The sequence below is a fragment of the Chenopodium quinoa genome, unplaced genomic scaffold, assembly GCF_001683475.1.
Source record: "Chenopodium quinoa cultivar QQ74 unplaced genomic scaffold, ASM168347v1, whole genome shotgun sequence".
NCBI classification, from domain to species: Eukaryota; Viridiplantae; Streptophyta; class Magnoliopsida; order Caryophyllales; family Amaranthaceae; genus Chenopodium; species Chenopodium quinoa.
The window spans coordinates 4,127,660-4,183,333 of record NW_018742484.1 but is presented as its reverse complement, the minus strand read 5'-3'; the positions used below and the strand labels follow the sequence as shown (position 1 = coordinate 4,183,333).

The following is a 55,674-nucleotide window of genomic DNA, read 5'->3' as shown; positions in this document are numbered from 1 at the left end:
GAACATTTAGTGAAATATAAATGTTCATTTGTTTATTTAAGTTTATATTTGACTTTATATGCCAAAACAAAAATTGTTCATTTTTATGATATGTTAAGCACATTTATGAAATTCATCAATATTCATTCATTTGAGTAAGCAGATAAGTTTATATGCCTAAATTATCCTTTGAAATCTTTGATCATATATGATATTCATAATGTTCATTTATAGATATAGTTATGTACATTTTTAAATATGTTTATATTTGTTCATTTGAGTATACATATAGGTTTAAATAACAAATGTACATTTCTTAGAAACATCATGAACACATATAAATACGATAATAATCATTTCAGTTGTATGCATTCAAACTAATACCCTATAATTAATCTATATTGTAGTGATGTCCCATCTAAAGTGAAACATTTGCTGCGATTTAGAGATGCAAAATCTGAACCATTAATTCTAAAGAAGGTTATAGGAAATAATGAATTGGGTTTTAGTTATCAAAGATACACTTGAACCACAAGTAAGTTTATATGTATATTTTATATACAATCATTATGTATTGTGTGTGTATATATATATATATATGGATCTTATTAGGTAATTCTTAAAATTTTAGTAAAAAAACAAAAAGTTCAAGTGAAATTTTGTAATGTCAAAATCAAGACTAGAGACAAATCAACCCATAAGGTATAAAAACTTTATTCTAAATATTTTAGTTTATCATTAAATTAATAAGTTCATATTTGAATATAATATAATAAAACTAATTCTGATTTTTAGTGAATAAAGTGAGGATGTACCTGCTACTCATACCACTAGTATTCTTGGGATTCAACCTGAAATAGTGAACTTAGAGTATGTTCAATAATATTTTACAGAGTGTTCATTCTAAAAATATTTTTCATTATTTATAGTCCTCATTTTAATTAATGAATATTAAATAATATTCAGTAAGGACAAAGAGGATGCAAATACCTCTATTTGCAAGGAGGACAACAAGAATGCTAATGATGATCAACAAGGAATTCAAAGGTATTCCCATTATATTTCATAGTTTGTTTTTTTTTTCATTTACATGATAAATGTTCATTTTAATTTTTTTTTCTTCTCCCAAGGAAGAAACCAAGGATGATACTTCCAAAACAGATGATGAGGACAAAGAGATGAAACTAACTATGAAGAAGACAAAAAAAATGCTGATGATGATAAATAAGGAAATAAAAGGTATAGTCAATATTATTTCATGAATTTTTTATATTTACATGAAAAAATTTCCTTTTTGTTTGAGTAAATGTTCATATTTGTTTGCATAAATGTGCATTTTTATTTTTTCTCTTAGGGAAGAAATCAAGGATGATAATTCCAAAATTGTTGATCAGAAACAACCTCTAACTATCAAAGAGTATGCATACCATCTTAATTCATACAATATCTTTTAATTTAGTATTATAATTAATTTGGTGCTAATTATATTAATTAATATTAATTTCAGCAAACTGAAAGCTATTCATCAATCAGATGTACAAAAAAATCCAAATTATGTTCATTTACATTGACTAAAATGTTCCTTTAATAAATGAATTATTTTCTAATTATAAAATTGAATCATTAATGTCTTCATAATGAATTTTCAGGATGTTCAAGAAATCTACTCTGAGTATTTTAGAAAAATTAAAGAAGAGTATAAAAAAAAATGATCATCAAACACAAAGGTAATTTAATGAGCATTCTTTCAAAAACTATTCTACATGTACAATCATTGTATTAACTTTGAAATTTAATAAATGTTGACTGATTCAATTAAATATGATGATAGACATAGCAGGATCAAAAAATAATGCTGAAAAAGAGGTGACAGAAAGAACAAAGACAGCTGAAACTCAGGAAGGTAAAATGTTCATATTCCTAAAGCTTAATGAACATGTATGATTGATTTTTTATGAATGAATCATTATTGACTTAGATTAATAAATTTGACTTACTAAAATTTAATATGGTCATTTACGAAGAAGGAGAAAAGGAAAATGTTCAAGAAGATATGCTAAAGACTAAAGAGATGAAAGAGACTATTGGAAATGAGAAGGGTAATATTCATTATATACAATGTTCATATATGTTATATTTAATAAACATGTATCATTGTATTTACATAAATGTTCATTTAATGTTTATCTTTGATCATTTAATAAAGATGGTAAGAAAGATGCAGCAGAAATATTACATGAATATGTGTATATTGAGGATGAGACTCATCTGATAGATCAAGAAAAGGAAACGGTTGATCTATTGACAAAAATGAGTGATGAGCCAGCTGCCTCATCTCAAAAGAGTGAAGAATCAGCCCAAAAGAAAACAAGATTCAAAACGGTTGCAAGAAAAAACAAAAAGAAAACCCCTTTAGTGGAAGAAAAGTCAAGTGGGAGAGTTACAAGAAGCCAAGATAAAGGTAATACTTTTGTATTTACTTTTTAATAGGACATTCATAAGTGTACTAATATAAAATTTAAATACACATTCAATGTTGTATCAGATTAATCTGCTGAAGGAGGTTAGAAAGAGGTAAATTCTCAACCTGCTGAAGCATCACAAACTACACCAGCAAAAAAAGATCAGAAAAAGAGAATTTCTCCAAGGACTTCTCTTATTCAAAAGAAAGCTGGTGCACCTGCTGAAAAAATTGTAACACCTACTCCAATTAGAAAAATTAAAGAAGAAAATTGCTAAGAAAGCAGGTATAAACATGTTTTTATAAATTTTCAAGTTCAATGCATATAATAATCATATATATTAACATATTTGTTCGTTTTATGGTTAGAAAGAAATTGTCAGTAAACGTTATATATATAAATGTTCATTTTCCATACATAGAATGATCATTTATAATAACATTTTTGTTCATGTTATTGTTCATATCATAATTTGTATAATTGTTCATTTTCAATATATAGAATGATCACATATAATGACTTTTATGTTCATTTCATTGTTTTGAAACAGTTGTGAGCCCTCCCAAAAAGAATGTTGGCAAAAGGAAAAAAAATACAAGAAGTACCATTTGATGAACCATATGAGGAGTCTTCTTCTACTGATAGTGATGAAGATAGTGAAGATTCAACTTACAAGGCTGAAAAAGAGCAAGTCAGTGAGGAAGATGTAGAATTGGAAGAGGAAGAAATAGAGCCTAAGAAGAAAAAAGTCGAGAATGAGAAGTGAGAGCAAAAGATGGTACTGTACCAACCAGAGAAAAGCCACATTAAAGGGGGAAGGAAACAGAAAAAACAACTAGTTGAAGTGGAGGAAGTGGAGGAAATTGATGAAGAGAAATTTGAGGAAGATAAGGCTACAAAAAGAGGACATGTCAAGTTCATGGCATGGATTGAGAAAATGACAGATACTCAAAAGAATGAAGTACATGAGATTGGGTTGGGGCCACTTCTTGACATCCAATTACCGCAATTAGATCAAAGGTTTTCTAATTTGGTATTGGATAGTTTCGAAGAGAGTAGTGAGGTTTATGAATTGCCCAAAAATGAAAAAATTGATGTTGAGGTAAAGGATGTTAGGATAGTTTATGGGCTTCCTACGGGAGAAATTCCCGGAGTTGAGGCCAAGTCTGAAAAAATAAGTGAAGAGTTTGGGGAATTTATGAAAAATGGGAAAAGCACATGGGGAGGAAAAATTCCATCTGTGAGTCAGGTATAATCATGACTTATACTAGTGTTCATATCCAATACATTAAATGATCATATGTGATATCCTTTTTGTTCGTTATTTTGTTCAGATTGTGACAAGATACATACATGACAGTTTCAAGGACAACAGACCACCAAATGAGTATTTCATAACCAACTTTTTGGCAGTTGCTGTAAATTCCATGATGGAAGTGCATTCAAAACAATTAATGCCATTTCAAGTTTCTTTATTAAATGATGGATAAAGAAAGGATAAGAAACTTGAATTGGTGTCAGTATATATATGACTCACTTATCAAGAACCATGTTGATTGGAGATAGCAGCAAAGCAAGGGATTCTACAAAGGCCCTCTACAATTTCTAATGGTAAGTTAATTAAAAACATATATATATATATATATATATATATATATATATATATATATATATATATATATATATATATATATATATATATATATATATATATGTTCAGTTTTATAATGAATAATGTTCATTTCTTTGAATGGATTAAACTTCCTGTAAAAAATTTAATTTTAATGTTTAAAATGATCATTTGTATTATGATTAATGTTCATTATATTATCATTAATATTCATTTTCTTCTTTCTCTATAGCCGTGATAGGGTACAAAGGTTAGACAAAAGGCCACCAAGAACAATCCCTATCATATCTGCATGGAAAAGAGACATGGCTCTTGAAAGATTAAAAATTGAATCAGATTTGGGATTTGGAAGAGGAAAAATCCTACCAAGAATTGCTGAAAAAGCAGAACCAAGTCATTAGGTATGCAGAATGTTTAATTTCCTAAACATAAATGATCATTTTTGTAATGTTATATGTATTGTGAAAAATCTAATATTTTATTTATTATATAGGTTTTCATGGATGATTTTGTTACCCTGGTTAATCAAACTGGGGAATGCTTATCAAAACTTTCAACTAAATTGGTCAAGGCAAAGGAAATATTTCCTGAAAATGACTTAGTGAGGAAAGTTGATGAAGTTTTAGGAAAGATTGCTAGGGAACAATCAATTCTAAGCCAAGATGAAGACATCTATGGCTCTGAAAATTTCTTGAATGGGATGGCTGACGCTGAGAAGGAACTGTTGAAAGCAAGTGAGCAACAAAAATAGAAAAAAGGGAAGGAGAAACAGCAGGAATATGATATAAGAAAAGCATTCAGCTTAGGATTAACACCCCCATCACCAGCCATTGGTAAGTAATAAAAGATGGATATTTAAATTGATCATTGAAATCCTATTGTTATAAACTATAATAATTTATTATTTTTTAAAAAGAGCCATGTCCAACTTCTTCAACAGTAGGTGTTATAATTAAACCCACAGAAGAACAACCAACTTCAACAACAACAACAAGTACTAAAATTCTATCCAAGGAAGATCAAAGTAAGTAATTTGATTATGTATAGTTGGTAATATGTTCATGTATATTTAATAATAATTATCTATAAATTAATCAAATAATCAGAAAATGTTAGAGATACAAGTTCAGAAACACCACCAGAAGAGGATATTCAAGGAAATTAAAAAAATGGTAAAATGTTCACTTATATAGAATACAATGTACATAACTAAATAATAAATGTTCATTTCTAATTATTATATGTTAACAAAAATAACCTCATGTATCTCCTAATGATTATAAATAGTTAAATCATCATAAAATGTTGTGGGTACAAGTTCAGCAGCAACACAAGAAAATGCTAAAGGAATTCCTAGCAATGGTAAAATGTTCAATTATAAAGACTAAAATGTTCATTTCTAAACAAATAATGTTCATTTCTAATTATAGCATTTCTTAGTTGCATCATCTGGTTCAGAAATTGGTGAAAAAAGTGATGATCCCAATACACCAACTGAAGTAGAAACTCCAAACAAAGAAACTGTTGATGAAATTTCTAAGTTTTTATCCTCCCCCAACATGTCCTAGTATGGAAGATGTGCTTGATGAAACAAACAAGAATGAAGGAAGCCAGGGGTAAAAACAAACTTGAAGATCTATCTAACTAGATATTAGTATTAAATAATTGAACATTTAAAGTTATGAAATAAGTAAGGATAATTTATCTAGAATGGAATAATTTAAGTTATGTAACTATTGTTTTTGAACTTGAAACTGGTGTGTCAAAAACTATTGTATGTACATGTATAATATTTTGTTGTTTAAGTAATATGAATGTCTTTGATTTTCTGAATTAAAAATGCACATAAAGTATTATATGACTTATCCTTTTAGTTATGTACTGACATTGTTTGACATTTCAGTGACCCCATGAAGATGGAATATCATCCTCAAAAGTCACCAAAAGGTACATATATATTAAACTAAATGTTCATTTGTATTATTTAATATGTTCAGGAATAATGAGAAGAAGCTCATTGAGGACAAAAACAAGGAAACAAATCTATCCAAGGTATTTTACTCAAAATCTATTTTGAAATTGATTATTTCTAGATAGGAAAATGCTCAATTTTTATTTTAATTTTTTTAATGGTGAACAAAAGGTAGATGAAAAGAAAAGGTCTATTGTAGAAATGCATAAAAAGCCTAGAAAGGAAATAGTTGAAACGTATAATTTCAAATTCCCTTATATACATTATAAATGTTCATTTCATTTATATAATGTTCTTAATTTTATTGAACTATTTCCAATGAAACAACAAGACCACAACGTGAAAGCCAAACGATTCCTCTTGCTTTTCGATCTCCGTACATGGTCAAATACAAAGATCTTTTCAAAGATGAGAAAACAATGAATCAAATTGTATCAAACTTTGCTCTCAGTGAAAATGATGACAGCTATTTACTTATACTGATTTAACTTAGGTTAAATATGTTCTCTAACAATTTGTTCAGATTGATTTATGACCAAATGTTCATATTGCAGTGCACTTCTATATTTTGATGGGTTGAATCTCATCAATAGAAAAGAAATGAAAACACTTGGAGATGATGTTGAAGTGACGAATTGTGTGATAGATGCATGGGAAAAAATTCTTAATCATAAAAAGCCGAAAAACAAGATTTACTTCTCTACTATGCTTCATGTAAGTTTGACATATTTTAGTTATAATAGAAATGTTGTTTTATATGATTGTTTCTATTTCCCTATAATATTTAATTACAAAATTTATTAATTTTGTATATGCATATACAAATCACAGCACATTATGTGTACAATAGAGTTTGTCCAGAAGGCTCATTCATGGAGACAAAAATTAAAGCCTTCATAAAAAGAATTGAAAATGAGTTGAAGCTGAATAAGATTGATAGCATTGTTGGATACAAACAGGTATTGCTATGAAGTTCATATAAAAAATGTTCAATTATACTTAGTTAAATGATCAATAACATTTTATTATTTGTTCAGGTCTTCTTTCCAGTAGCAACTTCTCAACATTTTTATCTCTTGTGCATCAATCATATGGAAGACAAAATTCATATAATTGACAATAGGAAACTACCACAACATGTAACAGTTCAAATGAAGTATCTTGACCAACCAAAAATGATTGTGAGTAAACATGTTCAATTATGCTTAGTTAAATGATCAATAACATTTTATTATTTGTTCAGGTCTTCTTCCCAGTAGCAACTTCTCAACATTTTTATCTCTTGTTTTTACTAATTCGTTGTACATATTTATCAGTTAAAAGGACTGGCAGAATACATAAAACACCTTGGATATGAAGATGCACATAGAATTGAAGACTATGCAATTGTTTTGTAGAAGATGAAATGGCGTAACAACGCTGATTATACAAACTGTGGTGTATACATTATGAAACACATGGAAACCTTCACTGTTGATCCTAATGAAAGTTGGATTTGTGATTTGAAACCAAACCATGTAAGTGTGTTAAATTGTAATGGACCCAGCTAATGGTCCAATTCCTAAGCCTAAAGCACCAATTAAGTTATACTATCAGAGAAGGGGGAAGGCAGCCAACACCTTGGCACTTCCACCACATGAGGACAAGAGTAGTTAAGGACTGCAATTCTAAATGAAGGGGAGGAGCACACCAACAACATCAAGTAGTAGAGCAGAAAGTAGCAGTAGAATGAGACAAATGTAATTAAAGGCAATGTAGCCTAGACTTGTATATATAAGAATTCTTGTCTTCGAGAGAAGGGTATGATATTAGACATGTGTAATTGAGAGTAGTATCTTGAAGATACTTTTGGAGAGTGGTAGGCCAAAGCTACCGTTTATCTTTCAATCAATCATCAACCTTTCGATCCTATTTTCTTGCTTGTGTATGTGCTTTTGCTTGTGCTTGTCTCTATTTTGCGTGAATACAATGAATGAGGTAGTGAGTTCTTCACAAGTGGTATCAGAGCATACGGCCTTGCGGCCGCCAACAACATAACCACCGTCCGAGAAAGTATAAAAAAAATGGTTCTACTAGCACCTCAACGTTTCGACCAATTGGAGTATAGGATGGGTGAGGTCGAGCAACAGCTGGGAACGGTGGTGGAAGGGATGAAAAGCCAAGAGGATAATTTGAAGAAGTCCTTGGAAGAAGCCGTGCAAAAAAAGGAAGGTAGACTGGACCGGTTTCGCACCCAACAGGAAATCGAGTGAAACATTGAGAGAGCAAACCAACTCAAGTTTCAGCAAGAGTTACAAGACCTGATAGCGGGGCAACTAAAATTCCCTAGGCCACCACCGCTCTTTGACGAGGCGGAGGGGTCAAGAATACGGAACGAAAATAGATGGAACCAAAATGGAAACAAGGAAGAAGAGGATAATCGAGGTTACGGGGGCGGTGGAAACATCGGAAGTTAGAGATGCTGGTGTTTGAAGGGGTGGATTCGGACAATTGGATTTTTAAGGGCCTTAGATGTTTTTCGAGCTATGGGTTGTAAGAGAAGGAAAGGATGGAGGCGGCGGTATTCATCATGGATGGAGCTGCTTTGAAATGGTACCATTGGGAGAACAAGAGAAGACCGGTGAGGTCGTGGGGGGGGGGGGATCTCAAACAGAGGGTGTTACGCGAGTTCAGGCCGGCCATCAAGGGAACGCTACATGAACAGTGGCTGACGTCCACCAAGACCACCACTGTCTCTAAGTACCGGCTGTAGGGAATTTTTCAAACTCAACCTTTTGAGCCCCATTGTGTTCATGCTTTTAGGCATGGCGGTGCTCCAAGGGAAGGAAGCTAGAGATAGAAGAGTCGCCAACAAGTTTTAGGAACTTGTAAACCGTCCACGGATGTGAAGGTTACACCCCATTCACGATCACGGAGATCGCTAACTCCATAGTGGTTCGAAACCATGACTGGATATTCGGGGATGATGTTACGAATCCAACCTAAAAGAGATTGAACCCGCCCTAAATTGGCCTCTACTTAATTCTTATGATATTCATGTGCGCTTTTTGATCAACGTACATACATCAAGTTAGCCCTAAACCTGTTTGATCTACGTTGGTTAATTATTAATGCACAATCAAATCTATTATTGGTGATCATTTGAATTAAAATCATATTAGCTTAAATCAAATTATCAATTATCTTATTAGGCGTGATTTTAAGAACAAATTCCCTTTAAACTTACAAAAGTGTGTGATCAAGCAATAGCAATAAACCATGAATAATCAAGCAACATATAATTAATTGACACAACAATCATCATCATAATAACATCATCAAAACATCATTAGTAAGATCCTAGCCATGATACTAAACGGATTAATAGCAAATCCTAGCATGTCACTAATAAAAATCATAATCAAAGCATTATCCTAAACATGATAATAGAAATCATAATCAACATCCTAAACATGATACTAGAAATCATAAAAGCATCCTAACATGATACTAGGAATTAAAATAATATTCTAAACATGATTTCTACTCCAAAATCAAAAGACTAATTAGAAGGATAATTGAATTACTCACTTTGATGCCTCGGCTTTCTTGCTATTAAAAAAATAAACACGTTAGTAACTTCATGAGAAATATTAAATTAATAAATCAAATATGAATTGAAAAAAAAGGATTTGGGACCAAACCCTCAGAACCATCGCGGCTCGTTAGACAACAGTTTTTGCTATTTTTGTTTTTATCATAACTTTTGATCCAGAAATCGAAATAAGATAAAAATATATCGTTGGAAAGATCTAGAAGTATAATTTTCAACCCAATTAGAATCAAATCGATATCTTTTTTATAATAAAAGATATGACCAAAATAGTGGAACAGTGTCAGTTTTGGATAGAGTTTGGTATTTCGTTCATATCTTTTTCGTTATAGCTCGGTATTGGGATCATGATATATCATTGGAGAGATAATTTCAAGGGCTATCCAATCATCTAATATTTTTATAAAAATTATGAGGCACGAAAATCATATTAGAACGTCATTAAATTCGAATAGAACAAGGATTATCAAAAAGAGGAGTTTTATTCAATTTCGAACTCCTTAATCTTCATCTTTTCAAAAAGGATAAATTAGAACCTTTAATAGGAGTCTAGAAGATCCTAAGTAATCCTAATTGGTTTAGGATTGGGAATAAGGTATTTGGACCCTCACATGATCATTGGGTCGTAGGTAAGGTGGACCTAGGCTCGGTTTGGGCTCGGTTTAGTATTTTGGTCATAACTTACTCGTTTTAAGTCGAATTTGGGATTATAATATATTGTTGGAAAGATCTTTTCAAGCCCCATCCAAACAAACAATAATTTGACTAGGATTTTGGACCAAAATAATCTGGTTGGAATGTTTTATGGATTGGATACGAAATGAATGATTTTGGGTTAAAGACACGATATGAATGATTTTGGATTAAAACATTTTAGGAAAGGTTAGGAATATGTTCAAGGCTTAAGGGAACTTCACAAGACTTTTCATCTCTTCACCGAACTCGTTAATCAAAGACGTGAAAGGTACTCATCACTAGGTTTGGTTTTTGGGGAGACACAATCAGGTGTCTACCGGCGAACCTTTATTGAGTTAGTTGCACCCTTGGAGAATATTTCGGAAAAAATATAATGCTAAGGCAATTTATTAATGGCCTGAGGGATGATATTCGGGCGGAGGTCCAGTTGTTGAATCCGGCGAATCTGGAGCAAGCCATGGATCTGGCGGGTTGAGTGGAGGAGAGAAACCGGGTCAGCCAAATGAGTAAAGGATGAAGTGGGTTTTGGAAGAGTGGACCAGCCTAGACAAGCACCTCAGCAGGCTCATCAAGTTCCAAGGCTGTGAGTGGTGGGCTTATAAGCACTTACGACACTCCAGGGCCAACCCACACCATCAAGAGTTGGCCAAAGGCCCCAGACCAACAATCTTTTCAAGGATGTGTTGGATTAAACCGTCAGCCATCCAGTTCCTCCAATTAAAATTCCAACGCACCTTGTCGTTTGACTAAAGCGGAATTGCAAAAGAAGAGAGTAAAAAGGTTGTGTTTTAGAAGTGATGAAAGATGGGGGTGAATCATCATTGTAAAAGGAGAGAGATGAGTGTTTGTTGGTGGCCGAAGATTATTTGGGGGTGAAAGTTGACGGTGGTGAAGGAGGGGAGGAGGTAGAAGAAGCGGCGTTGGTGGAGGTCTCCTTGTGCTCGGTGATTGGATTAACCAACCTGAAAACCATGAAGATGAGATGTAAAATCAAGGGGGAGAATGTAATAGTTATGGTGAACCCCAGAGTCACGCATAACTTTGCCTCCATGTCGTTGGTGGAGAAAACTCAATTACCGACCACCAACAGCGGGCCGTTTGGGGTGGCCCTCGGAAATGGTGAGATGATTAGGGGGAGTGGTGTATGTCAGGAAGTGAAGGTTAAATTGGAAGGCAGAGTGACCATTGTTGAAGATTTCTTACCACTCGAGCTTGGTAATGCCGGCGTGATTTTAGGCATTCAATTGCTTGAGAAGCTCAATTCCGTCAACACCAATTGGAAAACCCGCGTCATGAGGTTCACCATTGGTGGGGTACCGGTCATTCTCACGGGTGACCCGATCTTGGAAAGGACCTAGATCTCTCTTAAGGCCATGGTTCGAACTTTGATAAAGGAGAAACAAGGAGTGCTTGTTGAAATGGCACAATTGGAGAGAGCTAAGGAGGGTGAGGAAGAGGTTGTAGTACCAAAGTTCCTAGCAGCCACCACTGAGCAGTTCCAGGCGGTGTTTAAACTACCGCAAGGGCTGCCTCCCCATCGAGGGCATGAACATCAAATTGTACTCGAAGGCGGTAGTGATCCAGTGAGTGGACACCCTTACCGCTACCCCCAAATACAAAAGGATGAAATCAAAAGACTCATCCGAGAAATGTTGGCAACGGGTATCATCAAACCGTCGAGCAGCCCATTTTCAAGCCCGGTTCTTCTCGTTAAAAAGAAGGACGGCTCTTGGAGGTTTTGCGTTGATTATAGGGCCCTCAACAAAGAAACCGTCCCCCAATAAATACCCCATTCCCATCATAAACGAGTTTTTTGATGAGTTGTATGGCCCCTCGGTTTTTACTAAGTTGGACCTCAAGTCTAGCTATCACCAAATCCTCATGAAGGAAAGTGACACTCATAAAACCGCTTTCCGAACTCATGAAGGCCATTATGAATTTTTGGTGATACCCTTTGGGTTTACCAACACTCCCACCACCTCCTAATCATTAATAAACGATGTGTTCCGGCCGTATTTTAGGCGATTTGTATTGGTGTTCTTTGACGATGTTCTAATCTATCGCCGTAATATTGATGAGCATATTGAGCATGTCCGAATGGTGTTAGAGAAACTCACCGAGAATAAGTTGTTTGCTAATTACAAGAAGTGCGAGTTTAGTAAACAGAAGGTGGCTTATTTAGGTCACGTCATCTTCAATGAGGGAGTAGCCATGGATAAGGAAAAAATTAAGGTAATACTAAAGTGGGAAATTCCGAGAAGTTTGAAGGAGTTACGGGGTTTCTTAGGGTTAACGGGGTATTATCGCAAATTTTTCGCGAAATATGCCCAAACAGCAGCCCCACTTACGGCACAACTACGCAAGGATGCCTTCAGGTGGACGGACGAGGCAACTCAGACATTCCGGCAGCTCAAGGAGGCCATGACCACGGACCCTGTCCTTGCGATGCCAAACTTCGAGAAAGACTTTGTTGTGGAAACTGATGCAAGTGTATTTGGGATTGGAGCTGTCATGATGCAAATGGGCCGGCCTATAGAATTCTAAAACAAGTTGTTAGGAGTCCAGGCCTAAGGCAAGTCCATTTATGAAAAAGAGTTAATGGCAATTTGTTTTGCTATAATTAAGTGGAAACATTATCAGAATTGGATTAGAAAGCTTATTGGGTTTGACTTCGAAATCCAATACAAACCTGGAGTTTCTAATAAGGTAGTTGATGCTTTGTCCGGAAAATGGGACACTTTGGGCCTAGATCTACACTCAAATGGTGAATTGGGTCGAGCTAGAAGAGGAGCAAAAAAGAGATGCCTGGATGAATGAAACAATCCAGATGTAGGTGGGCTTGAATACCCAAAAGGATTCACGGTACAAGGCTAGAAATTACTGTCTAGGGGGAGAATGGTTTTACCTAAAACTTCAACCTTTACCCCTATCATATTGAAGGAGTACCATGATACACCGGTGGGGGGTCACGAAGGAGAGGTGAAAACCTACAACAGGGTGGTTGCGAATTGGTTTTGGCCGGGAATTCGGCAAGACGTGGGGAATCCTGTTTGTGAGTGCGATGTGTGCCAAAGGAACAAGGTGGCGCACCGCCACCCACTTGGGTTGCTGCAACCCTTGCCTGTACCGGCAGCCATCTGCGAAGACCTCTCAATGGATATTACTGAGGGACTTCCGAATTCTAAGGGGGTTGATTCGATCTTGGTAGTAGTGGATCGGCTTTCTAAATACTCCCATTTCATCGGCCTCCGCCACCCTTTTAATGCACTCAGGGTGGTAGAATTGTTCATCAACAACATAGTCAAGCTCCGTGAGTTTCCAGACTCAATTGTCTTAGACTGAGATCGTCTCTTCATGAGTAATTTTTGGCAAGAATTGTTTCGCCTTCAAGGAACCCACTTGAAGCGCAGTACCTCGTATCACCCATAAACCGACAGGCAATCAAAGATTGTTAACAAAGGGCTGGAAACGTATTTGCGATGTTTCGCGAATGATAAGTCAAAATCGTGGGCTCAATGGCTGGTTTGGGCAGAGTATTCCTATAATACTTCGTCTCACACTTCCACCAAAGTGTCTCCTTTCAAGGTGGTTTATGAACATGAATCGCCTAAGCTATGGCGAATGGGAGAAGAATAGACGGCAGTTGACAGCCTCAATGAGTGGCTCAAGGAGCGGGATTTTATGTTGGATGAGTTGAAGGTTAATTTTTTGCGAGCACAACAAATCATGAAAGCCAATGCCGATGCGAAGAAGAATTTGAAATTGGGGATCATGTATTTTTGAAATTACAACCGTACCGACAACGTTCCTTATCCCGGAGGCCTAATGAGAAGTTGGCAGCAAGGTTTTATGGTCCTTTCCGAGTGTTACGGAAAATTGGTAAGGTTGTTTATAAGCTTGAACTTCCTGCCACATGCAAGATACACCTTGTGTTTCACATTTCATAACTTAAGGTCATAGAAGGGCATCCAGTCGACTCGACCATTCCCGAGCAACTCACACCTGAGCTAGAGCTGGTGGCTGAACCGGAGGAGTTGTTGGGAGTGAGGCAAGGCAAGAATGATCTCAAGGTTCTCATTAAATGGAAGGGGCTATCGCACCTTGAAGCAACCTAGGATGAGGGGACTGCCATTGATCAGAGCTTTCCAACATTCCACCTTGAGGACAAGGTGAAAGTCCAGCTGGGGAGTGATGTAATGGACCCAGCTAACGGTCTAATTCCTAAGCCTAAACCGCCAATTAAGTTGTACTATCAGAGAAAGGGGAAGGTAGCCAACACCTTGGTACTTCTACCACATGAGGACAAGAGTAGTTAAGGACTACAATTCTAAATGAAGGGGAGGAGCACACCAACAACATCAAGTAATGGAGCAGCTTAACAGTTGAGCAGAAAGTAGCAGTAGAATGAGACAAATGTAATTAAGGGCAATGTAGCCTAGACTTGTATATATAAGACTGCTTTTCTTAGAGAGAAGGGTGTGAGATTAGAAATTTGTAATTGAGAGTAGTATCCTGAAGATACTTTTGGAGAGTGGTAGGCTGAAGCTATCTTTCAATCAATCATCAACCTTTCGATCCTATTTTCTTGCTTGTGTGTGTTCTTTTGCTTGTGCTTGTCTCTGTTTTGCGTGAATACAGTGAGAATACAGTGAGTGAGGTAGTGAGTTCTTCACATAATTGTTCAATAATGTAAGATATATTGTTCATTTATAAGACAATGCATAATAATTAACATTTTTAATTCATTTTCTTCAACAGGTAGACTAAATTAGGAAGCTAAGGATGCAATACATAGCAGAACTGATGCTATTTGAAGAAAACACTAAATCTAGGTTAAATAGAAGAAAAGCAAGAAAGTTTACAAAAGAGTAGTATCATATGTTCATTTATGAATGTGTATATGTTCATATCTTATATATAGACTTATAGATTTTTTTTTTTTGAGGAAAATAGACTTATGAATGATATTTGTTAAAAAAATTATTGTAATTGATATTTTATTTTAATCTTTGTATGAAAAAAAAAATTAGATTCAATTTATATAATAATTGCGTGTTTATAAATTGGTTGTTTTTTCTTCACTTTTGTTCGTTTTCAAATTAATAAATGTTCATTTATATATGTTGAATTTAAAAACAATATACTAAAAAAAGTACTATATAGAAACAAATTCTTATGTCTTTAACATACTAAAAATATAGAAAATTCAGCATTACAGAATAGTAGTTATTCCAACATTTATAAAGTTCTAATATACTAACTTATTTATCTTTATTAGCCAAACGTTTAGCTACATTTGTATCAAAAAACGCTAACAACCTGTCATGCTTAGAAGAGTTCTTTCCATAACCAAATTGAACATTTCTTGAAACACTTGAAGAATTTTGAACACGAGCACCTTGATCATTTCTTGGAAATTTGGAAGGAATAACTTGAACGTTTCTAGGATAGGGTCTGAACATTTCTGTGTTGAAGTTTGAACAATCCTGAGTTGAAGTTTGAACAATGCCGGGAACTGTGGGTGGAACAAAAGAACCAACTTGAGATTTTATAGAAGCACTATTATGAATTGTAACTCTTTGATTAACTTGAGCATTAGTTTTAACACTAGTAGCAGCTTTATTTGTAGGAACATTAGAATGAGCTTGAACAGCAAAAATACCTTCAACAACATTTAAATCCTTCGCTTGCAAAAAAAGTTAATTAATCATTATGAAATCAATAAATGTTCAGTTACAAATACTTATATTAACATATAAGAAAAACAAAACCTTAGCAAAAGATGAAATATCTGGATCAACAGATATGTTGGATTGAAGAGTGCTTTCACCAGAAGCCTTCAATAAAAAAATTTAATAAAAAGTTTATTATATACATAATAAATGCACAATATAAAATAAAGTAATAGTCAATAACAAACAAACATACCTGATAGATTCTTGATTACCCTTTGCCTTGTTGCACTGCCTGTCCTATAACCCTTTTGTAAAGAGTGTTAATTGACTTTTTCTTCTTCCAATTACCCTTTGCCTTATTGCACTGCTTCTCTAGGGTACTCTTTGGCCTTAAATTCCTCTCACCTTTAGGCCTAGCTTTTGGAGGATTCTTGCTTTCAAGATCAACAATTTCAACCCCTTCAACAAGTTCACTAAAATCAATTGCACCAGATACACTCTCAACCTTTTCTTTTAAAAGATTAAAATAACAATCAACATCTGCCCTTGCATTCAAAGAATTCTGACAACTTGTGATCCACTTAACAAATTTTCTTAGTGTTTGTGACCTCCAAACACTAGTAGCCACAACATTTGTCCTCAAAGTAGGTTCTTCAATACCATGACTACACATGGCAACCTCTGTCCATCGTTTCATTATATACTCTTGTGGAATATTGCGAACACGATGCAAATGATAAACTCGAAGAGAATAAGAACAAAGTAAACCAGTCTCACTAAAGTACATGCATGTACAATAGATTGCATGTGTTTCTTTATTAAAAACAACTTCATGCTTAATCATATCCTTCCCAAGCCTCCAAAGATGATATGAATACTCAAGAAAATGCAAACCGGAATCTACATGATCATAAGCAGTCCCCTTAATGAACTCCTCTTCAAAAAGCACATAAGCTTGAATAGTGTACAATGATCTTGCATGAACTAATATCCCAATATTAGCAAAATCTAGGTGTCTATTACCTCTAAAAGTATTAAAATCTTTGCCACCTTCCTTGCTTCTCCACTCAGAAATGACATCAAGAAAAACATGATAAAAATCACATAAACCTTGGGTCTTATTAAGACGTTGAGAAATTGACTTATTAGTAGTTTCACTACATTGAGAGGACAAAATACCACCAAATCAATACTTCTTAGAGTAAGTTGGACACCACATCTCCTTTACAAATCACATAATCAATCAACATTTCTACATTTGTATTTATCCAACATCCTGTATAGTAGAAATGATCATTTATGATTTAGAAAATGAACAAACTATAAATGCATATATGCACATTTGTATAAAGGACAATGTTCAAAAACAAAAATTCATTTTTAAACAATAACAGAATAAGATGTTTAAAAACAACATGGCCATTATAATACAATAATGTAGAAAATATTATGTTCACTTATAAAAAATAAAATGTACATGTTTAATATCAGAACAAATCTTTATATTTAACAATGATCATATGTAAAACACGTAATGTTCATATATATATTACGTTATAATCAAATATATAACTTAATCAAATAAACACTAAATATCAAAAACATTAATTTACCTTTTCCAGAAATGCTCAAATTCACCAAGGGTTTCACAATACTTCAGAAGATAGCCGAACAAATCTATAAAGCCCTCCAAAGCTCTCAATGATGCAATGTGTTTCTTTGAATTTTGTTCAAGATGCCATACACATAAACGATGATGGTCAGTTGAAGGAAAAATATTTCTTATACCCACTGCAATTGCTTGTTCTTGATTAGTCATAATTGTAATGGGACTTTTCCTTCCCATTGAGTGTAGAAATGTATTGAACAACCAATCAAAAGACTCGTTGCGCTCATTTAGAATAAAACTCATACCAAACATGACAATATTACCATGATGGTTCATCCCAACAAATGGAGCACATATCATTCCATATTTATTAGTTCTATAGGTTGTATCAAAACCTAACAAATCTCCAAAGTAATGATAATCTCTCATCATCCTACCATCGTGCCAAAAAAAGCTAACTAAAGCACCACTATCATCCTTTCCAAAATCTTAGTAAAAATCTGCCTCATCTACATGTCTCTCGGAAAAATATTTACTACCTCCGTTGCATATTTTTTGCAACTTTGGAATATTTTATATCTCACAAATAATACCCCAAATTTGTAAAAAAATATGAAACAGAGGTAGTAATCAGTTGGTTAATATCACATCCATCAAGTTTGGCAGCTTTTTCAAATGATAATGCATCATACACATCAGGAGCAGTAAAACAAAGATTAGGAAATCCCCTAACCTCCTTCTTTAAAGCCCTCAAAGAATCAAAAACTTTGACTTCGCTCAATTTCATTGTAGAAATAAAAAGAAGTTGGACTTTAGTGACACCCCTTTGAGACCTTAGCAAATACCTCTTTTCAGCATGAATCATATCATGATTATGCATTATTTCATGTCTTGTACATGTATAAACACCTAAATGATCAATATGAAACTACACAAAAGCTAAACAACACGTTAGAATTTCCAGCTTCTCATAACACCTATTATTCCTACACTTATCATCTTTATAACCCTCATTACAACAAACAAATCTTTTCATAAAAAATGAATCATCTCTTCTCCTATTACTCTTCCCAATTCGAATTCCAAAACCTTTCCTAAAAGCATATTCGTTATACATTTCATAAGTTTCTTCTTCAGATTTAAATTGTTTGCCCATTAATTCAGACTTAGCTGCTTCTTCATAAACAATATCATCCTTTTTTTCCACTACACAAATTTTTAATATACAATTATAAATGAACATAAACGGTTTAAAAAATGATCAATAATTAATACAAAAAATGTTCAATAACAAAACTGCACATGATCAATTTGTAAAATTTTAACACATAATATTATCAGGAAAAAAATGTAAAAGCAAATTATCATATATGACTTTAATTTGAAAGTGAACATAAACAAATATATAAGTCAAAATGATAAAACATAAATGATTATTTATGAATATAAAAATGATCAAAACGAAAACAAAAAAAGGGAAAAAAAATTAAAGGTACGAAACAAAAACACGCAATTCTCAAACATAGATTAATGAAATACATTAAAAGTATTAACAATCCAAAAATGTTCATCATCATCATAATCAAAATATGAAAATTGAATCAACAAAACATATAATACATAAATAACAATACACAAAAAAACATCGAGTAACAAAATTACGTAGAAATAAACAGAGCGTTGACGTAACAGAGTATTATAATCAAAAATTAAAAAATTATGATCATATTTAATCACATTGATGAATAAACAAGTCAATCAATCAAATTCCAGATGGAAATAGACTTTCGCAATCACGATCGAAATCGGCAGAGGAAGAATTATCCATTGATGATCAACAATAATTATCAAAATCGTAAAAAAAATAAACTGGAAAATTAGTATGAAAATCAAATGAAGAAGATAAATTGAGCAGCGAAAATGTAGGTATTAAAATCAGTTGAAGTTGATCAATTGAGGAGAGAGAAAATATAGGGTTTAAAGCCATAATACATAGCTTGAATGATAAGAAAAGGAAGGAATTTAAAAAATAAAAAAAATAATTATTAAAAAAGGAAATAATATAATCAAAGCAGCTCATAGTACTACCTACACCAGCTACAAAACGACGTAGCTTTGAGGGGGGGTGTAGGTAGTGTTGGGTTTTACGATGCGTGAGCACCGTGCGGAACCAAAACCCACCCGGACCGCGTGCATAATTAATACAACTAAACAAACTAACATGCAATTATTAAAAGCAATAAACACATAAAGAGGGAGAGAGAGAAAGTAAGGAAAATATTTTCTTACCCTTGAAGCGTGCTTCTCATGAACCCTGAGCACGAACCACGAAAAGCTCAAGACCCGCAAGTGTGAACCCTCCTATGTCGCACACCCACGCTTCCAAACAAGGTTCTTACCTCGTAGCTTAGACGAGGCTAAACCAAAAGAAACTCGAGTTTTACAAACTTAAAGGTTTTCTTACGTTGTTGGGAGATGCCTTATTGAGTTCAGCTCAAAGTGTAAATTTCCCAACTCCCAAGGTTGGTATATATAGGCAAAGCACTCCCAAAAACCTCAATCATCTTTCCATGTGGGAGAGTTGATGAAATGAGAGAATAAGTAATTAATTTAATTCAAAATTAATTAAATAGCTTGGACAAACAATTAAACGACACTTGACACAAAACCAAGGAGGGAGTAGGTAAGGACCATAAGGGAGGAGGACCACTTCCTCTCCCTTGCTCAATAAGCATACCCGCCCCCTTGCTAGCTTCGGCCAACTGGCAATCCAGCCTTGGGCTCCAAGGCACGCCACGCTGGCGCCCTGCCCCTTTGGCTGGGCCTGCTAACCATTCCCGGCCCAGCACGCTCGGCTGGTGGGCTGGTGTGCTAATGCGCGTACCGGCCTGCTAGCTAGCTGCTAGCGTGCGTGCTGGCACGCACACGTAGCCAAGTGCTGCTAGCCATGCCCCGCATGGTGTGTAGGGTTGGCTGCCATGCTCCACGTATGACCAGACAGCCTAGCTACCATGCTTCGGATAGCTACCCTTGGCTTACCCCCCACATGGATAGAACCATGCTAGACCGATGCGGGGCTACGGCCAAAGTTTTGACCATTGTATCATTTAAATTATTTTATCGTCTTCGTCAATTCCTAAAATTGACTCGATGCTTGACGCTCGACTTTGACGCTCTAAGCTTGGAATCCAAGGTCTTAGTTCGTAAAATCCTTATCAACTTATTTAATCCTTTGGATTAATTCGTCGCCTTTGTTCGATTACACGATCAGGTGTGACCCGTAAGGTTCAATCGAAGCGGCCTCCAGCTAGGCATTCCGATCACTTGACTTCACTGAACAATTAGTTTTCCTTATTAATTCCGAACCCTCTATCGGGGTAATACACTTGTTTGAAGCACACCATTCCTTTCAGGTAGAACACCCTACACGGAGGTATAGGGTAAAATTCCAATAAAGGATATGAAACCAGTTTCTTTTGGGCTTGAAAAATTATTGATCTTTGGGCTCATATCACATGAGAAACCAAAATTCAACTAGGAATGAAAAAAACAAGTTCAGGTCGTTAAGTAAAATGATTTGGAAATATAAGTTTTTGGTCCTTAAGTATAATGGCCATGTTTGGTGGAAAAACTGAAACTTGAAAGCTGAAAGTTGTAGTTGATTGTGTAGCAGATTTTGACTAGCTGATTGTATTAACTAATTTGACTAACTTATTTTATTAGCTGATTGTATAAAAGTGTTTGGTTAATAGCTTATTATTTAAAGTTGATTGAGTATGTGAAATGATCAATAAGCTAATTGTGGGGGTAGGTAGTTGAGATAGAATTTTAAATTAAATGGGGGTATAAATGTCATTTCACCTTAAGATATTGAATAAGCTAATGAAAAGCTTCTAAAAAAAGCATTTTGAAAAAGAGCTTATTAAGTGAAATAAGTTTTCAACCAAACACTTTAAATTAGCTTATTTAATAGTCAATAATCTAATGTTGGTCAAATAAGCTAATTTTGCTCAAATAAGCTATTTACCAAACATAGCCAATACAATTTCTAGTTTTTGATTATTAGATTTTAAATAAAATATCATTACAATATTCTTTTGACAAAAATTATCAGTTGAACGCTTTGGGCCAATGGAGGATATGAAACCCGTTTCTTTTGGGCTAGAAAAATTATTGATCTTTGGGCTCATAACACATGAGAAACCAAAATTGAGCTAGGAAAAACTAGTTTAGGTCGTTAAATAAAATGATTTTAGAATACAAGTTTAGGTCATTAAGTTTTGGTTATTAGAATTTAAAAATCATTACTTCTCGTTTATTCTTTTGACAAAAAAATTATTAATATAGATTAATATACATAAAATATTTCAAAATTACAATTAAAATGTAACGGAGATACTATGTTATTTTTGAAAATTAATAGCACACATTTTCTAGTTTCCATATTTATTTTTTTCCTAAACGATAACAAACAAACCCTAGTTATTAACTCGCACTTTTTTCATAAAATTTTGTATGATACCAATTATAGAGTTAAAAGAATTGAATGGCATTCTATATGTGACCCAATTAAATGAATTAATGATTCAATGAACTGAGACAACCAAAAAAGTAATGGAACTAGCAGTTGTGGAGGCTGAGAGGTACAAGTGTTATACTAACTGAAGACTAACGTCCTTGTATTAAGGAAATCAAAATGGTCGGTGAACATTGAATTTAAAGACTCACTTATCAGTTAGTCAGTTAACCTTTTCTCCGAGCGATACACATACAGTCATTATATGTTGTCCCTACATACAACATCATTAAAAAATTTGCACATCATCAAAAGAGGGGAGAAAATTAGGATTCAAATATAAATTAAATTTTAATAGAACTTGGGCCCATTATTCTAGCCAATAAAAACATGATAAATTAAAGTTGTATATACGGACCACATACAACCATTATATGTGTAGCCTTTACCTATCAGAATTCTCTACGGACTAATCCAAAAATTCTAAACCTTTTAAAGCTGTATTTTATTGGTGCTGTAAAGTTACATGTAATACCACATTAGTACTGTAAAACGATCTATAATGACATATGGTCTATTAAAAAATGGTAGAATGGTTTATTTGATTAGATAAAATTTTTTTTTATAGAAAAGAGTAATATTAGAGTTGTCAATGATAAGAATTGGGCCGGAACATCGATGACAATACTCGTGGTTATTGCACGCTGAAAAATCCGTTACACACGCCCCTCGTCACACAATTGTCTCTGGCTATTTTGAACGAGGGTTGATTTTCTAATGTTTATAGTTTGGCGTCTATGTTGTTATTTTATTTTTTTTTAAAAAAACACAAATATATTACTCCTTCCGTTACACTTTATTGGTTCCATATACTACCTCCGTTTTTTTTTATGTGCAACTTTGGCACATAAAACGGTTCACGAGGCAAAAGATTGAAGGGCAAAGATTAAGAAAGTATAATGGTGATTAATATATTATAAGAGTATGTAATTAAGGTGGAGAGAGAATGTTTGAATAATTAATCAAACCACCCATTGCCACCACCAAGACCAACCACCACCGCCGCCGCCTTCACCACCACCACTGTCGGCTTCACCACCACCGCCACTGGCTTCACCACCACCACTACCACCCCCACAAAACCACCACCACAACCGACCCCACGAAACCACCACCACCCTCACGTCTTTCCTTCTTTTTTCCGGCAGCCCCCTCCCTAACCAAAAAACCCAGATCTAACCCAGACCACCTAGACCCACATCTAACCCAGACTACCCCACCACCTAGACCCACATCTAACCTAGACCACCCCACCACCTACGCCACCAAGACCCAACCCTAACCCAGACCACCCCACCACCCAAACCCACCTCTAACCCAGAAAATCGAAACCCAGAAAATCAAAATCAAAACCCTGAAAATCAAAATCAAAATCAAAACCCTGAAAATCAAAATCAAAGATGAAAGAGAGAAAGCCGGTGGTCATAGGGAGCAACAATTGGGCCGGAATCATCACCGGTATCCGAGAACCCACCACCGCCGGCGCCGTGAACAAACTTGCAGGCGTTACCATTCGAAAAAGGGTCGTTCAAGAGACCCAGTTTTCGTTCAAGAATTCGGGTCTTTCATTGATGGGTTCGGGTTTGGATTCGTGTTTCTGGGTTTTGTCGATGAGAGGGAGGAAACGACGGTGGCGGAAATGGTGGTGGTGGAGAGGGCGGAGATCGGCGGAGACGACGATGAAATGGGGGTTGTTGGGGAGGTCGGAGTTAGGGTTTTGAGGGAGGAAAGAGGAGTAGGTGGAAACGATGAGGGTGTTGCAGGGGTGGAAAAGGAGGCCGGGGCGGGTTGAGACGACCGAGAGGATGGTGGAGATCAGGAGGAGAGAGAAAATGGAGGTCACCGACGATGACGCCATTGAAGGAGAAGTGAAGAGAGGAGAGAGAAAATGGCAGATTTGGGGGAATTTGGGATTTCTGAGGTGATGAAGAAATTGGGAATGAATTTCTGAGGGGAGGTAGTCTTGGAGAAGGTACAATTAGGTTAATGATTTTAGATTAGATAAAAAAGTTATTGTGATTAAAATAAGATAAGGATAGCATTAAGAAAATCTGAATTTTTAAGTAAGGGTAAGTTTGTAATTTTCAGGGTTTTTATTTACCAAAAATAGAATGAAAAAGGAAAGTTGCACATAATAGTGAACGGACTAAAATGGCAAAAGTTGCACATAAAAAAAAACGGAGGTAGTATTATTTTAGGCGTTTCAAAATGATATATCCATATAGAATATATTCCTAACATTATTATATGGTGAATAATTTTCTTAATTTGTGAATAATTAGTCTAATTGGGTGTTTAAAGAGTCAAATAATTCTAATTGGTTAATATATGTGCTAGTGGATTGTTGACATGGCAAATTCTTCCAATCAAAATTTATTATAGGCGATTTAATTACAGCCAATTCGCATAAATAAAAAAAAATAAAACAGAAAAGACAAACATTAATTACAAAGCTGCAATCAATTCTAAATTATTAGGATTCCTCCTTTACTTAAGTGAAACAGAGGGAGACAGGGAGTAATAAAATTTAGTTTTTACTAGCAAATATCAATGTCAATTAATATCTATAGAAATCAAGTAAATACTAGAGCTTCCAAAACATAAAAAGTAGCTTAATTTCGAACGTCTCAAACTAAAATGTGATCTATATAAGTAGAACGAACGGAGTATACATTAGCTTCGCTCTTAAAAGTAGGCAAGCTATAAGTTAATTTCTTGTATTTTAGTCGTGCCATCTTTATCAACAACAAGAAAGTAACCTACTCCAGTACTTTCCAAGTGAAAAGAAGAATCCTTAAAGAGCTTTTTTTAGGTGGCCAAATAAATGGAGAAATATTATTGGAATATCAACAACTCAAAAAAGCAACTAATTAGCTAGTGAATCTATAATTAGTTCTCTTAATTACTCAATTAATTATGTGGACACAATAGAGTAGAGTGTAAAGTAGAAAGAGGTCATTCGCCACCCATAAATGGGGCCCACTAATTTGGGCCTTTGGATATAGTCAAAGACAGGCCACATACGATTTTTGATTGATTATTTTTTTCATAAAAAATCTTTAAGGGAACTTATTCTTTGGATATAGAATCCAATGGGACACATTTACATTACTTTCTCTTTTTCCCTTCTTTTTTAAAGAAAAAAAATATGAGGGACACATTTCACAATTTTATATCTTTCACATTTTACAAGCATTGATGTATAATATATAGAGCCGACATGCTTTTTTTTCCCTTTTTTCTTTTATTTACTAGAACGTATCCCCCTAATCCCTAAAATATTGTACAAATTATAAGATAAATTAGGTAACTACATTTGTGTTCTGTCAACCTTAGATGATACGAAGTAAGTTTTAGGGCTAATTAGAGCTGATGAAATCTAATTAAGTGTAAACATAAGATAGAAAATTAAGGATCACTAGGTACAATTACATTTAATAAGTTTAATTAGATAGAGTACTGATGATTTTGAACTATGAAGTAGTATTACCGCTCTGTACTACAATTATAAGAGTTGCACAGATTTACAAGTGCAAATAATAATTATTTTAGTTAATTTAAATTTAGGTAGTAAGAGCCAAAATTTGAGATTGAACTTCGTTTTATGTATCGTACTATTATGTTAAAGTCATGGTAATACAATTCATAAATGAACACGGTTAAAATCGATATCTATTTTATATGATAACTAGCTTGAAAGCGAGTCAACAAATATCCAAATCGAATAACTTCTTACTTGAAATTATCCATCGTAGAGATGTATCCGAACCAAACAATTTATTTGCCACTCAGCCACCCCAAAGCCCTCCTAATTGGGGTTACCATTAAAAAAGAAGATTATTTCCATGAAAGTCAAGATTCTATAGAACAAACCATAACAAACCTATAACAAATGTCAAATAGTACTAGTCTTCATGCTATTTTTGATACAGTATCCAACACAACTCATACCTACACATAACACAACAGAACAGAACAAAATAATAATTTTTATAATAAAAATGATGAAATTTTAATAATTTCAGAAATAAACATAAAAATAGTTTGGTAAATCTCAGCTGTATATTTGATATGCTCTCCTGGCACACCATACAATAAATTATTATTATAAACTCCTATAATTTCAACCTGCCCTCCACCTCTCTTTATCATCTCCTCTGTTTCTCTTTCTCTCCTACCACTCTCATTTCATTTCTTTCTGGTTTTTTCTTCAATTTTCAATTAAAAATATCATAAATTTTTTGTAAACAAAAATAACAGAAAAAATGGGTGAAGAAGAACAAAAGAAAGTAGAAGAAGTGAAAGCTCAAAATGTTGAAGAAACATCAAAAGATGTTAGTGAAGAAAAGAGTGTGATTCCTGTTGTTTCTGATCACAAAGATTCAGACTCCAAGCCTCCCCCTGCTGATGAAAGTACTTTTTCTTCTCTAACCCATAATTTTTTTCATTGATTAATTTTTTTGTTAATTTTAGTGAAAAAATTGTGAGGTTTGGATTAGTTTAGTTTAATTTTCTTACAGTATTTAGCCATTGATTGATTTTTTGTTAATTTAAGAGAAAAAATTGTGAGGTTTGGATTAGTTTTGTTTAATTTTCTTACAATATTTAGCCTTTGATTAATTGATTACTCATTTTTGCTTAATTTGAAGTGATTTTGGTTCTAAATGTTAGTTATTTTGGTTTAAATGCTTACTTATTTTAGCCTAAAGTTCTTTTGATTATAAGAATTTTGTAGTTCCCGAGTTATATAAGTTAAATATGTTTGAGGGGTTGAATTAGTTTAATACAGATAATCAATTTAGCTTTAGCCCCTTGTTTTATGTAATTAATTGATTTTTTTTTTTTTTTGTTTATAATATGAAGTAATTTTGGTGTTAAAAAGTGATTAATTTTGGTAATTATGGCAGAGGCTATTGTACCAGTAGCAACACCTCCACCAGCTCCAGCACCTGAGAAAAAACCTTCTGGAGGTTCAATTGACAGAGGTATTTAACAATTTTTTTATTACTACTCTTTTAAATTTTTTTGTTGCAAAAATATTCTGTATTTTTTATTGAAATCATTATAAACTGAATTATAATTAATCCTTGTAAAATTCAGATGTTGTGATGGCAAAGGTTGAAGAAGACAAGAAATTGGCCCTTGTCAAAGCATGGGAAGAAAGTGAAAAATCCAAGGCAGAAAACAAGTATGTACTTTTTCTTATAAATAATGTATCTGCTAACCATACTTTTGTTTACTAGTTTTATTATAACCTCCATAATTCTAGTACATCTGTGGGACTGTTAGAGGGTGATTCATATAGGTATATTAATTATAGAACGGTTTTTCTAACGAGTGTCCATGGGTAGTTACAAGGGTTTATCTACTCTAGAGATATTCTATATAGAATACGGAGTATCATGAAACTTAACAAGTGGTCGTGGACACATTTTAGAAAATCGATTAGAGTATTAAGTTCATAGATTATCTACTAAGCAATAGTTTGATGAATTTTATTGACAACTTGTATAGTTGTATTTATCATGCTTTAGTTGCAAGTTCTGTGAAGTTGTCAACTTTATGTGAATTGTTAATCATATTTGAAGTAATCTTAACTTATGAAAGTGGAGTTGCCAGAACTTATATGCTTTGACAAAGATGATTAAATTGCTGGGTTTTTAATGTACAGGGCATGCAAAAAGCTGTCAGACGTAGAAGCCTGGGAAAAGAGCAAGAAAGCTACATTAGAAGCTGAACTCAGACATATGGAGGTACTTCAAATATAACCTTTACATGTTTTGATGTTTTGTTAATACTTCGAGTTCTGAAACACTCGGACGAACTGAAAATAATAGTCACAATATGTCAACACTTATTTACTTGAACACCTTTTAGTCGTATTATTATTTGAGAGGAAGGAGTATTCGTGAAAATCCTGTACGAAACTGGAGAAATTGGTAATAGTCACATTATATCAACACATTTTCACTTGAATACCCTTTAGTCGTCGTGTTATCACTTGAGACGGAAGGAGTATTCCTGATCCTGTAATGAGACAGGAAAAACGGATGATAGTCACAACATTATATCAGCACCCTTTACTCGAATACCCTTTAGTCGTATCATTATTAATATTTTGGGATGGAAGGAGTAATAGTGTAACTCGTGTGTAATGAAACAGGAAAAATTGGAGAAAAAGAAGGCAGAGTATGCAGAGAAAATGAAGAATAAGGTGGCAGAAGTGCACAAATTAGCAGAAGAAAAGAGAGCAATGATTGAAGCCCAGAAAGGAGAAGAGCTACTTAAAGCAGAAGAATGTGCTGCTAAATTCCGTGTTACTGGCCAAATACCAAAGAAATTTCTTGGCTGCTTTTAGTTGCTGGTTTATTAATTAATTCTAGTACAAAAAAAAATTTGAAAGTAATTGTGTAATTTATTTGTTTTTATAAGTTTTTTTTTTTATATATTTTCAATTGTTTGGGTGTCTGGATTTGGTTTGTCAATGTGTACAGTGAAGATTTTGTCTGGTGTGGTTAATTACTTATCAGTAAATTATGCTCAGTGTTTGACTGTTTGCAGATTATTATGGGTAATTTTGATTTTTTTTTTTTTTTTTTTTTTTTTTTTTGTTTATTTTTTCAATTTTTTTTTTGTTGGTTTTTTTTTGTTTTTCAATTTTTAAAGAAGGGTGGGGCTGAAATTCAGGCCCCATTTTTGAAAAAAACAGATACCAACTACCAAGTGATATTCCAGTCAATTTTATTAGGAAAAAAAGTGTAGGAAAAAAAGTGAAAAATTGAAAGGGTGTAAAATTTGATATGTTTTGCCGACATATCCGTTTAGAAAACAAATGTTGTGCCAACAATATCATTAGAGGTGGGGCTAACCTTCTCCTAATTGTTCTCCCATCATCCAAAAATCCCTGACTTTTAAAGAACACAACCATAAAAGAAAGTAAGAAAACTCCTTAGATGTTTCTAATTACTTCGAGTTGTTTGAACTTGTTTCACATTTTATATTACGAGCCAATATATAATTTAAATCTCTATTATTTTTAATTATCAATTAGTAAAAATACAAAAATATCATATTATAATATTATTATAATAGTACTAATTAAGGTGAATCTAACAAAATATCATATGACTATTTTAACTTAAATACGTGTGAATAATGTTACGAAGTGTAATATTATATGTCAAATCATTGACTTTGAAATAAAATCAATTAGTTTAACATCTACAAACAAAACATTACCAATGGATGCCAATTAACTTAATTGATTAAAGACTTAGTGGGTAGTACCAAAGACCTAGGATCGATTTTCTTTTTTCTACATTATTGCCCTAATATAAACATAAGCTTATAATCTAGCAGTTTTAATCCAATGACTAGTGTGTGGCCCGGACAATGCACTAGGTTTTACTTTGAATATCAATAAATATTTTTGAGGTATAAAATTATGCATCCTCCGTTTTAGTAATATTGCAACAACTGGACTTTTACACTATTTATTGTGCTTGTTTGACCACATATTATACGTAAAGTAAAATATAATCATGTGGGGTCTTATTTAGATTCGTCTCGTAAAATACTTTCACAATATCAACTTTTTATAATTTTTACTCTTATATAATTATAGATATTTAGCATATAAAATGTGCTTTGGGATGCGTAATTTCATCTTTGTTGCAATATTTGTGGAACAGATGAAGTAAACTATATAACTACAAAAAATAAGTGAACAATAATAACTGTTGAAACTAAATAAATGCTCTCAAATTTATGTTTTGGACAAATTTTTTTTTTTTTTGATGAAATATTTTGTACAAATTAAAGTATTTAGTGTATCATAATTGAATATGAAGCATAATTAAATTTTCTTGTATTCACCCATCTACAATAGATTGGTAGCAATTTCAAAAAAAAAAAAAAAAAAGATCATGTATTCAAACATGTGATAAACATTTTTATTTGTAATGATCTCGTGCATACTCTTGACTTCTTGAGACTTGTCTGATTTTTAAGACAATAATAAAGAAATGAGGCTGGTTCGTTTCAATAGAATAATGATCAATCCTAAATCATGTCGCGCATAAACAAGCTCTCTAAGATTTAGTCAAAAAAATATTTTGAATAACCAATGCAGATTTTAATTATCACTAATTTGCTATTAATAATTTTTTTGTCAAACAAATAAAAAACGTTTTCTATAAACAAAAATCCAGTAAGTTCACAATCTTCCATATATATTTGACCTCATTTGTACTGCATGCAAAAAAGTGAATCATAAAACATTTTGGAAAATTATGATAAAAGGTCCAAAATGTTAAGAAAATGTCAAATGAAGTTCACATGAGTTTGGAGCACAATAGCTTATAGCTCATCACATGAGCTATATTTAGGACAATAATTTGTATATAAGTACAATTATGTAACATACTTTATGGGCAATATTTGCCTATAAATAAGTTCACTATCTTGTGAACTAGTAGAGTAAGAAGAAAAACCGACATTCTCTAATTGCTCTTTTGCTCTCTTCCATCTCCATCATCATAAAATAAACAATATCATAGTTACCTCTTAACACGTTATCAGCACGAGTTACTAGTCAGGTATATTTATACCTACTACTCAAAATTATAACAAATAAATACTATCTACTTCTAAATGTTTTGAGGAGTATGCTCTATAGTTGCCCATATTTTGGGATCCTCTATACCAGAAACTCAAACATTTATTATATCATATATCTCAAAACAACGGTGAAAAATATCCTTACTTATGAATTTATTACTATCTTGCCTTGTTTTATTTATGTTGGTATCTTGGTTTATGTTTGATTCATACATGTTGATATTACATACTCACCTTCTATGTAAAATTTAATTTTAGTAATTATAATTAGTCGTAACTTTGCATGCATATTATTAACTAAATTGACAAAAAGATGCAGCCTTTTATACTTATTATTTTTCTTTCTTTTACGAACTGTTTGTGTTTCTTTCAGTTTTCGAACCCATGATCTTTTATAGATATTAGGGCTCTCGGACCACTATGACTTGCATTCCCAGTGTGATAACCTTTTACAATTATAAATACTTATATTTGAATCATAATTTTGCCAGTACATTAAACCATTATATGATATTTTTACAATTGTAAAAAACAGTAACAGATAAACCTACCTCTATAAAAGGTAGATTTTCCCCCGATTTTCACCACAAATCTCTTATCCTCTCTTTATCCAAAAATCACCCAAAAATTATTCACCCCTTCTTCTCCAATATGTTCCCCGACGGCGACCAAAACATCCAAAACACCCACACCTTCATCTTTGAGGAAGATTTAAAGAAAATAAAACAATATTTTCTCCTAATTACGGCGCTTGTAGTTCTGTTAGTAGCAATATTAATTTTTGTCATAATGTACAAGTGAAGTTTGTTTATTTTGTCGATTAAAAGCATGTTTTGTTTTATTATGTTGTTTTGTTGTTTTAAATCATCATTGTATAATATTACCATTATTATTATAGTTATTGTTACTACTATTGTTGTTGTCGTTTTGCTGTTTATACGACTAATATGATTTTTTTTTCATAGTTATATAATTACTCACAATAATAAACCAAGGGGGGGAGAAAGAACTATTTTATTTATGTCTTATTATTGTTAAAAAAAAAGAATTTAATTATCATGTGTTTCATTAACAAACTAAAAATATGGAAGAATTAAACACATGTGATATACGTATGATTATAAACTAATTATCACGTAATTTGTTGTAGTTAAAATGGGAGATCTTGTGAAAAGACAATTCAGCATTCTAGATTTATCTGGAAAGAAATTTTTGGAATGGAAAGTGGATGCCATGATGAATTTAAAAGCTCAAGGGTTGGAGCATACTGTTAATAAAAGTCCTCCTGGTCAAACAACTGATACTACCACTTCTGCAATGACGGTTGAAAAACCCATTACCGAACAAGAAAAGGCAAAAGCCTTAGTGTTACTAAGGCATCATTTACATGAAGGCCTTAAAACTGAGTACATGATGGTTGAAGATCCCAAAGAATTATGGGACTGCCTTAATGAAAGATTTGGACACCACAAAAGGGTGCTCCTTCCTAAGGCTTTATTTGACTGGACAAATTTACGATTCCAGGATTTCAAATCTGTAATAGATTACAATTCAACCATACATGAGATAGTATCTATATTGAGATACTGTGATCATCCAGTCACCGATGAACAAATGATTGAAAAAAACACTCACTACCTTTCATGCAAGCAACATATTGTTGCAAGAACAATATCGTGAAAGAGGTTTTAAGAAGTTTAATGAATTAATGAGTGTATTGCTTGTTGCAGAACAAAATAGCGATCTTTTGTTGAAAAATCATAATCTCAGACCAACTGGGTCTTTGGCACTCATCATGAGGCAAATGCAACAAGTTCTTATCCACTCGAGGCAAATGCTGCACGAAGAGGTGGACGTGGAAATTACAATGGTCGTGGAAAAGGTCGTGGAAATTATCGCGGACGAGGCTGAGGACGTGGTAGAAACAATTTTCAAAGAAACAGTAATTTCAAAAATTTTGAAAAACAGAAGGGACAGTCATCTGGAAGCCACAAACAAACTCTTTCAAAAGGAAAAGACACATGTTACAGATGTGGCATGACAGGACATTGGGGACGTACTTGTCGTACGGCCAAACATTTGGTAGACCTTTACCAGGCTTCTGTAAAAGGAAAAGAGAAAAATGCAGAAGCAAATTATGTTAATGAAGAAAATGCTCCATGTCCTACCCTTGATGTGTCCGATTTCTTCATGGACAATGCTGAAACTGGGAATGATTTCATCTTTGGAGAAAATAACAATGCTTAATCAACCCATCTACTGATGTAATATATACTACGTTTTAATGAATTTTCTGATATGTATTTTAAATGATTAGTCATGTACTCTTAATTTCTATCATAAATAAAAGTTTGTATGATATTATTCTAAACTAATCTCATATTTATTTTATGAAGATATGGATATACCCGAAGTTGGTTCCGAATATCATTGCCTTTTGGACAGTGGAACAACACACACTATCTTAAAGGATAGGAAATATTTTTCACAACTAAAGTTGTTTCAGGCAAATGTAAACACTATCTCCGGGTCAGCAAAATTAATTGAAGGATCTGGAAAGGCTTGTATAATGCTTCCAAATGGAACAAAATTGATGATCAATAATGCTTTATACTCGAGTAAATCTCGAAGAAATCTCATAAGTTTCAAAGATGTGCGCCAAAATGGCTATCATTTAGAAACAATGACAACGGGTCAAAAGGAGTATTTATGCCTTACGACAGGAAAATATGGCAAGAAACACATTTATGAGAAATTGTCAGCATACTCTTCGGGGTTATACCGTATAAACATACGACCCGTGGAAATCAATATGATATCTAACCAGAAGTTAGATGACAAACATTTGATTATTTTATGGCATGATCGTTTGGGACATCCAGCAACTGGGATGATGCAAAGAATAATAGCGAATTCAATTGGACATACAATAAGGAATGCCAAAATTCCTCGATCGGATGAATTAACATGCTCCGCATGTTCACTTGGCAAATTAATAATAAGACCATCCATGAACAAAATTGCTATTGACTCTCCAAAATTCTTGGAAAGAATTCAGGGAGATATTTGCGGGCCAATTAATCCGGCATGTTGACCATTTCGATATTTTATGGTTTTAATTGATGCTTCCACACGATGGTCACATGTCAGTCTGCTTTCAAGCAAAAATGTTGCTTTTGCAAAATTACTTGCCCAAATTATCAAATTAAGAGCACAATTCCTAGATCATACAATAAAGAAAATAAGGCTCGATAATGCTGGGGAATTTACATCCCAAACATTTAATGATTATTGTATGTCAATTGGAATTGATGTTGAACATCCAGTAGCTCATGTCCATACACAAAATGGTCTAGCTGAATCACTAATTAAGAGATTACAATTGATTGCAAGACCATTATTAATGAGATCAAAATTGTCATCATCTACTTGGGGACATGCTATAATACATGCAGCAACACTAATTAGATTGAGACCTACAACTTATCATAAATTCTCACCACTACAACTTGTTTGTGGTAGAGAACCAAGTATCTCACATCTAAAAATCTTTGGTTGTGCTGTATATGTTCCTATTGCTCCACCCCAACGAACAAAAATGGGTCCACAAAGAAGGCTGGGAATTTATGTCGGGTTTGAATCCCCATCTATAATTAAATATCTTGAACCATTGACTGGTGACTTATTTACGGCTAGATTTGCCGACTGTCACTTTAATGAAACAGTATTCCCAGCCTTAGGGGGAGAGAAAGTGGACCCACACAAGAAAGAAATAGAACTTATTTGGAATGCAACACAATTGTTGATGTTAGACCCACGAACAAATATGTGTGAACAAGAAGTTAAGAAAATTGTTCATTTACAAAGTGTTGCAAATCAATTGCCTGATGCATTTGTAGACACAAAGAAGGTGACAAAATCACATATACCAGCAGAAAATGCCCCTGCACGTATTGAAATCCCAACTGAAAATAAGGCCATAGAAAATGAATCTCAGGCACGCAGAAAGCGTGGAAGACCACTTGGTTCAAAAGATTCTAAGCCAAGAAAATTGAAAAGATTGGATGGAATAGAAAATGAGACTAATAATGTTCCCTCGCCAGAAGGTCAAGAAAGACCAAATGTGGATGAAAGTAAAGAAAATGATGATAATCCAAAAGGGGACGAACAAGAAGACAACCCTACGGGAAATGAACAAGACGTTCAAAACGTCGATAACAATGAAATTTCAATGAATTACGTCTCTACCAAGACTCATTGGAATAGGAAAGATGTTATCGTGGATGAAATATTTGCAAATTCCATCGCAATCGACATTGTGTCTGATGAAAATGATGTTGAACCAAGGACAGTGGAAGAATGCCGACACAGGAGTGATTGGGCAAAGTGGAAGGAGGCAATGCTGGCTGAGTTGAAGTCACTTGAAAAACGAGAAGTTTTCGGAAAAATAACTCTTACACCAGCAGGTGTAAAACCCGTTGGCTACAAATGGGTATTTGTGAGAAAACGTAATGAGATAAATGAGATAGTTAGATACAAGGCAAGACTTGTAGCCCAAGGATTTTCTCAAATTCCAGGGATTGATTATGAAGAAACATATTCTCTAGTGGTTGATGCAACTACATTAAGATTTCTGGTAAGTTTGACAGTCACAAAAGGACTGCAAATGCGATTAATGGATGTAGTGACTGCGTATTTGTATGGGTCACTCGATACGGACATTTACATGAAAGTCCCCGAAGGACTAAAACTACCAGAAAACCACAAGCCTAGACAACTGCTTTCCATAAAACTAAAAAGGCCACTTTATGGATTGAAACAATCTGGAAGGATGTGGTACAACCGTCGGAGTGAATACCTTATGAGAGAAGGATTCAAAAACAACCAAGTTAGTCCCTGTGTTTTCATAAAGCGATCACAATCAGGATTCGCTATCATTGTAGTTTATGTTGATGATTTAAATATCATCGGAACCCCAAATGAACTCGAGAAAACTGCAAAATACTTGATGAAAGAATTTGAGATGAAAGACCTTGGGAAAACTAAATTTTGCCTTGGACTACAAATTGAGCACTTGAGTCATGGCATTTTTGTCCATCAATCAAACTATACAGAATGAGTTTTGAAACGTTTCTTCATGGACAAAGCAACCCCAACCAACTTCCCAATGGTTGTTCGTTCTTTGAATATGAAAAATGATCCATTCAGACCCCGAGAAGAAAATGAAGAGATTCTGGGTCCAGAAGTACCATACTTAAGTGCAATTGGAGCCTTAATGTACTTAGCTAACAATACTAGACCCGACATAGCTTTCTCTGTGAATTTGTTAGCCAGGCACAGCAATGCACCAACATATAGACATTGGAAGGGAGTTCGACACTTACTCCGGTACCTACGAGGGACACGAGACCTTGGTTTATATTACCAACCAAAACAAGATGCTGCTCTCATTGGGTATGCAGACGCTGGATACTTATCAGATCCTCAAAATGCCAAGTCACAAAATGGATATGTATTCACTTATGGCGGCACTGCAATATCATGGAAATCAACAAAGCAGACATTGACCGCGACATCATCAAATCATGCAGAGTTGATAGCCCTCTATGAAGCAGGACGGGAATGTGTGTGGCTGAGGTCGATGATCAGTAATATTCAAAAGGAGTGTGGAATGAACGCAATAACAGAAGACTCAACCATCATCTTTGAAGACAATACAGCATGTATCGCTCAAGTAACTGAAGGATATATTAAGGGAGATAAAACGAAACATATTGCCCCAAAACTGTTCTTCACACATGATCTGCAAAAGGACGAGGAAATAAATATCCAGCAAATTCAGTCTTGTGAAAATCTTGCCGACCTTTTCACCAAATCACTTCCTTCCAATAAATTTGAGCAATTGGTTCACAAAATTGGAATGCGACATCTTCGTGATCTATGCTGAAATCAGGAGGAGTATTATATGCACTGCACTCTTTTTCCCTTCGATCAGGTTTTTATCCCACTAGGTTTTTCCTGACAAGGTTTTTAACGAGGCAGTATATCAAAGCATATAATATTTTTCTTTGAAGCAACCCATACTTCATTTCATGCGAACTTCAAGGAGGAGTGTTAAGAAAATGTCAAATGAAGTTCACATGAGTTTGGAGCACAATAGCTTATAGCTCATCACATGAGCTATATTTAGGACAATAATTTGTATATAAGTACAATTATGTAACATACTTTATGGGCAATATTTGCCTATAAATAAGTTCACTATCTTGTGAACTAGTAGAGTAAGAAGAAAAACCGACATTCTCTAATTGCTCTTTTGCTCTCTTCCATCTCCATCATCATAAAATATACAATATCATAGTTACCTCTTAACACAAAATTAATTTTGCAACTATTGAAAATTGCCCTTAAAGACAGACAATTCATACCCAAGTTGGTAGGGCTACAACTTCTAACTCCCCATGTGCTAACTTGAATTCTTAAATATCTTTGATTTCTTCTTATGCTTGCTGTCATTTGAGGTATTACTTACGTACCTTTTAGTTGGACAGCTAACTTAGAGTTTATATTACACAACTACATTAAGAATGTGGTGACATCCTCCATCATCTTTATAACTGTCATTTTACGAGTACGCTGAAAATATGCTACAACCTAAGAAGCGTGGTATCGTTGCTGATCAAAGGCACCTCCATGACAGACAGACAGACCGTTGAGAGAACCGATCAGTGATTAATCGACACATTTGTAGAGTAACACCCTAAAGTTTTATTGCTGTTGATAACAACGGACGAGAATATGTTGAAGGTTCCAAAAAAAAAAAAAAAAAAAGGCTACAACGGCAATGCTCAACTTGAGGGCAAAACCACAAAATAGAGGGTTGAGGAACAGAGTAACCTCCCACTCAGAACATGGAAGCAGATTCTGGTGATTTGCTGGAATTAAACATCTATCACATAACATTCCACCTCCTTACAGTTAATGTGCAACAACACGTTGAATACACAGTCTAAACTCTAAAAGGATTTTTAAAAAAAGTACAAGATTAAAAGCCCTCTACATGTAACTAAGTTTAAAGCTGTTGATGCCTACCTTTTTTTTTTTGTTTTTATTATTTTTTCTTTTTTTTTTTTTTTTTTGGGGGGGGGGGGAGTTGACGCCTAAAGTTAAATGCGAATAAAGAATATGAAAAAACAGGAAGTTACAGAAACCTTTTCGCTGCTAGGATATGTGAATTTTCAAACGTGTCTTCAAGCAGTCGGGCTTCATCAATTTCAGGGAAGTCTAATGGACAACCCCCTCAATATCATCTCACAAATCAGCACAGGTCTTCAGCTGCCTCTTGAAAAAGTGTTGCTAGCTTCTTCTCCATCCTCTGCATTGATCCTTGAACCAGAAATATGCTCAAACATAAGTCTACTCTTACAGAGAGAATTACAATGGCTAAACTTAGAATCAATATACAAGTGCAAGGAAAATGGCAAATATAGAAAGAAAAAGGAAGAAGAAACGCACTGATCCATTTAACCAATCATCCACAGCAAGACCAGCTAAATATCTAGCAAAGTTTGCATGTGAAAAAACATTTTCCCAGTCATTGAAATGTGCTCATCAAGCCTATGCCAACTTTCACATTTTTAACAAAAAGGCAGAGGCTAAATGTGTGTATTTGAGTGTGCACACGCACGCGGGGGAGGAGCAGTGGGAGAAGGGGGGGGGGGGGGGAGAGACCTTTTCTATTTAATATTCAACTTACGATGAGATATGGCCCAACCTATGTTACTTCAACGCCCTTTTGTACGTCGCGTGACGCGTGTCGGATCCTCGACAATTCAGAACGACACCCAAATATATAATTGCATTATATGATTTTATAAAATCCAGAGTGTCGAAGGATCCAACACCGTGTCGGACACGACACCCAAGTCCAACTCTGGGCAACATATGCCCAAATTTAAATAATTATAAGTGCTAACTGCAAACAAAAAGAGGCTAAAATGCTAAATATAGCTTAATAAATTTTGATAAACTTCATTCCAAAACACCTTTATGGTTTAATCAAACTCTATACAACAATTTAATCTCTTATGTCATTTTATCCAGTTAAACTCAAATTAGGTCAAGCAACAAAAAGCTAATTTACATAGACCAGATGTTATATGATCACATGTTCATATCTAGTTTTAATAGCATCCCCAAACTTGAATTCTTGGGGGACGTATACAGCAAGATATCGTTCATCCCATAAAGAAAACAGAAGACTCACTTTCTTCAGTTATCTACGAAATTAACTGCAAAAGTGATTTTCAAACAATATACTCCTTATAACAGCAATTACTTTATTTACCAAACCGGCTGTTTCTTGCAAGGAAGATGTTATGTAGTTTTATTTATAACGTTTGTATCATGGAAGCTAGTAAGGCTTCTTTGAATAGTTTACCGAACTTACTCCATAATCTGTAATTTTTAATTCCGTTCTTTAAGCATATGTCAAATAAAAGATATATCGAAAAGAAACAAAATTCATCTGACATAAAGAAACTATTTCAACTTCAAATTTGACAAGTGTGGGTATCAAACAGAGTAGCCAACAGGAGCAAACAAGAAATTGGTCCATACGTACGTAGTGACAAGAGTAGAGGGAGTATGGTCCAGAAGAGCAACAGGAGTAGGAGTAAGGGTGGCATTGACCGGCGAAATATTTCGAGGAAGAAGCAAGTTCTTCCATAAAGAACCAATCAGAAGAAACAAGTTAAGCCCATGCAGGGGAAGAGAAGATCTATGGAAAAATCACTAAAAAGGGAAAGGAGGGCCTTCAGCCATATGTAGATACAGGCAAAGGTGAGTTGAGGGGAACAATTTTAAAAAAATGGTAATTTGTCAAAAAAAAAAAAAAAAAAAATTGTTATTTGCAACAACTGATTGTTACTTTCTTGAATCTTCTTCAAGTGTAAGCAAGCTACGGACAAAAAACAGTCGCACGTGTAGCAGGAGATGGCAAACTCTATCATTAGAAGCACCCTAAACTAGACTCTCAGGAGAAAACACAAATTCATAACCCAAAATTCAATTCACAATCCCAAACAGACAATTTTAATCAGTAGTAATGCAATCACGTCAGATCACACCACTAAGATATTCAGCAAAGAGAAACAATATTGTACTAAGGGGGACAGTTTATGTACAAAAAATAGCAGCACAGAACCTTGCTATGAAAAAGTTAAACTCCAAGTAAAATGTGATAACAAGGACAACACCTCAGAAACCACAATAACTCAACTACTCAAGTATGTTCAGAAGTCAAATCAGTCTCGTACTTCTTGGAAAAATATAAAGTATTGCTTAATATCCTGTAAAAAAGTCAAACCGTTGACGCCAAACCCCCTCCTCTCTCACTGTGTCGGAATTCATGCAAAATACTACCTCAACAAAAGTAACAACACATCTGTAGCTACCCTCTCACAGAATTCATTTTGAGCGCATACAGCCCCAAACACGAAAACACCCACCTCCCCCCCCCCCCAAAGACACTGAAGGGATGTGGGATATAAAAATGAAAAAGACAACAGTCAAAACACATTTGCGGATTATTGTCTCACTAACTCACCAGAGAACACTTTGCTACCGGCAGTAGATACCCTGATCTATGTGTGGAGGAATTTGCTTGATTTCGGTCCCAAGCTCTTGTTCAATCTTGTACCTGAAAAAAAAAAGAAGAAATTTGCTTAACATCTCAATTGTTGCCCCAATCGTTGGCACTCCCAATGAATATCAATTCACAGCACATACAAGTTAAAGCGATCCTCATATGTGATTAGGTTAACAGCCAATCCAAGGTGCCCATATCTTCCAGAACGACCAACCTGTACAGCAGATAGATATTAAGTACGATACAGAAGGAAAAAAAAAAACATACATCTGACCAAAATCAAAAGAAAGAACCTAACATACTCTGTGCAGATAGGTTTCTGAGTTTTTTGGGAAATCAAAATTGATTACAACATTTACTGCTTGAATGTCTATACCCCTTGTAAACAAATCTGAAAAAGGGCCAAACAAGAACACTAGCTGTAAGCACATAACACACTACTGCCAAAATTCAGAAATATAAAGAAGCTATCCTGCATACTCATAGGAAAAAGAGCAATCCAGCATGCAATTTAAAACTTTGCCACAGAAGCCAATTATTAGTAAGAAATTATGGATGCTAATGCAAGCGTAATTAACAGATGCAAAGAAAAGAATAATCTCAATTATAAAAAATCTAGTATACGACGCACTTCCACTCTTGAATTACCATTTGACCAGTAGAACACTTGTCCCTCCATTTAAATTTTGAGAATTCTCTCATGATAAACTTTCTTTCATACACTTTATCTCCTCCACTATAATCTGTGGTGGTGGTTGCACACTTACACCTACCTACATCACTTTCTGCCATTAAAAGACCCCTCTGTTGCCACTACTGCTGCTGTTGCTTCCCATTGCTGCCTTTGAAACTGTGGCCTTGCACGACACTTTTGCCTTCCTCTTCTACTATGACAAGTGTTACCTAATCCACAGTTGGGAATTCGCTTATATAGCGGGATGTAGTTCGCTTGCTACCAAATTATTGTAGAATAGAGCAAAAGTGTTCTGCCATACCAGTACGCACTTTCCTGATACGCTATTCTCTTTCTTTTCTTTTTTTTTTTTTTTTTGGGGGGGGGGGGGTGGTGGTTTAAGTATTAGGTAACACTGTCTATGACCAAAGAGATGAAAGGGGAGAAAGTAGGAGTTGGAAAAAAAGGGTAAGATTGTGGAAGAAGAACAAACCTAGACTTATCATTGTGAGCAGAAAGAGTGGGAAAACAAAGAAAGGGGAAAAAAGAAAATCAGAGATGATTACTCTTTAACAGCAGTAACAGTGTCAGGTGGCTGTCAATAGCAAGGCCATTCATGAACTTGAGCAGCATATTCAGGGTTACCACAAACAATCCAATAAGATGTGATTGTTATTTTAGCTTGTTTTGTTAATCTTCAGGTAACCAGGAAAAAACAAAAAAAATAAATAGAAAATCCTATACATCTTGAAAATGTAACTGATAAAGAGATTAAAGGAAACTTAGAGGAAACTACTTTCCATCACACGCATGAAATCTTTATACAGCAAATAAGAAAAGCTTTTAAGCGAAGGATTAAAGGACTGAAAATCAAAGAGGCAAGGTATAAATGACTATTGTCAAGGCATTAAGACCCACTGCAAAGCAGAAGAGGCCAAACAAATTATTTCCAACTAATATGGCAAAGTCTCGCGGATCCTTCACCACTGTGGTCAAGACAAGTTACCTTCGAAACAAACAACACCAAGCATGACAGCATCTTCATCGAATGTTAAGAGGTCTAGCTCTACCTCCCTTCTAACAAAATCACATTGCAAATCCATGAAGCCCCTTCCAAGCCCACATTTAAAAACCTATTATCAACAACATCCTGGCACCCTAATATCCAACAAGATCATAAAACATGATTCTTGTAGTAATAATTGGCACAGCACTAAAATTAAAGGGTGCCACCTGTCCTACAGAAAGCAATGAAGAATTTGTGTTAACATATCCAAAAGAGAACATATACTATTGTTCATAAGCAGTCGCATCTGATATCCTCCAAAAAGAATAAGAGCGTGACGACGAAGTAGCTCTATTATTCAAGTTGTCACTCTGGTTAATCATTTGATATAATTAGCAGTATGTTTTCCACTCGTTTAGGATCTGAGGAAGGGAGGAAGAATCATCATTATCCTTTTCCAACATCCTTGCACATAAAATGTTAGGACATAGTTGTTATTCTCAGGAGAAACCATTTAAGCACTGGTCCATGAATAATATGTCAACCAATGAGTACTTACAAGCACTTACAAAGAAAGCAATAAAGTAAAGGTAGTAGCACAATTCCTTAGACATCACCCTAGTTCTATGTCCAACAATATAAGAGATCACCCTCGTCCTACAGGCATATAGCCCATAAGCACATAATAAATAAAATAAAATAAAATATCCTGACCAAATCACACAAATCAATTGATCATCATTAGATCTTATAATACAGGGCCAATGGAGCAGAGGATATGCAAAACGAAGAACTCCCATGGTCACCCAACCAAGTACTACAACCCAAACGCAATCAGCCAATGATCATCAAGGGAATAGGAGGAAGATCCAGAAACCAATTGAAAGGCTAGTTTATGACATTAGGATCAAATGTTTTCTATTACCTGTGCAAACAAGGTTCCTGCAGGCACCATTGCGAAAATCATGAAATACTCTATTTCGATGGTCCTGGAGCATCTTAGCATGGATGTAAAAGCAAGAATAACCAAGCTCTGTAATTTTCTTGGCCAATAATTCCACTCGATTCACAGAATTGCAAAAAATAATGGATTGGTTTATTTGCAGCTGAAAAGCCAACCCATAACAATATCAGAAAGCCTTCAGACGTAATGCAGAGACAATAGTAACACACTAGCACATAAGACGATGACAAACCTTCGAGAAAAGCGTGTTCAGGCAGTGGAGCTTCTGTCTTTCTTCAACAAAAGCATAAAACTGTGTAATACCTTTGAGAGTAAGCTCGTCCATAAGGTTGATTACGTAAGGTTTTTGCAAGAATCTATCTTTGAAATCCTTGACAGTGACGGGAAAAGTAGCCGAAAACATCAAAACCTGCCTGTTTCCAGGAAGAAAACGAATCAACTGCTCCACAGATGGTTGAAATTCAGGGGATAAAAGTTTGTCGGCCTGAAGAGAAAAGAAACATGGAGCATCAGATAAATCCACATCTAATCGCTCAACTTCAAAAAGCTTTTGAGTGAGATCGCTCAAGATCAATCAAGAGCAATATAGCATCGAAAAAGGTTGATCAATATGTTTTGAAATATTCATTTTAAGAAAATACATAGGCTACTTTTATGATAAAACAAAACAATTCTTTTTCTCTAGAAGGGCACAAACAAATTCTTACCTTGTAATTCAAGAACAAGAAAATACAAAAATAAATAATATATTAAAAAGAAAGAAATAACCAAAATTATAAACCCACATTAACCTTTTACTAGATAAATACCCACCACCACCACCTCTGCAAAGTTACTCGTCATATCAGAGATGGCATTGGGTAGGGTTTGGGCAGGGTCCGATAACACCTGCACAATAAGTTCAAACCCTATACTTTTTATTCTTTTATGTATAGTCATACCCTACACTGACCCATGGGCTCTAAATAACTAAAACCGTTACTCGGACCCATAGGGTATAATAGGGTATGGCCAAGGTCTAGGGTCCAATATGGATCCTTCAAATACTATTTATAGAATCTAATGCCTATTTTTCAATACATAAAATGCGCATAAAAAGCTAAATGGGCCAGCAGCCACACAAAACATCAGTCCACAGTTGCACTAAGGGTGGGTGATTGAATGGTCAATACTCAAAATTTGAACCTAGACCCATAACCTTCCTGTACCCTAAAATTAGGATAGGCAACTGGACCCATAGGCCATTGCCATCCCTATATTAACTGCTCTCACCAGTCCCCATCCCTTCTCCCTAGCATTTTGCCTCACTGGTCATTCACTAACATGGTAATTGACAGAAAAATGGATAAGATGACAAAAAAAAATAAGAAAGTTGCCTGAGACAAACTTTGACCAGACAACTGACTCTAATTTTGCTGTAAGAACTTTTCTGGGGAAGCCCGAGCCAGAACTGTTAACAGAGAGCTAACAAACTGACAACATTAGACGGAGTGAGTGAGGACAAGGATAACTTCTTCACGGTCCTGAGGGATTGCTCAGGAGAGTAATGCAACTAATATTTTTTTCTTTAGACATTTCTAAGAATAAATAAATAAGACCCATGTATGAGCTACAAATCTGTCTCAAAATGTCCTCCTAATATCACTTTTAGACGTTCCAACTTCCAAGAACCTGAAATGAATTGTATGCCACCCGACTCTTTAAAGTATTGTACACGTTTTGAGCGCCTGAAACATTCTGGAAACATCGAGGGGAATGCCAATGGAGCTCAAAAAACACCTGCCCCCAAGATTTCCTTGCTTCATTAATAAAAACTTTACTAAGCTTAGCATGTTAAGATTAACATGAATTTCTCTTACAAAGTAAAAACATTATTAAAAAAAAACTTCAAAATGATGCTAGGTCTGGGCAGAGAGTGCATTCGGCAAGGACTTGCAGAATGAAAAAAGTGGAAGGAATCAACACTAAATATTCAGGCAAAAATGGAAGTACCTCATCCATTACAAGCATGGAGCAGTCTTTTAGAACACATATACCCCTCTTTGCAAGATCTAGTATTCTTCCTGGTGTTCCGACCAGCAAATGCACTGGTTGATACAAACGCATAATATCATCCTTCAAACTAGTCCCTCCTGTTGTGACCATAACTTGGATCTTTAGATGCTTGCCAAGCTCTTTGCATACTTGTGATGTTTGAAGAGCCAACTCTCTAGTGGGAACGAGTATAACAGCTGCAGTGAACAACCAGGACACCCATTGAGCTACTAGACAAGTAATTATCAATAGAATACGCAGCTGAGGCAGCAATGCTTAGATGCTAGAATGATTTATTTTTGAAAAATCAGAAACTAATAAAGCTTAGTTAGGCTACCCAAATGGGCAGACGCTAGAATAATTAATGCTGGTTATCACCTTGAATTACATTGTTGTCTTGGTCTATTTTTTCCAGAGCAGGGATGCAAAATGCAGCGGTTTTTCCAGTTCCATTTTTAGCTCTGGCAAGAATATCACTTCCTGTTAACGCAATCGGGATACTTTCCTCCTGGATTGGAGAAGGACGTTCAAATCCCTTCTCATATATACCCATAAGTAGCTCACGTTTCAAGAAATAATCCTCGAATTCATTTCCTTTTGTAGCAGTGACATCCTGATCCATGATAAATTATACATCAGCTTACAATCAATCGGCAAGTAGCATGTTATGAGAGTCTCTTAGAGATGAAATTCAGCAATAATCAGAAATTCCATTAAAGATTTTTTTTTTAATGTTTGGACTACGAAGTATAATCATTAGATTCATAACATCAAATAGAGATACAACTGTCTTAACTTTTACCAAGTATCCATAGCTACATCAAGTAGGGATTAAATATAATTGCATCCGTATGTATTACTGTATAATATATACTTTTATGCACGCAAAATGAGGCTAAACGAAGGGAGCATAATATTATACAGTAACACATAAGGATGCATATTATGATATAAGGCCACACTTTTTTGGGAAATGCTTACATGAGCAAAACAGACTATCAACCTACCTATGCACACTTCCAAACTCTATAGGAATTTGCAGGCAACCTTGCCTAGATACACTACCCACATCACAGGCTCATAATGTCTCGCCTTCTCCCAACAGCACCAAGTACCATTATATAACTTCTTTCAATGTTGTTAGTGCATTATTGCTTTCCGAAGATGAAAACAGAACTCGTGTAAATTACCAAGAGTGGAAGTGTCACTACTCCAAATTCCAAAGCCATAAGCCTGTTTTCCCTACCTCACCTTGTCCTTCTCATAAAATATCCCAATTCTTATATTTCCTTCATTCCAATTTCATCTTGACTCTCATATAAGTTACTTTGACTTCATTATGTGATTTATCCCAAAGAAGAAACATAGTCGAAAAGGGTCCTGTTTGATTTGTCTCAACATCTATTTTCCAAATTTTATAATTTTGGGTTGTACACAATTGAAGATAATATAATTTGAAGTTAAGCATTGGCAAACGTGCATAAGTGAACTATGTCAACTAATATGGAATGGAGAAAGTATTATATAATACTGGAATTAATCATGGAAGATTGTCTATTGATATCATTAAGGTCTTAAGAAAAGTGGATGCAACACAAAGATAGCACGTATAAGCGTATGACGGTATCAAAATGAATTATGTGTTCAATTCCCGGAGTAGCACAATAATTTGCTTAAGCTACAGTCTTCACCCTAATATAAGGGGGCAATTTTTTGGAATGCATGAAATGTTTTGACTCTTCAAAAAAAAAAACAGAAAGCTATTTTAGGTTCTTAGAATCTTAGTCGTGCCCCCATGACTTTCATCTCCTTCACTTCTTTCTTCTGTCTACTGTTTAAAATGATCGTGCAAAGCAAAAAACTTAATCACAAAAAAAAAAAAAGACTTTCTGTTTTTAGAGAGGCTACACGCGACACCAAGCTGGCAAGCTACTTCACTTTCAAATAACTAGGTATAAATTTTTAGCTGCGTCAAGGCCATTTTCAAACTTATCACAAAAGAGATAACTTGCTAAATAATTTTTCTCAAGGCTACTTTACAAGTCCACTAGTTACAAGACTCTTTCAGTTCTCCTAGTCCACCTTGTTTTTTACATATACAGTGTTTTATAGTCTAAAATTATATTTGTTAAGAATTTTTTTCCGATGAAAATTACCCTTAAATCACCAGATAAAAATATTGAATTTACAGCACCTTATTTTGAATTCCTGAAACTCAGAGGAAATAAGCTTGCAGGTTTAACAAATTCAGTCTTGAAATTTTTTTTTTCCCCTTGCAATCATAACTCCTCAAAATCAAAAATTTGGCAATCTACAATTCTTGTTTAGCCAGCTACAGTTATCCAGGGGAAGCAACATGCAGACACCAATGTGCAACTGATGTGAAACAAGCATAAATTTGCAAGTATATATGCAGTACCTCTGTCATGTAACGGGTATCAGCAGGTGGAAGCTTAAGGTTTGCTTTCCAATCTTGGGAACTGAACCAAAGGCAATACAAAGTCACATCACAACAACCTTCGTAATTAGCATCGAATTAAAGAAACACAAGTACATGATATTTATATATCAATTACTTTGACATCCATAACTATAAAACAGTAGCAATCTCATTGACCTGGCGGACAAGACACAAGAGTTATACTCCCTGCATTCCAAAGCATTTATTGTTATTTTCCTGCTTCCACATTGACCACTAATTCATCTTAAAACACTCATTAATTATATCTTAGTTTTTAAAGGCACAAGGTTAAGGAGCACGCCTTCTCTAGGAGCGGCGCAATTAATTAATTTCTATTAAATAAGTCTAAAAACAGAATTCTGATAACAAGGTGAAAAAGGTTATGTGATTGATAGCTAGGGTTCTTTGAATGGAATATGGGGATATGGGGTTTCTCTCTCCTGTAGTATTAAAGTAAACCTGACCAATGCAAAAGTCACATGGCAGCCTAGAAAGAAGCGCATAAGTGCACACCATTTGAAGGTCTTTGCACCAAGCACAGCTAAGGCGCCAACTCTCGTGCCTTACTGCGCCTTGCGCCTAGGCACGCTTTATAAACTAAGTATTTTACATAAAATAATATTACTACTTATGTCTGGAAATAAGTGTTATCCTCAAAAAAAAAAAAAAAAAAATTGCCATGCTTCCAAAATCATTAATTCATGGTTAGAATTCTCATCATACCCTCACTAAAATAGAGTAAGATAGACGATGGGAATGAGAAAACCAATATAAAGGGTATTTAATTTAAGTAAACTCATGGTAAAACATTAATTAAGAGGGACAAGAATAATGTTAAAAATAATTCCAAATAAAGGGAGCATAATTTAAGTAGTTTACCATACAAGTCTTACAATATATTTTTTACAATTTCCATCAGCATGTTTTGAGATTTATGATATATGTCAGCTCTCAAAAATGAAAACAACGGTGACCTTGGATTAACACATCTAAAAAAAAAAGTGTCATACCTGCACATTGTCACTAGACCATATTTTGGGGTAAGGGAGGTGGGGAGCACATAAATTTAAAGAACATGTGGCAGACAAGATGTAGACAACTCATATATGTTTGAAAGAAAAGAACAGATTTTGGACCTCATTATTTTCACAGCTAACTAAAAGCTTGGAATATACCTCAAAGGAGGGGAGAGGAGTACACAACCATATTGTATATGAAGACTTTGATTAAGCTCGCCATGTTTTCAAAGCTCATTTAAAAGACGAACTTTGACCAAGATATCATTCTACTCCCCCCCCCCTCCCTCCCTCCCTCCCAAATTAAAAGTCAAGATTTGCTTTTCTTTGATGAGATTTACCTACCTATTTCCATATTTCTCCACAAAGAAACATATAACGGTATAGGAGTGATGCTGTTGGGAAATTTGCTAAGGAAATTCGGATAGAAATGGGATATTAGGACCCTTCCAAGTTGAAGGATGGGCATCGGCTTACTGCATTGGCAAGGCACTAGATAACATCATCGGCCAAAAGCCCATAACTAACAACTCCAGCAGGCAGTAAAGTTGAGAGGCTAGGCTCTCTCTCTTTCCTCCGGTCCACAACTCAATAATTGGACACATCACCACTAAAGCATCACTCAATCATCTCTCCCATCAGTGCAGCTGCGCAGGTGACACACTAAAGCAATAAAACTTATCAATTACGTCCTGACCTTCTGATTAACGATTTGTTCACAACCATCGGGAGTTCTCACCAAAAAAAAAAAAAAAAAAAAAAATCATTCATTTGGCTTGCCTGCCATTATAGGTAGATATAAAAACCATGGACCTCTAGTAAAAAAAAAAAAAAGAAACGAAAAGAAAAGAAAAAAAGAAAGAAACAAAGTAGATGATGAGACTCCACTTACCAAACAATCACAGAAAAGTATCCACCAAAAATCTATTATCATTTTCAACAACATACAAGTATGATAATTTGCAATTGTCCAACTTTGGTATGACCTTTACAAACTTTACGAACCTACACTTCTCCACATAGCAACACTGGAAACTTATTGGTATATCAGGCATCCAATTATCCATATGTAATCTAATAACCTAATTTGTATTGATCACATAACAAAATCAAGTCCTACAACTCCTATGTAAATCCACAAAAAAGACAAACTAGACCCAAGGCTTACTAATCAAGCAATGAGCCTATTTACACAAACTTTCCAACAGTGATGGAAGCTCACATGAACATCCGCACATGGACACCTATGAGTGACTAAGAACACCAGAAATGCAAGGAAGGCATGAGGAAAGCCCATCTGAGAACTTTTGAAGCATATTTGATTCAGCTAAATCTTACAAAAATAAAGTCCACCTTCAAAAACACGATAGGTTGAAGAAAGTGAAGGGACAAGGAAAATCCCATACTTGATTCTATAATATACATTCAACATCTCCATATCTTTGTAGTATCGATCTAAAATGCTTAAAACATTTGTAAACAGGTAACTTATAACCATCTTAAGGCACAACATCCTCATTTTGCCACCTCCCAATACTAAAAAGGCTCACAGCATCCTCACTTTGCCTCCTCACAATCTTAAAAAGGCACTCCATTTACCAAATTTGAATCCTACTTAGTGTAAACCTCAAGACTACAGCTTTTGTTTCCTAACACTCCAACTTATCATTACCCATCTCATCCACCAACACAATATCATCCGCAAACAACGAACAACATGATATATCATTTTAGATAAACCTTGTTATTATGTCTAAAACTATTGCAAAGGGGAAGAGCTTAGGGTAGATTTTTAGAGTAAACTTATCGTATTAGGGAAATCTTTTGTTGCTTCACTCCCATATTTTTTCACATCACTATCTATACCATCAGCTAGGCCCATATTTGAGTGATAATCTTTTCTTCATCATTGCCCACCAAAGCCCCTCTTGATACCTTGTCATATACCTTCACAAAACAAATAAAGGTGCAAATCCTTCTTTCTTGCCCTAAAATACTCCATTATTTGCCTCTGCAAATGGATATTTTCTATTCAGATTGTCTCGACATAAACCCAGACTAATTCTTTAAAATACTAGTATATTTACTCAATCAATGTTTAATCACTCTTTCCCACAATTTCATGGTATGACTAAAGCTTTATTCCTTGATATACTAATCTGTTTTGTTCTTATAAATAGGCATGAATGTGTGTTAACCAAACCCTTTCCTAGGCTTCTCCAAACCTTAATAAGAATACCATTTAGCACAAATGCTTTCCTTATTCTCATTTTTATCAATGTTTTCTCTACCTCTAATTTTGAATCCTTCCATGCAATTCCAACTTCTTGATTCTCAAATGAAATGTCTGCAATAACACACTTGACATTTATTACATAGCTCACCAATATCCCCTCTTATACTTAATCTCACAACCAAATCAAGAATTCTTTGGATCTTACCCTTTAGCACTTCATGTTATAAGTCCTTGGTCATCATTTGTCCTCCTAGCAATCTTATAAATCTCAAATCCTTATGAACCCTTGATTTAGCCTCTTATTTTCCTTACCTATAGCATCCTCGTCCTTTGCATAAAACTTATAAAACAGGCTCTTTAAAGAAACCTTTTTAGATAGAAATTGAATAGTTGTGGACTCGTGGTCACCAACTTGCCATTTATGACAATTATTTCCAATGAGCAATGGTGGTAAGTTATTATTTTTTCTATCTCTTTGTCTCTCTATAATACAATATGGCTATAATTCCTAAACCATCAACTCAAAGCAAACAAATATTACAATATTCTACTCCTTCACTTCCTTATATAAGAACCCATTATTTTTACTATTTAATCTCCTAGTTTGATCCCCCATCATCTACTTTCCCATCACCTTTTTCAATAAAATACCATAAAATTGCCCATAAAACCTTTCCTTCAACAAAATATTGCCTCACTAACTCTTATCACTTCAAGTCTACAACTTTACAATTAAGTAACACATATGTCCCATGAGTTATGTTCATAAAAGGGTTACCCTAAGTCATGGTATGGTTTGGTAAGTGGAATTGGTACAACAACACAATTTACTACCTGATATGGTAAAAGTAGTCTAGAAGTGTACCCTCAAACTATATCACTACAGTCTACACCAACACTGCCATAAACATGCTGGTTAAATGAGGATTTAGATAGCATTTGGGAATTTTCAAATTTGGACCATGGTAATATTGAAAACCTTCATACCAAATTAATTTTAAAAGTTTGTTCACCATTCACCTATTAGTCTTAAGATTTTAGTCTATAACACAAATGAGAAAATAGTCACCTAGACGTGTTTTGGACGTGGAATGTAGCATACCAAATTGTAAATGGTTGATTATTATAACAACCAAATGCAAAAATCTCAATATAGTCATCAAGCACCAAACCCCCACATTATCCAGCTGAAGCATAACTCCACCCACTCTCAAGTACTAATGTACTATACAAACAGAGAACTTCATTTAAATATCTAAATACAGCCATTAAAAAGAACATATACTTTTAGATGTTCATCTTATAATAATTATGTCGATTATCCCATTTGAAATAGTCAGAGCAGGCGAATTCCAATATTACACAATTCAGCACAAATACACTGACAACCAACAAATGACTTATCCATCCAATCATCCATTAATGATGAGAGGGTAAAAATCGGAATGTAATCAAAGAAGTCAAGAGTCAATTATAATATGACCTGCAGATACTTGAACTCTGGCAAAGGATAGTGGTCGTAAGGAGCATACCCATCTCGTTTAAGAGACCAAACTTCGATCCAATTTTACCTGCTTCACAATGTCACAGCTTACCTGAGTCATCCTATCCAGCTACAAACAAAGTAAACACAGCGAGAACCAAGAGTCCAGGCAACATAAAGGGCGCTTTTTGCTAGAAGTACTCGGTCACAAGACAAATCAAACACCTACTTAATTTAAAAGGTCCCCAATCAGGTCTCCACTCTAAACCCAAATTAAATGCCCTAAAACAGATCTTCACACTTATTCTAACTTCCAAAACCCAAAATTGAATCAATAATCGCAAAGCTTGTCTCCTGAATAAACTTTCTACTTCTTACATCTCCAATTTTCAAAGTCTGCAATGCTTCACAATAACGAAAAAACCCAAATCTTACTCTCCAATTCTACTCCTTAAGAGAGTAAATCAATTAAATAGTAATCCCACAATCATAATCCCTCATTAGACAGACACAAAATCATATCAATTCCAACAAATCCCACAAATCATAAAACAATCCAACAATCAAACAAAAACCCTAATATTGGGATTAAAAAATACCTAGAATCCACACCAGAAGCAGCAGTTTGAATAGATTTCTCAACTTGATTAACAGAAGACTGATTAGAACCACCATCAGTAGCAGAATTAGCAGGACGTCTCATCATCCACTGCTGCTGCTGCTGCTGTTGCTGCTGTTGTTGTTGCTGCTGCTGCTGCTGCTGTTGATACTGATGTTGATTCTGCGGCGGCGCGTTGCGCGGCACATACTGAGGTTGCTGCTGTTGTTGGTGGTGGTACGGCGGCCTATTTTGAAAATTAGGGTTTTGCTGCACATAACCGCCCCCTCCGGCACCGCGGCCGTTACCGATCCCCGGCGGAAACCTGGGGCGAGAGTTGTGGTTCATCGGAATCTGGAGTGATGAAGGTCAAAGGAAGAGTAAACGATGAGAGAGAAAGAGAGTGTAGTAGTGAGTGATTTATTAAGAACGAAGAATTTTGATGGAATACTCCGTATTATTTTGGATCTAAGAAGAAATGGAAATGGAACATTCTTTGGGAGTAAGAGGAGTGGGTGTTGTGGGACTCTAGTAGTTCACTGCGTCCATTTTTTTACTGGATGATTGCTTTCTTGTTGTTGTGAGCTTGTGACTTGTGAGTTGTCACGAGAGGGTTTTGTCTAGTTATATCGGTTTGCCTAACCCCATCGATTAATGTTATACGTATGACTTGTGACGAGAGGGTTTTGTCTGGTTTTATCGGCTCGCCTAACTCCATCGATCAATGTTGTACACATGACTTGTGACAAGAGGGTTTTGTCTAGTTTTATTGGTCCAATTTTATTTTTTATGGCAATTTGTTAGAAATGACCTTTTAATGTAGACCTTTAATGAGAGAGGTTCTTCCTAAAAAAATGAGAGAGGTTCTTTATACAGTATTTAAAAAACGAAGAAAAAAAAAACAAAAAAAAAGGAAATTAGACCTTAAATGTACATAAAATTGATGAATTTGTCCTTTGAATGAAATTTGACTGTTGACTTAATTTTTCCAACACTGGCCCTCATGTGACTTCTTCAAAACCTCCAATTCTCTCTTTGCTCTTCCTAATCTACCATGACCAGGCCACCAATCCGCACCTATCATCCGTTGTTAAAGATCTTAAGATTGAATTCTAGAAATTTTTCTACATAAAACTTCCATTTAATCGATTGTAAACATATAATCTAACATAAAATTTCAAATACTCGATAATTAGGGGTATCTAATACATCAGGATTGCCTAATGCATTATTGAACTTATGAGGGTACATTAGGAAGTTTTTTGTTTTTGTTTTTAGATAAGTTAAGGAGTACAAAGGAGTAAGGATATATATCATCACACCTTTAATTGTTTTTTTGTTTTTAGAAGCCACTTTCAAATCTTTTTGGAAAAATTGAAAAGAATAATCCCACCTTTGCTCGATCTACTCAAAACGAGCCTACTTTTGCGTTATCTGGGAATAATCCCACCTTCGCCCCCTATTTTCTCAAAACAAGCCTTTAACCGATTTTTTAAAAATAGTAACCGGTTTGTGAAGGTGACTTGCCACGTGTCACCGTCCAATTGGTCCTAATTTCTTTTTTTAATAATTTAAACAAAAAACAACCTCTTTTCCGCCCCAATTTTGCCCCGCCTATACGACCACCCCTTTCACTGCCCCAGCGCCGCCTTCGCCTAAACGATCACCCCATCCCCGCCTTACCTTCCCCTCTTCCGGCAACCCGTCATTACGAGGTTGATGTTTTTACTCAATTCACTATATTTTTCTGGCTATAAAGTTCTTTTAATAAAATATAAATGAGTTGATTCATTGGGGGTGGTTGTTTTCGGGGTAGGGAGGGGGTTTTTGAGGTGGGGGTAGGGTTTTTCGGGTTGTTGGGTGGGTTGTTTTTGAGGTGAGGGTAAGGTTTTCGGGGTGGCTGGCAGAGTTTTCGGGGTAGGAGTAGGGTTTTCGAGGTGGCTAGAGTTTTTGGGGTTGGTGGTTGCGGTTTCTGGGGTGGTTGGGAGGGTTTTCGAGGCGGCTGGGTGGGGGTGGGGCTACCCAGGAAGGCGGCCGGGGGTGGGGCTGCCGGGGAAGCGGTTGTGATGTGGTAGTTTGGTGGAAGGGTGGGAGGAGAGAGATTAAGGGGAAAAATTAAAAAATTAAAAATTACATGTTAAACAGGTTGTGGGTAAAAATACCCGTTGAGAAAATAGGGGGCAAAGGTAGGATTGTTCTCAAATAATGCAAAGGTGGGATTGTTTTGAGTAGATCGAGCAAAGGTGAGATTATTCTTTTCAATTTTTTCAAACTTTTTTAAGGTCAAATTCATACGGCTATTTTTATAAATGTTGATAGTTAAAAATCATCAAAAATATTTAAAATTGAGAAAGTATCATATCACTTAGGCTTAACCGAGCTAAGTTTAATCAAGCACGTTCCACACCATTTAAGACATCTTCATTCTAACATATGTTTTGCTTCCAATAACATTAGAATATATCATATAGTGGTTAGCAAATAATGGTAAGGGATTATTGTAAGGTTTAGGATCATATAAGATTTCCATAACAAAATTGTTAAAATGTTATAGATAAAAAAAAAAAACTTAAGGTCACAATGTTTGATTTTAATTATTTTAATTATTAGATTTCAAAGTATTTTATACTGATCGATTGTGAGACATTGGTGATATTCATCTTATCATATTCAATAAGTGGTTTATAAGCATCATATTAAAAGAAAACCGATACCCCATATGGAATAATAATAATAATAATAAT

General features: G+C 34.8%; 4 protein-coding genes across 4 annotated transcripts; 3 read left to right on the top strand and 1 right to left on the bottom strand.

Annotated features, from left to right (window-relative positions):
• Nucleotides 1-26,304: 26,304 nt before the first annotated feature.
• On the top strand, nucleotides 26,305-28,756 carry LOC110719466 (remorin-like). Its single transcript, XM_021898417.1, has 5 exons — nucleotides 26,305-26,604; nucleotides 27,099-27,176; nucleotides 27,292-27,379; nucleotides 27,863-27,944; nucleotides 28,355-28,756. Exons 1-5 carry the CDS (start codon nucleotides 26,457-26,459, stop codon nucleotides 28,547-28,549), a joined length of 591 nt encoding a protein of 196 aa, XP_021754109.1. The 5' UTR covers nucleotides 26,305-26,456; the 3' UTR covers nucleotides 28,550-28,756.
• Nucleotides 28,757-31,965: 3,209 nt separating this feature from the next.
• Nucleotides 31,966-32,490, top strand: LOC110719173. The gene has a single exon (XM_021898078.1). It carries the CDS (start codon nucleotides 31,966-31,968, stop codon nucleotides 32,488-32,490), a length of 525 nt encoding a protein of 174 aa, XP_021753770.1.
• Nucleotides 32,491-32,518: 28 nt separating this feature from the next.
• On the top strand, nucleotides 32,519-33,057 carry LOC110719172. The gene is made up of 2 exons (XM_021898077.1): nucleotides 32,519-32,728; nucleotides 32,779-33,057. Exons 1-2 carry the CDS (start codon nucleotides 32,519-32,521, stop codon nucleotides 33,055-33,057), a joined length of 489 nt encoding a protein of 162 aa, XP_021753769.1.
• Nucleotides 33,058-37,690: 4,633 nt separating this feature from the next.
• LOC110719465 (DEAD-box ATP-dependent RNA helicase 8-like) lies at nucleotides 37,691-53,533 on the bottom strand. Its single transcript, XM_021898416.1, has 10 exons — nucleotides 52,932-53,533; nucleotides 47,556-47,616; nucleotides 45,515-45,749; nucleotides 45,095-45,333; nucleotides 43,335-43,586; nucleotides 43,064-43,244; nucleotides 40,762-40,850; nucleotides 40,600-40,673; nucleotides 40,418-40,510; nucleotides 37,691-38,196 (listed from the first exon to the last, which is right to left on the bottom strand). Exons 1-9 carry the CDS (start codon nucleotides 53,276-53,278, stop codon nucleotides 40,432-40,434), a joined length of 1,557 nt encoding a protein of 518 aa, XP_021754108.1. The 5' UTR covers nucleotides 53,279-53,533; the 3' UTR covers nucleotides 37,691-38,196; nucleotides 40,418-40,431.
• Between the last annotated feature and the right edge of the window lie 2,141 nt (nucleotides 53,534-55,674).

Excerpts from the sequence above, each read along its gene's own strand:
- LOC110719172 (XM_021898077.1), top strand. The coding sequence starts at position 32,519 with ATGAGTGTATTGCTTGTTGCAGAACAAAATAGCGATCTTTTGTTGAAA. Across the intron at positions 32,729-32,778 it reads CGGACGAGGCTGAGGACGTG|AAGGGACAGTCATCTGGAAG; the intron begins GTAGAAACAATT and ends TTTGAAAAACAG.
- LOC110719173 (XM_021898078.1), top strand. The coding sequence starts at position 31,966 with ATGGGAGATCTTGTGAAAAGACAATTCAGCATTCTAGATTTATCTGGA.
- LOC110719465 (XM_021898416.1), bottom strand. The coding sequence starts at position 53,278 with ATGAACCACAACTCTCGCCCCAGGTTTCCGCCGGGGATCGGTAACGGC. Across the intron at positions 45,750-47,555 it reads ATACCCGTTACATGACAGAG|GATGTCACTGCTACAAAAGG; the intron begins GTACTGCATATA and ends ATCATGGATCAG. Across the intron at positions 43,245-43,334 it reads TGAACACGCTTTTCTCGAAG|CTGCAAATAAACCAATCCAT; the intron begins GTTTGTCATCGT and ends TTGGCTTTTCAG.
- LOC110719466 (XM_021898417.1), top strand. The coding sequence starts at position 26,457 with ATGGGTGAAGAAGAACAAAAGAAAGTAGAAGAAGTGAAAGCTCAAAAT. Across the intron at positions 27,177-27,291 it reads TGGAGGTTCAATTGACAGAG|ATGTTGTGATGGCAAAGGTT; the intron begins GTATTTAACAAT and ends TGTAAAATTCAG. Across the intron at positions 27,945-28,354 it reads CTGAACTCAGACATATGGAG|GAAAAATTGGAGAAAAAGAA; the intron begins GTACTTCAAATA and ends GTAATGAAACAG.